The sequence below is a fragment of the Mytilus edulis genome, chromosome 11, assembly GCF_963676685.1.
Source record: "Mytilus edulis chromosome 11, xbMytEdul2.2, whole genome shotgun sequence".
NCBI lineage: Eukaryota > Metazoa > Mollusca > Bivalvia > Mytilida > Mytilidae > Mytilus > Mytilus edulis.
This window is the reverse complement of record NC_092354.1, coordinates 19,441,750-19,503,684: the sequence shown is the minus strand read 5'-3', so window position 1 is coordinate 19,503,684 and position 61,935 is coordinate 19,441,750. Positions and strand designations below refer to the sequence as shown.

The 61,935-nt window shown below is 32.4% G+C and overlaps 2 protein-coding genes across 6 annotated transcripts; both read left to right on the top strand.

Annotated features, from left to right (window-relative positions):
- The first annotated feature begins 17,727 nt into the window (after nucleotides 1-17,727).
- LOC139495281 (uncharacterized) lies at nucleotides 17,728-32,889 on the top strand. Of its 5 annotated transcripts, none has more exons than XM_071283581.1 (6): nucleotides 17,728-17,884; nucleotides 23,122-23,162; nucleotides 23,737-24,054; nucleotides 24,768-25,085; nucleotides 25,576-25,614; nucleotides 26,303-32,889. In XM_071283581.1, exons 2-6 carry the CDS (start codon nucleotides 23,144-23,146, stop codon nucleotides 29,152-29,154), a joined length of 3,546 nt encoding a protein of 1,181 aa, XP_071139682.1. In that variant the 5' UTR covers nucleotides 17,728-17,884; nucleotides 23,122-23,143; the 3' UTR covers nucleotides 29,155-32,889. The 5 variants fall into 5 exon arrangements, with proteins under 5 accessions (XP_071139682.1, XP_071139684.1, XP_071139683.1 ...); XM_071283584.1 differs by having other exon boundaries at nucleotides 17,740-17,884; nucleotides 23,737-24,044; XM_071283583.1 differs by lacking the exon at nucleotides 23,122-23,162 and having other exon boundaries at nucleotides 17,728-17,954; nucleotides 23,705-24,044.
- Nucleotides 32,890-54,373: 21,484 nt separating this feature from the next.
- On the top strand, nucleotides 54,374-58,694 carry LOC139494065 (proline-rich protein PRCC-like). The gene is made up of 3 exons (XM_071282234.1): nucleotides 54,374-54,866; nucleotides 56,613-56,675; nucleotides 58,585-58,694. The coding sequence occupies exons 1-3, from the start codon at nucleotides 54,374-54,376 to the stop codon at nucleotides 58,692-58,694; spliced, it is 666 nt and encodes a 221-aa protein (XP_071138335.1).
- Nucleotides 58,695-61,935: the final 3,241 nt, after the last annotated feature.

The window sequence follows — 61,935 nt, the reverse complement described above, 5'->3', positions numbered from 1 at the left end:
TACTTAAAAAAACTATAGGTAGGTGTTAATATAAGAAAGATTTATCATATTTTGACGCTTTTTTGTGTAAAATTTACCATGCTGTCAATTTTGTATTTTTGTGATTTTTCTCTGTTTTAAGAACAAAATGCATATTATTTCAACTTTTTTGTTATAAATGATTGAAAAAATACATATCTAAGAAATTTGAAAAGACCAAAATGATATGGGATGTACATGATTCTTGTAAAATCATTTTTTGTATCCCTCACTCATTTTCTCAAAATTTTGGCTAAAAATACTGACTTGATTGGTCGTAAAATTTGAAAGTGGATTACTCAAAAACCATTCATTGTAAATACATAATTTTTTCACAGAGTTATGTTAGATTATAATATTTTTGATATTCATTGATATTTTCCACTTGTATCAAATGTTTTGGAAATAATTCAAGAACGAGATTTCAACGAGACTGAACGAGACTGAAAAGTCAGAGGAATACATCCTTAAATCAACTTGAAAATGTTGAGCTAGCTTCCGATGTTTGAAACTGTTGAAATAATCAATTTGTCTTCATAATGTTAATACAAGTACACTTTTCACTGTTGTTGTTGACTGGTTGGAAATACGTATAACACATGACCACGAATAATGTTTTCATTGTTTTCTATGTTATTAAGCACATCAAATAACTACTAAAGCAACAACCTAAAGTTTGTAAATATGTTAAGAATATCTTGTGAATCAGAAATTGCTCCTCTTTCTGGGTCACTATCGGGGTTTTTATTACTAAATTGTTGATTTAATGTTGTTTTGTTGAACTTATATACTTCTGACCGCCACTTTGGTACATTCTCTTTATCTTTTCTTTGTCTAAGTTGTATAGGTTTATTTATTTTGAAATTTCTTTGTCAAAAGCAAGTGTCTTGAAAAAATGTTTGATCGATGAGAAAGTAAAAATTGTAGTAAATTTGTTGCCATTCATACATTTTGTCGCAATTTTTGTAATAATTGCATATTTATCATCATCAGATGGTATTGATGCCAGAATAGTAACCACAAAATTTGTCTTGCTTGTTTTTATTTATACTCATATCTATTCAAATTGATTTTAAAACGATGACAACAAGCATTAACAACTACTTTTTAAGCGTGTTGTATATTTGTTATAAGAGTTTCATTGGAATAGACATGGTTTTATGTTAGAAGTTAGTTAACCATAATTGCAATCGGAGGAGTACTATGAGACACCCGGACTTTAAACTATTGTTATTCTTCCTTTAAGTTTTGGACTTATCAAACTCAGTTTAAAGTGAAAACGAGAAAAATACAATTTCAGTCATGTCCCATCGTCCTTACCAGTACATTACATGTGTGCATAAAACGTACGAAATGTTAACAAATTGTGACTGTCGTCGAAAAAACCTAAAAACTCGAGTATAGCGCTTATTATGTCTTTTTATATTTTATACCAGACGCTTATGAAGAATTTAAAAAGACTCTCATACAGTCAACTATTCTTGACAAGGATGTTTTAGATAACTTGATATCGAAATGCATTCTAACACTTGACGATAGAGAGGAGATTGATAACCTTTCAGACCAATCAAATCGCAACCAAAAACTCTTAGAAATACTCGTGCATCGACCATACAACACCTTTCCTGTTTTTGTTGAAGCGATGATAAATTCTGATCAAAAGTGTCACACTTCTCTTATTGAAAAGATGGAGGTCAAAGTCTTGGACAAAGACTTGACATTACAGAATGCACAACTCACAGACGAACTTGCAGGTAATGTCTCTTGTTTTCAAATGAGTGAAACAAAGATCTGTTTTGTAATGTCGTAGGCTTTCATGTATTACTATTTTGTATAGATGATGCTTATTGTCCTGTTCCGGAGCTAACTTTGTCTTTTGATTGTTTGAAGAAAGATCACTTTACAGTTATAGATAAACACTTAGCTCTATTCTGAGCCATTCATCTGTTGTTTTTTGAAGATTTTTGTGTGTCTTACGCTTTGTTTTGTAAAAAACACAACAAAGATTGACTCAGAAATGAAACGAGAAAATATTTTTGTTTTTATGGAACAAAAATTTATAATGATTTGTATCTCATTGAAGTGTTGTTATCCCGAAACTCATAGTTTTTGTCTTAATTGACATGTTAACATTTCAGGTATTAAAGATGCTGTTAAATTAATCAAATGGTATAAAACAATAGTTCATGAAATTAACGTCGACAAAACTGAAATTCTTGACAATCTTTATACAAGAGAAGTTATAGATCGTGAGGTTTATGAAAAACTTTCGTCAGATAAGACTTCACACGAGAAAAATAGAAGACTTTTGGGAACACTTGTAAGAAAAGATATTGCCTCTGCCTTTCCAATCTTCCTTGAAGTTCTGAGAGAAGATAGCTGTTATAAGGATTATGCCGACGCAATCGAGGAAACACATGTAACACAGAACGACTTAGAATTAGTTAGTATTGGTAGGTTATAAATATTTCGAGAATGCATCATACTAAAATAGAAAAAGTGACAAGATTAATGCGTAATGTTACTTCAGAACTTCTTACGATCTAAAATTAAGGACGTATGGTTATATCAATGTTTTTTTTAAAGTGACTATTTATATGGTAAATTGATGGAACAAATGTTTACCTACATCTGTCTATTCGACGTTTTAATACTTATACTTTCATATAAAAATATTCAAAAGAGTCATCGAAACGTTAAGATTGGTTAAAAACTTCTTGACAAATGGCCAATGACATTATGTGTTTTCTCCTCTGGGTACAAACAATGAAATCAACCACAATCAGTTAGATTCTTAAAGGGCTTATGTCATTTACATTCGTGATTTGTATTATTTGTATATTTTGTTATTGCTTACATATAAGTATATAAATCTATCTTTTAATTCTACATTTTGAAGGAAACAGAATTAGAGAACGCAAAAGAAATGGAATGACTGGTGAATATATATTTTGTACCATTATTAATACAATCAATATAATGTCAATTGAGAGTTGAAACTGCATTTGAAAATTTTGAGATATGACAGAAATTTAATATACTTTGTTTAATTTGATGACTACTTATCAATCAATCATGATTTATGAAATACATCTATTAAAATGTTACCACAAACTTTTTAAAAAGTCAAAATACAGTGTTAAACGTGTGAAATGTTTTGACTGTTTTATTCTACACTAGTTGATCGCTTAGACAAATACACAAAGTGAGTATACATTGATAGTTTATTATTCATCTTGAATGATCATTTTTATTCAAACAGCTCTGAAAAGACCAAAATCAAACCGAACATTCGGTAATTTGCTTGCTATACGGTTAATGTTCATATTTGTTAATATTTAAGTTTTACCTGTGTACAATAGCTTCATCGGGAATTGTTTGGAAAAAAACCTACTTAACAGTACTGAATTGACTATAAGTGAATTGTTTGAGCAGTACAAAACTAATAAAGCAATTATGTTTGTTCATACATGTCAAGTTAAGTAAAAAAACAGTTACAGTAACATAGCGTTAGGGTCGCATTTTTAAAATTTTCTAGTGGATAACGGATTTCTTCCGCATGTCAAGTAGAACAATTGAAATAGTTATTTTAACATAGAATGGCCACCATTTTCAATTTCCAGTGATTAACGGGATGGTCCTTATAGGTAGATTTAAATGAGTTTCTAGCTAAATATTGGTGCTCGTTCAACAATGTGAACAATTTTAGTTTACTTATTAGTCGGTTCATATACATGTATATGTTTATTTTCTTAAGGATATAATATTTAAGACACGAACGCTGTTCATCTACAATTACAAGTATTAACAAGTAACTAAACTATAATTTTATTTAAACCCTCTTTAGATCTAATGGTCGATCAGATAGAGAAGTGGAAAATTGAGAGCAATATTTACGTCCAAACCAGAGCGACTTATCATGTGCTTGCAAGTATCAAAAGCAACAACTGTGTAAGTGTTATAGGACCATCTGGATGTGGAAAAACTGCAATCGCTAGAAACGTAGCTCTCCAAATGGAAAGACTTGGATACACAATACTAACTGTGAGTGATGCAAAAGAAGTAAAAGATCTATACAAATCAGACAGAAAAACGTTGTATGTTATTGACGACATGTGTGGAAATTTTACAGCCAGCCAAAGTAGGATAGAAGAATGGAAGAAATCAATAAACGACATTAAGGGTATTCTTGAAAATGGTAATTGTAAGTTGATTTTAACATGTAGACTTCAAGTTTTTCAAGATAAAGGGTTTACAAATTTAGAAATCTTCAAAACATGTGTATGTAACCTGAGGTCACATAGTTTATCTTTATCATCTGAAGAAAAGGAAAAATTGACTGCAGAGTATTTTAAGGAGCATGCAGTAGAAGCATTTGAACGTTTGAGTGAATATGAGTTTCTTCCATTTTTATGTAAATTATATTATGTACAGAGAAACAATCCAGAATTTAATGTCCAATGTTTTTTGGATGATCCATTTTCATTTTACCAAAAAGAGTTGCGTAGCATGTATAATGACTGTGCGGAAGGTAAGTACAAATACTGTGCTCTACTTTTGTTGGTTATATTCAACAACGAGTTAGAGGAAAATCATCTTACAGGTAAGGATCCTAAAGTTAAAGAGATTATTGAAGTCATCATAGACGTATGTGAAATAGACGAAAATATAACAGGTAGGAAACTCAAGTCCCAACTTGAAATACTGACTGGCACGTTTGTGACTTATGATGAAGGCATCTACAAAACCATTCACGACAAGCTGTTTGATTTCTTGGCTGTTTATTTTGGAACACAAGAAGAACTTATAAGCATATTGATAAAGTATGTCGAACCTAGATTTGTTCGGGAAAGATTTTCTGTTACAAAAGACATCGAAAATGAATTTCATGTAATACCTTTATCTGATGACAATTTGCAGATGTACATACAACGGGTTTTTGAAGATATGGTAAGTTCATGTGATGTTAATCATAACATAGAAGAAAATGTGAATTTAAAGAACATCAAATTACGCACTATGCTCCGTGACTTAATGAGAAATCTTAATAATCATGAAATAATTGCCTTATTGGAGACAGCTAGCACAAGTTTCGTGAATGTAATGTTTGTCATGGGAGAAGCAGACGTCAACGACGAGGTTGAAACTAGGTTTAGTGAATACCAAAGTTTTTCAATTATTCTACCTGATGATTTAGTACAAGAATACATTTACAGGTGGTTTGGTGATTTGACAAAATCTACTTCCACGAAGGCACATTTTAAAGATAATAGGCTTTTTAAAAGTGTAACATTCCGTATTGCTTTAAACTCCTTTATGCGACAAATAAACCAAGAGACGGTTGGCTCTATCATTCGTACTGGAAGTAAGGATTTCCTCAACACAATGTTTGTCAAAACAGAACATGATATCGAAGATTTTGCAAAGGAACCGTATGAATGCTTTGGTATTGTTATTCCTGAGGGAATGTTACAACATTACATAGATAGGTGGTTTGACGATTTGACAAGACACACAATGCATGGTACATGTATGGACACATATGAAGCTGGAGGATTACGATTGCCTTATTCCGTTTATTGTCATTGGGCAGAACGGGAGTTGTTTGAAAAGTTCATCCAAAAGAAAAATAGATTATTGATGAAAAGTTCCTTTCGTTATGCCCTACGTACCTACATGAGACAACTAACCACACAAAAAATTGCAGTACTTATTCATTCAGCAGAGGATATTTTTCTTAATACAATGTTTGTGATGACAGAAGACGATATCATTGACAACGCTAAACACGCATATGAATGGTTTGGAATTGTCATCCCTGATGACATGTTACAGCAATATATTGAAAAGTGCTTTAATCGCCTCATAAGGAACAACTTAATGGTACCCCTCATAATTAAAAACAGAACATTTAAAACTGTTAAAGGTCGTACATCATTGCAAACATTCATGAAGCAACTTTCCAAAGAGGAAATTGCTTTACTCATTCAGAATGCTAGCCATCTGTTTTTCGACAAACTGTTTGTCACCACAAAGGTGGATATCGAGTACAACGCTCTGAACCAATATGAATGTTTTGGTATTGTTATTCCCTTTGATATATTACAGCAATACATCAAGAGGTGGTTTAATTATTTGATCAAAAGTTGTAATTTTTATGAATCTTTCCACAAAAATAGAGTATTGACTAATGAAACATCTCACTATGCTGTACGTACCTTCATGAGAAAATTAACCCCAGACACTATCACTTCACTTATCCATACTTTGGAGGATAATCTTTTCAATGAAATGTTTGTCATGACAGAGGATGATATAAAAGACTGTGTTGAGTTCCGACCTGAATGGTTTGGTATTGTTATTCCTGATAATCTACTACAGCAATACATTGAGAACTGGTTTGAACGTTTGACAAAAACAAGACAATTAGAGAAATGCATAGATACAAATAGACCATGGAAGAATGCTACATTTCGTTATTCATTGTGTAACTACATTAGACACCTGAAAGCAGAAAAAATCGCTTCACTCATTTGGAACGCAGAGGACGAGTTTTTCCAAAAAATGTTTTTCATGAAAAAGGAGGACATAAAAAACGACGCACTAAATCGTCATGAATGTTTATATATTGTTATACCTGATGGTCTTCTCCAGCAATACATTGAGAAGTGGTTTTTCCGTTTGACTAAAACCTATGAATTGGAGAAATTCATAGATGAAAATAGACCATTGAGGAATGTTGCATTCCGTTTGGTCTTAATGGATTATATTAAACAACTAAAGATAGAAAAGATAGCTGCTCTCATTTGGAATGCAAATGATGATTTTCTCAACAGAATGTTCGTAATGACAGAGGATGACATAAAAAACGACGCATTGAATCGGAATGAATGTTTATATATTGTTATACCTGATGATCTTCTTCAACAATACATAAAGAGGTGGTTTGCGCGCTTGACGAAAACCTGTTTGTTGGAAAATTTCATAGATGAAAATAGACCATTGAAGAATGTTACATTCCGTATGGTCTTACTGGACTACTTTAGACAACTAAAGACAGAAAAGATAGCTTCTCTAATTTTGGATACAAATGATGATTTTCTCAACAAAATGTTCGTAATGACAGATGATGACATAAAAGACGACGTAGTGAATCGACATGAATGTTTATGTATTGTTATACCTGATGATCTTCTTCAGCAATACATAGAAAGTTGGTTTGAACGTTTGACTAAAACTTATGAATTGGAGAAAAAATTTATATATGAAAATAGACCATTAAAGAACGTTGCATTCCGTGCGAGCTTAAAAGACTACTTTAAACAACTACAGACAGAAAAGATAGCCTCTCTAATTTGGAATGTCAATGATGATTTTCTAAACAAAATGTTTGTAATGACAGAGGATGACATAAAAGACGATGCAGCGAATCCGCATGAATGTATATGTGTTGTTATTCCTCATGATCGTCTTCAGCAATACACAAAGAGATGGTTTGAACGCTTGACTAAAACAGTTGAGCTGAAAAATTTCATAGATGACAATAGACTAATGAAGCATATTGCATTCCGTAAGGTCTTACGGGACTACTTAAGACAACTAAAGACAGCAAAGATAGCTTCCCTAATTTACAATGCCCATGATGAATTTCTAAACAAATTGTTTGTTATGACAGAGGATGACTTCAGAGACAACGCTGACAATCGATATGAATATTTCGGTATTGTTATTCCTGCTGATCTGTTAAAGCTTTACATTGAGAGATGGTTAAAATGTTTGACTGAATCCAGAGAGTTAGGAGAAAGCATACATACAAATAGACCACTGAAGAATGCATTATTTCGTAGCGCATTGCGGACTTACATGGATCAGACAAACGCAGAAACAATTGCTGGTCTGATTCAAACCGGAAGCACACATTTCCTCAATACATTGTTTGTAATGACAGTAGATGAAATCAATGACAACGAGGAGACCAGATATGCATGTTTTGGCATTGTTATTCCCGATAACCTATTACAGCAATACATTGAGAAATGGTTTAACGATTTGACGAAGATTATGTCTGTTCAGGTTTTCATGGATAATTGCAGACCGTTAAAAAATGTACTATTCCGTACTGCTTTGCGTACCTTCACGAAACATCTAAATACAACAGAAATCGCTTCACTGATTCAGACTGGAAGTAGTGATTTCCTTAACACGTTTTTTGTCATGACATATCATGACATCAATGAAAACGCTGAGAATCGGTATGAATGTTGTGGTATTGTTATTCCTGATGATCTGTTACATCAATACATAGTGAGATGGTTTAATCATTTGAAGAACACCATACATGTTAAGGAATTCATTGAATATTGTAGACCATTAAACAATGTTCTATTCCTCACTGCTTTGCGTAACTACATAAAACAAATAAACACAAATGAAATCGCTTCACTCATTCAGACTGGGCGAAGTCATTTTCTTAACACGTGTTTTTTCATGACCGATGATGACATCAAGGAAAACGCTGAGAATAGATATGAATGTTTTGGTATTGTTATTCCTGATGATTTGTTGCAGCATTTCATTGATAAATGGTTTCATCATTTGTCTGATAGAGATCAAACAAACAAGTTTATTGATGATAACAGACTTTTGATGAATGCTACATTTTGTACTGCCTTGCGAACCTTTATTGGAGAGTTAAAAACAGAACAAATCGTCTTTTTCATCCAGACAGGAAGCATTGATTTTCTCAATACTATGTTTGTCATGACAGATGATGATATTACAGACAGCGATTGGAATCGATTTAAATGGTTTAGTATTGTCGTGCGGGATGATTTCTATCTGATACAGCAATACATAGAAAGATGGTTCGGTAGTATGACAGACGCCATTTCGGTGAAGGAATATATGCATGCTAATAGACCTTTGAAAAATGCTACTTTTCGGACTGCACTACGTACCTACATGTGCCAACTAGACACAGATGAAATCGGATTCCTTATTCAAAATGGGAGTAGTGACTTCCTCAATACAATGTTTGTTCTGACAGCGAATGACTTAGTCAATGACAATGATAATTATCAATTTGAATGTTTTGGTATAATTATCCCTGATGATATGTTACAGCAATACATTAGAAGATGGATGAAATGTATGATAAAGACGGACTCTGTTATGGACTTCGTACGTGTTAATAGATCTTCTATGAGTGTTATAATGCAGACCGAATTGGAGCCATATATGAACCAGATGAATTCAGAAACATAGTCTATACATCATAATATATGGTGAAGCGGTATTGATTTTTTTCTAAATAATACGAAGATAAATGAATGTTTGGAGCTTTATTGTCTTCTCCTCTGGAGCACCTGCGATCATCACCTGTTTTATTGGGTGTTTCTCAGTTTTTAATTTTCTTTTTTCGTTTTTGTGTACTGTTGTTTGTCGGTTTGTAAGATTCATCAATTACATAATAAAATATCATGATACAGGTATGTTGATGCTGATAGTAAAAATGTATATAAAAAACAAACACTACAAATTATGGATTGACAAATGAAATTAATATATGTAAATATTGACATTCATATAATATTAAACATATTACACAAAGTATGGATGGGAAACTAATCGATATTCAGATTTGTGGATAAGGATGATATATAAAACAGAGTACTAGTACCGGTATACAAAGTATGGATGGATTTATGAAAGTAGTATAGGTATGTTTATATTGATGGTATATAAAACATGAAAATAATAAATGCAAGATTCAAGTAAGATGATAGTGATACAGGTAAGACGTGTAGTATGGATGGAAAAGTCCTATATGTATTTTGATGATCATTTGATATAAATTAAATTCTACATAGTGTTTCTATGAATAGAAAATAACGAAATGAATATATATGATATTACATTAACAATTAATTACACTTTATGTTTAAAGCAACAAGTTTAAGTGACAAAAGGTAGCATGATTTAGTTCATTGAAGGTGTCACTGTCGTGCCGAAAACGAATGTGAGTTAAATATTGTTGATATATTATGAGCAGCTAGAACATAGTCCCCGTGCGCCGTTCTAAAACAATTGAAATGGTGAAAAAAGAAAAAGGTAAACATTTCTCCCGTACTCTACAACATTTAATAATGAACCACTGTTATAGTTATACAATTTTACATTTTTTTTCTTGTCAAACATTAACAGAAAAATAAATAAAAAATGTTCGTTGATTTTTTTCATTTGGGCCAGATTGACATTCTGACGATAAACACTTAATATTTTTCAAATAATTTGGCTTCCAGTTGTTTATTTCATTGTACATTGTCTTTTTTATTGTGTTTTGTTGTTATATTTGTTTTTTGTTGTTATATTTGTATAGGATGTATGTTTTCTTTTAGAACAAACATTGTTGTTATTTGAATTTTAATGTTTAAAAACTCGTTATATCTAAAAGTTATAGTTTTCTATCTTTTATTCAATATCAATAGTGTGCATAAAGATAGATATAACGTTAACATTGATGTGATCGTTTTATTAAATTTTGTCAATTAATTATCACACATAGATTTATTTTAAATGAATATCTTCAACTTAGACTTAATCTATAGGACAGTTTGAAAAATTTAGGGAATTTTGTTTTTAATTTTATTTTTGTAGAAGAATATTATAAAAATATATGTACAGGTCAATAGTTGCAGACTTGGTCAACAACATATACTCATGATACCAGGATTGAAATTTCATATTTTCGCCAGACGCATGTTTCGTCTAAAAATAGATATTAACATCTCATACATTTTTTAACATACTCTTATAACTCATTAACCTCACTTAAAACCGAAAATTCTTTACTATTCCTTCTTATCAGGATATTTTTTTGAGCAATATGCGTTTTTTATATATAATTATACACATTTTTTATTCTATTGATTTGTAATGTAAATAATTGTTTTAGTATTGATTCGTTAACTTTATTGCATATTCTTTTTTTAAGTCTTTTTTAGTCTTTTTGATATCTGTGCTAAAAATCAAAGTTAATGTAACTATTTTCTAAACAAGCTATCTGCATGTATTAATGGTTCAGACTATAACCATCCGCTGTTGTTTTTTAAAACCTTACAAAACTTGATAAGTTGTATTGTTCTGTTTAAATATGTGTGGTTATGCTTGTTAGTTATACTGATTGTTTGTCTTGTAACATGGTTGGACTAGATATATTTAACATTTAAGAGATAGCTGTATTAATAAACAACATTCTTATTATTATTTATCATTGAGAAAAAAATTATCATCTCAATATTTTGTATTTGTAATTTAAAAAAAAAAATAATTTCAGAATCGCGTCTATTTCATTTTTCAAATAATTTTTACCATTTGTATTGTATACCTTTATCAATATACTGTATACTCTTTGTAAAACGGTTTTATTTTAAACTTAAGTCCTTCTGTCAATATCGTATAGACATTTTTCTTCAAGTATGCTTGAATAAAATAGAATTTCGCAGCGATTATTTTTTTTGTGCTGTTGCGGTTTAACACACCCATCAACTAATCAAAGTTAGAGGGTTAATAATATTTACATCAATACTTGCTATACGCGGAAAAGATTTCTTCATCCGGGAATTTGCACTTTTGAAAGTTTCAAACATGTTTACTAGACGTGTTGATATCATTCGTTGTGTCATTTCTATGTCCTTTATTCTAATGAGTTTTGACCGATGTTCGTTTTGTAACTATTGAAGCAATACTGTGGATTCATTATTATTCGTTGGTTATACATTTTCGTGGGTTTCGTGGGTACAGGCAAACAACGAATTCAAATGTTCAACTAAAAACAAACTTCTATGAGGTCGTATGCCGACTTTGGCAAAACCACGAAACATATATCAAAGAAAAGGGCAGTTTTTCCGCAATCCACGAAAATAGGTACCCATGAAAATAAATGAATTCACAGTACTTTTTTATGTGTGTTGTATGAATTCAAGAAGATAGATAGACAGAACAATGATCCACACTTATTTGTACTTTTTTGATAAATGTTTTAATTTAATTTTTTTAATTTTATTTGAATAAGATTATATATAAATGCACTTAATTTGTAAATACGATTTGAGAATGGATTTATTAATTTTACCTTTTATTTCATTCTTTTTATTTCAATTAGATTTTATGAAATATGCACTTAATTTGTAAATATGATTTGAGAATGGATTTAAATAAAATTGTGATCAAAATGTAATAATAATACACAAGAACATGTGGTTAGCCTAAAAAGAAAAGAAAGGATAAGATGTATTGCTAATGAAGTTATGTAACCTTTTTATAATGATTTGCTTAATAAAAAGATGATATATGATATATGATAGTTTAATGGTCATTCCGAATCGGTGGACCGATACGATATGTCTGAATTTTCTATCGACATATTGATGGTATTTGATCTTGCGATAACCGTATAATCATGTTCTCCGTAAATCTATCTAATAATGTAATATGTCTTATTCACAATTGTGAAATTTGGACTGACAATGATTATACATATATATGATGCATGTATAGCACAAGACGCTTATCGTGACACATACTTATATTCAAAGATATATGTCTATAAGCTCATCATAGATACCAGGAGAATGTCACGATGAAGAATGTACAAATCGCATGTTTTTTCAGGAAATATTTTATCTAAGAAAGTTATCATGTACACAAACTCCTTCGAAAATCTCTGAAACAGAATATACGAAACAAGTAGCAGATATGTAGATATGGATTAAACAACCCTTACTTAAGTATATGGTGAAACTCTAAAATTAAATGTGTTTGGTTTTAGGGGAAGTATACACCATTCGAGAACTTTACTTAAAGTTAATAAGAAACAAACTTTCATCAAACTTAAACAGACGACATACAGTTTCCAAAATGTTTGACGAACACCACCTTAAGGGAGTTCGCTTGTCAGTATTAAAGTAATTAACTTTTCAAAACACTAGTTTATATTGATACATGTAGCGGATTCATAAAGGAATCCAAAAAGGAAAAAGCACCGTGCTTGTTTTCGAGACATTAGCCAGGGAAAATATTATCTCTTGACTTTTCATAGCTTTATCATTGACAAGTTGAAGTTCTCAAAAACTGTTAAAAAGTAATTAAAATTTCATAAGACTTTTACAGATTGCTTATTATTATACATGTAAAAGATAAACAAACAGAAAAATGGGGGTCACCGGGGACTTTTTTTCAAGGCATTCAAATGGATAAAACCAGAGGATTCCGAAAATCTGACAAATAATCTAAAACATGACAAGCCAGCTGCCTTAATAAGAAAATGCTATAAGTTTTTTTTTATTAAATACTAAGTAGTAAATGCAGATACATTGTATGTGTTATACGGTCATCGGCAATCGTGCTGTATCACCCATTAGTGATAATCACGATATAAGTCACAGTTGCGAAGGCTTCATCACAACGTTAATCTGCATGACGTGACGTCATCGATATCAGTCACTGTTGTAAACGTTTTATCACACTTCTAGTCTATATAATGTCATGTCACATAAAAAAAGTCTACTTAAGGTCTATGATAAAGTGAATATGATATGGCTTTTAAAATATTACACACCATATCAACCAAAAATCCATAAATCCCTTCCATAAGAGCTCTTGCGATCATATTGATATGTCATGTTGATACATATGAGATATTGAAAAAGCCGTATGATATTCTCTATTTGTAAATTCTGTCGAGACATCGTGATCCAAAATTTCGTCGTAAGCGACTTTGGTCCAGCAGCAGTCCAACTGTAATTAGTACATGTGACAATCGTAAGATGAACATGTCCTACTGGCAGGATTCTTCTGACTTTGACAAAATGGTCATGGTTCATGTCTCATTATTACATTTTTGGATGTTTTATGTTTCTCATACACATTTAAATTGTGTGTGAAATTAATTCTTCACTTGGAACAGCTATTTTCTTATGTAGATGTTTCTTGGCAATAATGCCACATCTCCTTAATTTTACATAATCACATTAGTTAAAGTGTCCGGCTGGCATAATGTTCTTTTGAGTGATATCTTTTTTATTGATTGAGTGAGTCTTTTTTTAAGTGGATATGATCAAATATCTACACAAACAGGCTTATTTCCTTGTAAGATGTGAACGAGATACATTACAATTACATGTAATATACGAGAGTATATAAGGTAAGTTAGTATGTGTGTCGACAACTGTGTTTTATTACTAAAAATGTTCATAATAACTCTCGTAGTGTATCACAACTAGTTTTTTGCGAAAACATATATACTGACCGACTTTAAAAACGCAACAAACATTTTGTAGATTTATTCTACCAAATCATGTTTGATCCTCTAACAACTACTTTTCATGCTTATCATACTTCTTTCTTATTCGAAAAAATCAACATCTGGCTTACCTATGGTTATTAAACCTACCGCATTATAGAGATCGCACGAATTTCAGAATCAAAATTTCGAATCAATAAAAGATTTTTTATTCAGTTTTTTTTCTTTGTAAAACAGTTCTTCCAATCTCTGGCCACACTCAAATCAGTTTAAAATGTTGCATCTCCATATTGCCAAGACTGAGGAATAAAAAACTGAATCAACCCATTAGAATACTGCAAACCGGAAAACGTAAACGTACTGCAACCAGACAATTTGACGTCAGAAACTTGTCTTACTGTCCTTTCGACAATGATACCGGTAGAAGGGATTTGTTGAAGATCATCAATGCTCAGATCAAGATATAGTGACAATGCAACATCGATAGAATTTGATTACGCAACGTCATTTGTGAGACAGACCTTCGGCCGCAACGTCAACTGTTAATCAAATTGATGAACGCCATTTTGCACAGGTTTATGCCATAAATGTTTCCCATTAACTGAGCTGCCAAAGAATCGACTGCAGAAAAACATTTAAAGCCTTAAAGTTCAATTGCAAAATTACCAAAACCTATTGTAATGAGTGGAAGAACGTTAAAATCAGAAGGTGAAAAACAGAACCCAAAACGTACCAAACAGAACTGGTTGACCTTTCTGATAATCATTTTGGCATTTGTTACATGCAGTCATTGCTTTTGACTGTTACACGTTCATAGATAAAGCAAAAAAAGAGTTTCAGTGTATACCACAACATTTGAACGTTGAAAATGACGTAATCAATTCAACTTTCGACCTTGCATTTTTTCAAACATTGAAGTAATGAAAGAATCTTCTGTTCATACGTTTGTTTACAAAAAAATGAAAATTTGCAAAATGAGAATTACAAAAAAAAAAACTAGTGTTGCGTTTCTAAAGTCGGTCAGTATATGACTACATTTCAAGACTAACAGATTGAATAAAACAATTAATACTAAAGCGTTATTTAATCATTTTGAATCGACTTTCAGACTACGATATATTATTTCCACCAAATGTGCAATATTTTTAAATTCAAGAAAACCCTGAGTAATAAGTCAATTGCACTTGTACGAAAAAAAGACAAAACAGATGTTCGCAATAATTCTGTTGCTCCATCATACAAACGATAATATGTTATATTGGGTTCTTAAAATAGCATTCTTCTGCTCATTAATTCATACCACTCTTAAAAAATATATACGAATAGCTTTTCTGTGAATGATGTCATGAACTGCATATACGTAATATGCACCAACCGTCATGCTAACTTCTACTTCACCTAGTCCGTAATGGGTAGTTGTCGCATAAGTAAATAAACGACACGACCTCATCATTATAAAACAGAGGCGGAAGATCTCACAGGAATACTGAAACTCATAGGTCAAAATCAAACTAACATTGGCATAGCAAAAAACGAAAAATGACAAAGAACACCAGTCTAGAAAACAGTACATTGAAAACTAAAAAGTGATTCATACGAAATCATCAAAACCCAGAGGTGATATCATGCTCCGTAAGAGTAGGGAGATTATGTTAAAGTTAATTTAGGTATAATCCTTTTCCAGTTACACTTTACCGACTTAAAATAAATCTAACGATTCTTTAAATCAAAACAAAGTTTAGAATATGTCAATGGACACCCAATAGCATTAAATAATCTCATATAACTTTATAAATAGAATTTCCTAATGAATTTCAGATCAATAAACTTATCCAAATTCTTTATTATAGTTAATACATATTTTAGTGTTTATCTTGTCATATAATGCTTAGAGGAAAGTCAGGGAAAATATGATGAAAGACGGTCCTTCTTGGCAATCCTGACACCCTTAGTGTGTAATATAGAAATGACGATCCTGTCTAACGGAGCAGCATGCTAATGTCCTTGGTATGTGTGTTCTCTGTTGTGCATAAATTAATCAAAACTCCACTTAAAATTCAAATAGAGATACTAAGGGGTTTATGTTTACATGCTCAGAAGGACAGGTGCTACATATGGAACAGGATCAGATTATCCTCACGGTGCACCTGAGATCAGCTTCCGTTTTAGGTAGGCGTCTTCTCATGTTTTCTACGTTTTGTTTTGTTTTCTGTTGTCTGACTTTGGTCTGTTTTTTTTTCTTTTCATGGCGTCGTCAGTTTATGTTCGAAAGTGTTTTTAATATTTGTCATCTATTTTTCAAAAGTTGTCTTTTCTATCAACCTCAAAAGAAGAAACAGACTTATGTTCCTTCATGATAGGTGAAGAAAAGGGACTCTTCATTTATTGATATTATATGTATGAACAGGTTCCTTGCTTTTAAATGTATACATGTTCCGGTTACGCTTACACGTATTGTTGTGGGGATTTTAATTTTCTTTATTTAATGTGTATCATTTAAACTTTGTCGCTAATCTTTAAGAATTATATGACAATAAAGTATATGTATTGTTATTTTCCTACTATACTGACAGTCAGAATTGCTTCAACCTTCAACGTTAACCCTTTTTTGAGTCATGGGTAGATATATTTCTATACTTAGGCACATTATTTCGACTTTTGGTTTAACGCAATACTCTTTGTGGGTACCAGCAACTAAATACAAAGTCTTGAGTAAAACCTGTTAAAGAGGGACGAAAGATCCCAAAGGGACAATCAAACTCACAAATCTAAAATAAACTGACAACGCCATGGCTAAAAATGAAAAAAAGACAAACAAACAACAGCACACATGACACAACATAGAACACTAAAGAATAAACAACACGAACCCCACCAAAAAACTAGGGGTGATCTCAGGTGCTCCGGAAGGGTAAGCAGATCCTGCTCCACATGTGGCAACCGTCGTGTTGCTTATGTAACATGACTGGTACATGTAGTTGCCTACCCTGTGTTTCTACATATTTTTATCATTCTTCAGAAGTAGGTGTACTCTGTTTTATTCTAATTTTGACTAGAACCTTGACAATCAGAGTCGCACCTTCAATGTTAACCGTTTTTAAAGTTATGGGTAGACATATTGCTATGCTTAGTCATAATATCCCGAATTTTGATTTTACTTAGTATTCCATAATGCTCTGAGGTATTAGCAACTACAAACAAAACCTGCTTAAACGAGTCGACAATAACATTTTACATGCAAATAATCTTCAGTGTTTATAAATGTTGATGAGTCTTCTCTTAACGTTTACGCCCACATTGTCTTTCAATGAATTCGAAAATACTGAAATGTACACATATCGCTTATACTATTGTGTCATTATTTCCTGTAACTCACGTATATATATATTATGTATACATACATGTTCAATAGCCTTCACATTGTAAACTGTAGATGTGTTAATCTGCATACTACAATAACTCGGTCAGCTGAAATGGGAGTCTCAGGCTGATACCAGACCCAATATGTACAAATGCATGTTATAATCTATAGATATTACAAGAACTTGAAAAGTTGGAAAACATGTAAGTATAGATATTTCATTCATAGTCGATCCCGAAACAGATCATTTGACAAACATTTTTAAATATGTTTGTTATATCAACTTCCGTTTTCCTTTCAAGAGTTAACTTTTACAACTTACAAAGTTATTAATTCTTCATTAATGTCAAAATGCCACCATATTTACTCAGAAAGGGATTGTATCTGTAAAAAAATAAATGTATAGTTAATAATTATTATAAACACAGGTTAATAATGAAAATATCATTATGTTTGGCAATGGTTGAATAATCAATAATTTAAAAAAATATGAAATATCTTAGGAATGTTGATATTTGAAATGTTGTTTATTTTTTACAACTAATACATTCCATGAACTCTGCTAATCACAGATGATCTTATTGTCAAGAAGAAATGTTGTGTTTTTTATTTGAGATGATTTCAAACACTTTATACAATATTTAATCCAGAGTGTAAACAAGTGAAGCTGTGAGCTTCTGCTCACGGATGATACCCCCGTCCAAATGTGTTCGGTAAACAGGAAGTTGTCGAGTGATGAATGTGAAAACGTATCACACGGTATAGCTGACTTATATCAAGTCTGAAACCAAATATCAGAAATCCTGGTAGTGCAGTTCCTGAGAAAAATGTGCAAAAACATTTTCAACTTGGCTATCAGGTGTAAAAATGATACAAGTGTTCGGTAAACAGGAAATTGTCGAGTGATGAATCTGAAAACGCATCACACAGTATAGCTGACTTAAATCAAGACTGAAACCAAATTTCAGAAATCCTGGTAGTGTAGTTCCTGAGAAAAATGTGACGAAAAATATTCATGGGACGGACGGACTGACTGACAGACTGACGGACTGACGGAATGACGGAATGACAGACAGAGGTAAAACAGTATACCCCCCTTTTTTACAAAGCGGGGGTATAAAAATAAAATTGCAAAAATACTGAAATCCGATGAAAATTCAAAACGGAAAGTCCCTAATCAAAAACATCAAACGAATTGACAACTGACTTGGTACAGGCATTTTCAAATGTAGAAAATGGTGGATTGAACCTGGTTTTATAGCGCTAAACCTCTCGCTTGTATGACAGTCGCATCTAATGTTTTTTTTTACAACGATGCGTGAACATAACTGACATAGGTTATTTCTGAAATGTTTCGTTTACATACAAATTGGTTATATACAGTTCAAAAAGTATTTTCAAAGTTCAAATTTGTCCAAGTGAGTACAATATATAAAAAAGAAGATGTGGTATGATTGCCAATGAGACAACTATCCACAAAAGACCAAAATGACACAGACTTTAACAACTATAGGTCACCGTACGGCCTTCAACAATGAGCAAAGCCCATACCGCATAGTCAGCTATAAAAGGCCCCGATAAGACAATGTAAAACAATTCAAACGGGAAAACTAACGGCCTTATTTATGTAAAAACAATGAAAAAAAATAACAAGCCTTTGTTAAATTTTCAACATTATAACAGTGCATTGTGTATGAATAAGATAAGGTAAATAACACTTTGGTATAATGAAATCGGTAATAATCATAAACAAGACGTGACTGTCTATCAATGTTAGATGTTAACGTTTACTTCTGAAATTGAGGCGTTCTGTTAATAAAAATAATTATAATGCGATGCCTGGCATCACCATTTGTCTCAAAACTTTTGAATAGAATGGTATCTTTATTGATTTAACGACAATTTTGTGCAATGAGCTATTTAATAAAAAAATATTTATAAGGTTATCAGTGCTCTTAAATTTCATATTTGATCTGGTATTCCAATAGTTTAATTTTAAGCCATTGATCAGCGATATCAAACAAAAAGATACATTCGTTCGTGTGAAGACATGGTTATCGTTTAATGGTTTTTAGTTTCCGATTTTGCCATTTGATGAGGGACTTTTCACTTTGAGTTTTCCTCGGAGTTAAGTATTTTTGGGATTTTAGTTTTTGATAGTTGATATATTAAAGATGCAAAGTTAATCTAAAATGCATATTTTTTTTAATAGTTGTTATTAATATTTAGTTAGTCATGTTAGTTGTCAGCAACTGCAAGAACTTTCAGGTCTATTATTAGTGTCTTTGTGTTGTTGTAATGTACAAGTACCCATCAACGTCTACTCTGTATTTCTATTTAATGCATTTCTATTTGTAATCATATAATGAGTTAAGCCTTTTTAAACAATAAAAACAAAAAAATCAAAAGAAACATCAAAGTCAGTAATCAAAGTCAACGATTCTTTATAATAAGAAGTATCAGTATAAAATTGCGATAAGAGTGTTCGAGTCTTTTGGAGTATACATGCCCTTTATGAATATTCAAAAATGTTTCATGTATCTGCCTCCGGGTTCTGCACGATTTTAATATGGTTTAATTGTGGTATTCGAACATCATTGCATAATTCAAGTCTTTTTAAAATTGAAATGGGAGATTCCTAATTCATCTGATTTATATAAACAAAATAAATACAGCCAATACGTATTTCTAATTGTTATGAATTTAAGATGAAATATAACAAGGACGGATACAAATACTTATGATGCATTCAAAACGGAAAAAATACTTGCAACATAAGTTAAACCTTTAAAGTAAAAAGATCGTTTTTTACTTTTGATAAAACTTGTATATTCTGTCGACTGTTATATACATTTTGAACAAACAAGACTTACAGAAGATCTCCTCAACGTAAACATAAATTTCTTACAGAATTGTTTTTATTACAAACAAGAATGTGTCCTAAGTACATAGATGCCCCATCCGCACTATAATTTTCTATGTTTAGTGGACCGTAAAAATTGGATAAAATCTCTAATTTGGCATTTTAATTAGAAAGATCATATCATAGGGAACATGTTTACTAAGTGTCAAGTTGATTGAACTCTAACAAACAGATGAACTGACGGACGAACGAACGGATGGACGAAAGGACGCACGGTCCAGAAAACATACTGCCTATAAATGGGGCATAAAAAAGTTATCTTTATTTTTTTTCTCTGTGAAATCTAATGTGATAAACTGTATGACAATTCCGTTAAAATTGGAGATATGTTTAGTTTATGTATCCTCTAATGCAGACATTTTTACAAGTGATTTCGAGAAAGAAGGTCCCTTTTTGATAAATATAGTGTTCATTATAATTTTTTGTACAATTATAATTTTAAAAAACATCGTTTTTATACATTTGATAAAAATCATATATTCCGTCGACTGCTATATATACTGTTGATAAAATTATATCAAAACATTGATAAATTGAGGTTTAAAGTTTAATCGACTTTTTGTTATAAAAAATCCATTCAATATAAAACGATATAAAATACAATTATATATGTAAGTAGATATATAAGATGTACATCAATTGGTTGAAATATAGCAATTATATTGTAAAACATTCTATACTTCCTTTCATAGTTGTTATAAACTTGTCTTAAACTTCTGTAAAAGACTCCCTGGTGAGAGTACTAGTACTTTCAAATAATTAAAACGAAGGTCACGGACCTTGTTTTTGTTCGATTAAATACATTAAAAGTAACACAATTACAGTTATTTTAAATGAATCATACGGTAAGCTTAATTTTTCCTTATTAAGGGAACATTAAAACAAAAGTAATGTTTAATATCAATCAGATTATTGTTCTTTTCTTAAATACTTCCGCAATAGGAAATGAAATTAAGGGGTCATATGTGTTATTATTTTCAACATATAGATTGTTCAATCAAACTCAATACAATTATCTGCCAATGATTTTCAAATGCTTTTTCTAGATATTTTGAATATGCTTAACGACACTGAGTGTTTTGCTAGTTGAATATTAAAATTTCAAGGTTAAGATGTTTCTGTTGTATATAAAATGATACTTGGTAAATTGTTTTAAACCATTTTTGTTTGTCCTGTAAAGAAAAGCTAGGAAAAACATGCAAACTACCATAATTTTATTTTACGACACATTATATGGGCAAAAATGATGGAAATTACGTTTAAAAGAAGTGAAGCCTATGTGGTGTGTGGATTGTGACGTGTAGAAATAAGTGGATTATATTCTAATTCTGATAAACAAGTGAATTTTGAACACTTTTCAACTCTTAAAAGAAGATTTTTCTAATATATTTGATAAAACATTTAAAATATGAAACAACAATACGTATTTAAGGGATGAACATAAAATTAAATATTACAAGGACGGATATAGATACTTAAGTTTTATACAGAACGGAAAAAACCAAAGTTCACTTCATCTTCTTGTTACAATGTTTTGTTTTTCACCTTTTTTAACTAACATTTTCTATCGACTGTTATATATTGATTGTTATTTTGTCATTTAAAAAAAATTATCAATTTGTAATAAATCAACTAGTTTTAACCACGGTTTAAAAACACTGTTGAACTATAGTGAAATCATTAATATGGTTAAGGGGGCTCGAGGGTGAAAATCAATATTTTTTTTTAGATATGATTTCGCTATATTTTTCTATAAAAGAATCGCATCATATATACTAGAAAAATAGAATTAAAAAAATGGGGTCACCGTTCATTTAAGCTCACAATCTGGCTTCAAAAGAAGCATTATTATTTGTTATGGTCATTTTTTTTCTGTTTAACCAATAGGATAAATAGAGGTAATATCGGAATGAAAAAGAACTTAACTACAGTAAAAAGCTTACATTTTACAATTGTTTGTTTTAAATCTGATGAACAGTAGTTGTCGTTTGTTTAATAATATGTAATTTATACATGTTTCTCGTTTCTCGTTTTTTAGATAGATTATACCGTTGTTTTTACCCGTTTGAATGGTTTTACATTTGTCATTTTGGGGCCCTTTATAGCTTGTTGTTCGGATTGAATTAATTGTTTTTATTAATTTGCATGAAAAGTTATCTCATGGGCACTCATACCACATCTTCCTATAACTATGTACAGCTTTAAAAAAAATAAAAAAAATATAGGTTACCGATGAGTTAAAAAAGATATTTCAATTGTAATGCCAAAACATTGCATTTTTGCACCAAAGGGAGATAATTTGCAGCTTTTTCAATGATATATACATTTGAAAAGTCATCTGAGGCCAAAACGAATTGATTTGTTTTGTTGATTTTTGTACATATTATAAGATAACAAGGAATAAAGTAATAAAAAAACCTTGTAATGAAAAACAAAAGATTTTTTTCTGAAATTTTTGTGCCCTTGAGCCTCCTTCAATACGTAATACACGTATCACATCACTTTTTGTTGTTGTAGAACGACTATAATAGCAAAAATCATGGAGGCTCACGATAGAGGTAAGTGTACATATTTCTGTTACAAAAACTCATCAGTGACGATCGATTAAAAAAGATAAATTGCAAAAAGTTAGTTAGAGAAGTTAACGATGATAGTAAATTTTCATCATGTGATATTATTGATGACCGAAAAGTAACCACCTAGTTATTCTACTTATTTTAAGTTGTAATGAAATGTATCCCTAAATAGATTGAATCAATTACAGCGACCAGTTCCTTCTTGGTAAAACACACAATAACTGTTCTTTCCAAACAAGACACATTCATATTATGCAATACATTCATTATTGGTACAATTTTCAAAGGATTAAGGATTTTTGCAATAACTGCAATAGGAAGACACATACGAGATCTACAGATTTTACACATAAGTCATTCTTGACTGAGGTATAGGATTTATCAGACATACTTTGACCAGAAAAGGGGGCATAATCCAATTTAATCATAATTCATCGTCCTTACACATGTATAACCTGTATGTTTTTTTGTAAGATAAGATATGTAAAAAAGGATGCGACTATCGATGAATTTCTCTAATATAGCACACATCATGTATCATCTTTTTTAATTTCAGGCGCTTACCAAGAATTCAAGGTTGACCTCATACAGTCAACAATACTTGATACGGATGTTTTAGATAACTTAATTTCAAAGTGCATTCTAACTCTTGACGATAGAGAGGAGATTGACAGCCTTTCAGACCTATCAAATCGCAACCAGAAACTCTTAGAAATACTGATGCATCGACCATACAATACATTTTCTGATTTTGTTGAAGCGATAAAAAATTCTGATCAAAAGTGTCACACTGCTCTTATTGCAAGAATGGAGGTCAAGGTCTTGGACAAAGACATTACTTTACAGAAAGCACAACTTACAGATGCAACAACCGGTAATATAAAATACGTGTCTTACGCCTTGTTTTTGTAATAACCCAATCCTAGATTGACTTAGACGGATTTGTATCAACACTTTTACAATTTGTTGTCTCATGCTCTTTAAATTCGTTTTTATTTCCGTTTAAAAGCTTGTTTGTTATAAGAGCCAATGACATTTCTTAAATGAATTCACTGAATAACCGTGACTAATTAGTGTTGCTTATCTCCAATTTTGTTAGTTTTTTTGTAAGAACATGACAGGCGATCGTAACTACATTAAAGGATGTTTATTATCTTGAACAAAAACCATTAAAGATTTTTCACTTTTTACATTTAAGCCAATTCTCATTCAGGTCAAAACAGTATGTTTGAAAGATTGAATATATTTTTACTGATATCAAATGTTCGTGCTCATCTTTGACCTATTGCCTTGCTTTTGTTTATATCGTTCGATAAACACTTTTGTTTAAAACTGCAAGGTATCTTTCACGAAACGGGAAAAGATTATCAACAATTTTATAATGGTTTGAAACTCAATCGATACTAATAGTTTTAAATCGATATCCTTACATGGGTAGTGGCGATTTTAGCTATATATTGCAAGATACATATGCTCAATTTCTGTCTTAATCGACATCTGCGTTATATTTCTAAAAGCAAGGAAATCATGTGCTTTCGTAAACATTTGCTTTCAATTTCGACAATAGTGTAAACTTATATATTTCAGGTATAAAAGATGCTGTTAAATTAATCAAATCGTATAAAACTATAGTTCATGAAATTAACATCGACAAAACTAGAATTCTAGACAAGCTATTTGCTAAAGATGTTATAGACCGTGAGATTAATGAAAAACTTTCATCAGAAAAGATGACCTCACAGGAGAAAAATAGAAGACTTTTGGGAACACTTGTTAGAAAAGATATTTCGTCTGCCTTTCCAATCTTCCTTGAAGTTCTGAGAGAAGATAGCTGTTATAAGGATTATGCCGACAAAATAGAGGAAACACATGTAACACAGAACGACTTAGAATTATTGAGTATTGGTAAGTTATAAATATTCTGAAAATGTATCATAATAATATAAAATTTGTGACAATATAACAGATCGCTTTTTAAGATCTACAATTAGTCATTTTTTTTTATTTAAATTGCAAAAAGTAAAATCACAAAAATACTGAACTCAGAGGATAATCAAATCGGAACGTCCCTAATCAAGGCAAAATTCAAATGACAAAACACATCAAAAACGAATTGACAACATTTTGTCTATACAACGTTTTAGATTGTTAAGTATTAAGGTTAATAGGTTCAAAAGAGTAACCGAAACGTTATGATTGGTTAAAACTTCTTGAAAATGGATAATTAACCAATGACGTTACGTGTTTTCCAAAAACAATGAAATAATCCACAATCCTTCAGATTCTGAAACGTCGAAAATATCGTTTAGATTGAATATCGTACTTTTTATTACAGTGTATAGTTTGGAACTACTTATATATAAGTATATAAATATATCATGTAATTCTATCGCAGGGAACAGAATTAGAGAACGAAAAAGAAATGGAATGAGTGGTAAATATATATATTGTACCAATATTTATAAAATCAATACAATGTAAACTAAAAGGAAAAACTGTGTTTGAAGATTTGTAAAGATGATAGAGGTTAGTTTGGCCTTGTTAAATCTGTTGACTTCTGATCAACTAATTTAAATTTATGAAATACTTGAATTAAACTGTTACCAACCTTCACAACGGACAAACTTTTTTTATAGGTCAACGTACAGTGTTAACTTTTGACATAGTTCTTACTGTTTGGTTCTAAATTATTAAATCGCTTAGACAAATACACATAGTACTAAAGAATTAAAGCTATTCTGTTTGGGTTTTCATGTCAAGTTAAGAAATAAACAGTTAAAGTCACATAGCATAAAGTCTATCCTAAACAAAACTGGTCGCATTTTTAAAATGTTTCCGGTGGGTAACTTCATGCATGTCAAGAAGAATAATAAAAACAGATATTTTAACATAGAATGGCAGCCATTTTAAATTTCTAAAGCTTAACGGGATTGTTCAAATAGTTAGACCTAAATGAAGCTCTATCTAAATATTGGTGCTTGTTCAACAATGTGAACGATTTTTTTTCTTATCTGTATGTTCAAATATATGTTTATCTTCTTAAGAATAGATTATAAATGACACTTTCTCTGTTTATAAACAATCAAAATATAAACAAGTAACTAAACTTTAATTTTCTTAAGATCTTATGGTCGATCAAATAGAGAAATGGAAGATTGAGAGCAAAATTTACGTTCAAACCAGAGCGACTGATCATGTGCTTGCAAGTATCAACAGCAACAACTGTGTAAGTGTCATAGGACCAGCTAGAAGTGGGAAAACTGCAATCGCTAGACACGTAGCTCTCCAAATGGAAAGACTTGGATACACAATACTAACTGTTAGTGATGCAAAAGAAGTAAAATATCTATACAAATCAGACAGAAAAACGTTGTATGTTGTTGACGATATGTGTGGAAATTTTACAGCAAACCAAAGTCGAATAGAAGAATGGAAGAAATCCATTAACGACATTAAGGGTATTCTTGAAAATGGTAATTGTAAGTTGATTTTAACATGCAGACTTCAAGTTTTTCAAGATAAAGGGTTTACAAATTTAGAAATCTTCAAAACGTGTGTATGTAACCTGAGGTCACAGAGTTTATCTTTTACATCTGAAGAAAAGGAAAAATTGACTGCAGAGTATTTTAAGGAACATGCAGTAGAAGCATGTGAACGTTTGAGTGAATATGAGTTTCTTCCATTTTTATGTAAATTATATTATGTACAGAGAAACAATCCAGAATTTAATGTCCAACTTTTTTTGGATGATCCATTTTCATTTTACAAAAAAGAGTTGCGTAGCATGTATAACGACTGTGTGGAAGGTAAGTACAAATACTGTGCTCTACTTTTGTTGGTTATATTCAACAACAAGTTAAAGGAAAAATATCTTACAGGTAAGGATCATAAAGTTAAAGAGATTATTGAAGTCATCATAGACGTATGTGAAATAGACGAAAATATAACAGGTAGGAAACTCAAGTCCCAACTTGAAATTTTGACTGGGACGTTTGTGACTTATGATGCAGGCATCTACAAAACCATACATGACAAGCTGTTTGATTTCTTGGCTGTTTTTTTTGGAACGCAAGAAGAACTTATAAGCATATTGATAAATTATGCCAAACCCAGATTTGTTCGTGAAAGATTTGTTGTTACAAAAGACAACGAAAGTGCACAACATTTTATACCTATATCTGATGACAAATTGCAAATGTACATGACACGAGTTTTTGATGATATGGTAAGTTCGTGTGATGTGAATACCAACATAGTAGAAAACAGGAATTTAAAGAACACAAAACTATGCACTTTGTTCCATGACTTTATGAGAAATCTTAACAATCACGATATAACTGCGTTATTGGAGACAGCGAGCACAAATTTCTTAAATGTCATGTTTGTAATGAAAGACACAGACATCAAAGACGAGGTTGAAAATAGGTTTGGGGAATATCAAAATTTTTCTATTATTTTACCTGATAATTTAGTACAGCAATACATTTGCAGATGGTTCGGTGATTTGACAAAGACTAATTCTACGAAGACACATTTTGAGGATAATAGGCTTTTAAAAAGTGTTACATTCCGTAAAGCTTTAAACTCCTTTATGATACAAATAAACCCAGATCGCGTTGCTTCTATCATTCAAACTGGAAGTAAGGATTTCCTCAACACAATGTTTGTCATAACAGAACATGATGTCAAAGACTTTGCAGAGAAACAATATGAGCGTTTTGGTATTATTATTCCTGAGAGAATGTTACAGCATTACATTGATAGGTGGTTTGACGATCTAACAAGATACATGAGGCATTTGTCATTGGATAGATTGTTTCTTGGGATGAATACTTCTATGTATTTCACTTTTGCAAAATTCGTAATTTTGGATTCATTCATTTGCAAAGACAATAGACTATTGACGAATCTTTCATTTCGTGATGCCGTTCGTACCTCCATGAGACAACTAACCAGAGACAAAATTAGTTCACTCATTAATACAGCAGAGGATGCTTTTCTCAATACAATGTTTGTCACGACAGAGGATGATATCATTGACAACGCTGAGAACGAATATGAGTGGTTTGGAATTGTCATTCCTGATGACTTGCTTCAACAATACATTGAACAGTATTTTAATCGCATGACAAACACAAATTGGATGGTGCCAATCATGTATAAAAATAGAACATTTCAAACTGTTAAAGGTCGCACAGCCCTGCGTACATATATGAAACAACTAACCAAAGTGAAAATTGCTTCACTTATTCAGAATGCAGTTGATGTTTTTTTCCATACAATGTTTGTCATGGCAGATGAGGATATCAAAGAGTACTCTGAGAACCAATATGAATGTTTTGGTATTGTTTTTCCTTATGATCTATTAAACCAGTACATTCAGAGGTGGTTTGAACATTTGACCAAGGCAAGCTATGTCGAGGATGTCATAGATAAAAATAGACTATTTGTTAATATTTCATTTCGTTGTACTCTACGTAACTACATGAGGCAATTACCTACAGAAACAATCGCTTCAATCATTCAAACATCAAAAGATAACTTTTTCAATCGAATGTTTGTCATGACAGAGGATGACATCATAGACAACTCTGAGAACCAATATAAATGTTTTGGTATTGTTATTCCTTATGATCTATTACAACAGTACATTCAGAGGTGGTTTGATCATTTCACCAACGCAAGGCGGGTCGACGAAGCCATACATAAAAATAGACTATTTTTCAATGTTTCATTTCGTTGCGCTCTACGTAACTACATGAGACAATTACCAACAGAAAAAATTGCTTCAATTATTCAGACATCAAAGAATAAGCTTTTGAATCAAATATTTGTCATGACAGAGGAGGACATCATAGACAACGCTGAGAACCGATATGAATGTATTGGTATTGTTATTCCTGATGAATTATTACAGCAATACTGTCAGAGATGGCTTGACGAATTGACTAAAACCAAATCGGAGCCGCTATAGATAAAAATAGAACAATGATAAATAACATATTTCGTATTGATATACGTAACCACTTGAGACAACTAACATTAGACAAAATTGCTTTAATCATTCAGAATTCAAGTGCTGAATTTATCAATAAAATGTTTGTCATGACAGAGCAGGACATACATAACAACACTTCGAAGCGATATAAAAGTGTAGGTATTGTAATTCCTGATAATTTACTACAACCTTACGTTGAGAGATGGTTAAAATGTTTGGCTAAAACCACTGAGTTAGAGAAATACATAGATGAAAATAGACCATTGGAAAATGTTGCATTTCGTGCTGCCTTAAATGACTATTTGAGTCAACTTAATATTGCAAATATAGCTTCTCTAATTGGGGATGCAAATGATGATTTTCTCAATAAAATGTTTGTCGTGACAGAGGATGACATACAACACAACGCTGAGAATCACTATGAATGTTTTGGCATTGTTATTCCTGATGATCTACTGCAGCAATACATAGAGAGGTGGTTTAAACGTTTGACTGAAACCTATGATGTGGAGGAATTCACAGATACAAATAGACCATTGAAGAATGTTACATTTCGTTCTGCCTTGTGTAACTACATGAGACAACTGAGCACAGAAAAAATCGCTTCACTCATTTTGACTGCGCATAATGATTTTCTCCAAAACATTTTTGTAATGACAGAGGAGGATACAAAAGACAACGCTGAGAACCGATATGAATGTTTTGGTATTGTTATTCCTGATAATTTACTTCAGCTTTACCTTGAGAGATGGTTAAAAAGATTAACTAAAACCAGTGGTTTAGAAAAATGCATAGATGATAATAGACCATTGAAGAATGTTGCATTTCGTGCTGCCTTAAATGACTACTTGAGACAACTGAACACAGAAACAATCGCTTCACTCATTATGGACGCAGAGGATGAGTTTCTCAATAAAGTGTTTGTAATGACAGAGGAGGACATAAACGAGGAAACAGCGAATCGGCCTGAATGTTTAAGTATTGTTATTCCTGGTGATCTATTTCTGCAATACATTGAACGATGGTTTAAACTCTTGACAAAAACCAGTAAGTTAGAGAAATTAATAAATGAAAATAGACCATTTAAGAATATTACATTTCGTACTGCCTTGTATAATTACATGAAACAACTGAACACAGAAACAATCGCTTCACTCATTTTAAATGCAGGTGTTGAATTTCTCCAAAAAATGTTTGTCGTGACAGAGGATGACATAAAACACAACGCTGAGAATCAATATGAATGTTTTGGAATTGTTATTTCCGATAATTTATTTCAGCATTACATTGAGATATGGTTAAAATGTTTAACTAAAACCAGTGAATTAGAGAAACTCATAGAAGAAAATAGGCCATTGGAAAATGATACATTTCGTACTTTCGTATGAACTACATGAGACGGTTGAATACAGAAAAGATTGCTCCTCTAATTTGGTATTCAAATGATGATTTTCTCAACAAAATGTTTGTCATGACAGAGGATGTCATCAGAGACAACACTGAGAACCGATATGAATGTTTTGGTATTGTTATTCCTGATAATTTACTTCAGCATTACATAGAGAGATGGTTAAAACGTTTGACTAAAACCAGTGAGTTAGAGAAATGCATAGATGAAAATAGACCATTGAAAAATGTTACATTTCGTACTTCCGTATGTGATTACATGAGACAGTTGACTACAGAAAAGATCGCTCCGCTGATTTGGGATGCTAAAGATGATTTTCTCAACAAAATGTTTGTCATGACAGAAGATGACATCAGAGACAACACTGAGAACGGATATGAATGGTTTGGAATTATTATTCCTGCTGATCTGTTAAAGCCTTACATTGATATTTGGTTAAAATGTTTGACTCAAACAAGAGAGTTACAGAAAAGCATTGATAAAAATAGACCACAGAAAAATGCTTTATTTCGTAGTGCATTTCAAACTTACATGGAACAGACAAACGCAGAAAAAATTGCTACTCTAATTCAGACTGGAAGCACGGATTTCCTCAATACAATGTTTGTCATGGAAGCAGATGAAATCAAATACAGCAGCGAAACCAGATATGCATGTGTTGGCATTGTAATTCCCGAAGATCTACTACAACAATACATTGAGAAGTGGGTTGAAGGCTTAAATATAACCAGTGAGTTGGAGAAATTCATAGATACAAATAGACCATTGAAGATCGCTAAATTTCGTACTGCCTTGTGTACCTACTTAAGACAACTAAACCCAGAAAAAATTGTTTCTTTAATTTTGGAATGTGAGGGTGATTATCTCAATAAAATGTTTGTCATGACAGATGATGACATCAAAGAAAACGCTGAGGACCGATGTGAATGTTTTGGTATTGTTATTCCTGATGATCTGTTACAGCAATATATTGAAAGATGGTTTCTTCATTTGTCTAATAGACCTCATACAAAGAGTTTTTTGGATGGAAACCGACTTGTGATAAATGTTACATTTTGTACTGCCTTCCGAACATTCATGAAACAGTTAAACACAGAACAAATTTCCTATTTCATTCAGACAGGAAGCACAGATTTCCTCAATACAATGTTTGTCATGACAGAGAATGATATAAAAGACGACAGTGGTAATAGATATGAATGGTTTGGGATTGTAATTGCTGACGATCTTCTTTTGTTACAGCAATACATAGAAAGATGGTTCAATAGCGTGACAGAAGCCATTTCGGTAAAGGAGTATATGAATGCTAATAGGCCTTTGACGAATGCTACCTTCCGGACTTCACTTCGTACATACATGAGCCTACTTGACACAGAAGAAATCGGAACCCTTATTTGCACTGGGAGTAGTGACTTCCTCAATACAATGTTTGTTCTGACAGAGATTGACATAGTCAATGACAACGCTAAGTATCGATTTGAAAGTTTTGGTATTGTTATTCCTGATGATATATTACAGCAATACATTGACAGATGGTTAGATTGTATGACAAAGACTGACTCCGTGATGGAATTCGTAAGTGTTAATAGATCTTCAATGAGTTTTATATTGCAGACCGAATTGGATCCATATATGAACCAGATATATTCAGAAAAATAGTCTCTGGATAGGATTCATAGTGTAGTTAAATAGATTTTTCTTAATACGACGATGAATGAATTTTAACAGGAAAGAACCCAAAAAAAGAATATTTATCTCTTCTTTTAATCTGCATTTTCGACTGAAAACTGTCCCTATCGTAGTGGTCTCCCGGGGATATTATTGTATGAAACAGACTTTACAAGTTGATGTGAGCACATTTCGTCTAACCTTTTTACCGAAGAGTAATGGTGTCAAAATCAAAACCACATATTTGTGGATCTTTGTTTTTTACAAATCATTTACACAAATGACTTTAATCTTGTCAACCGTTTTCAATGGTTTTGCTTTTGACATCTGGAGGTCGATGGATTATATCTAGTAAACAATAACTCTCAGTCTTAATAACAGAACTGAAGCAACGACAATGTAACAGGTATTTACTAAATGAACCGTAATAGAATAGATAACAAATTGGAGAAATTACTTCTGTTACTGTTTTTCCTTATTAATGAATTTTTGTTTTTTGACATTTTTAAATATTGCATAACCGTTTAAGGGCATACGATACAGTTTTGATCCACGGTAATTGTTTTACGAACATTTGCGTACAACCTATTTTCACCTAGGCAATGCAATATGTCAGAATTTCAGCCATTTAAAAATTTTTTTTTTTTTTCATTTCTATCCTTTGGATAGATATACCTAACTTTTTGGTTTCAAAAAATAAACACAAGCGATTTTCTTGTAAAAACATTTTGAACATTTTATGTATATGAATATGCTTTAAATTTGTATAACAACTTTTTGAAAATAACTAATTTCTTTCAAAGTTTCATCGTTTAGAAAAAGATAGGCATTTTTTACTGTATATGTATCGACGACCTTTTATTAAACATTTGTACAAATAATCTTCATACCTTATTTAACCCAATGTCATTTTAAAAAAGAAGGGTCCATGCTTTAATTTTTTAAATTAAATCAGTCTGAATGATAAAAATCAGTGGAAAATGCATCTTTTCCTGATATGTCACAGTTTGAAGTCGCTAAAATAACATTTGACGTTGTTTCTAGCAATGAAAAAAACGTCATATTATAACGTCCTATTTCGCGTTTTTCACGTCATTACTCCCCTGTATTTGTATCGTATGCCCTCAAACAACTATCCTTATTTACAACAGTATTATAGCATCAACACAAGTTATATAATTAGATAAAATTTCGATACGACAGAAGATAGAATCACGTGTTCTATTGATTTGCATATTTATACATTATACAAGTGAGAACTGAATTAAATTATAATAATTCAAGCGTGACGTGTAATGCACAAAGTATTCTAATAAATAACTCAGTTTTCCGTTTTAATTGAGATATATTCCTATAAAAGTGGATGGTAAATGAAAGTAATAACGATATGTTGATACTTATTGTATGCAAAGCACATTTTACAAAGAATGGATGAAAAATAAAAAGTAATATAGGTAAGAAAGATTCAGGTAACTTGTTACTGATTGGTAACAACAAAGTATGAGTGAAAAAAAGTAATGAAGTCATGGTTAAACTGGTTGTGTATAAAGAATGTTTGCCACAATATAATTGAAAAAGTGAGCGTGATAAAGGTAAGTAATCATCATTTTTTTTTAAATAAGTTTGAATTTCAAAAAGGTAACATAATTCATTTATTTGAGGTTGAACTGTCGTGAAGAACAAAAAAGGTGAGTCCTGTTTTGTAAACATATTCTTATCAGCAAAATCATATTTTCACGTTCGCCATTTAAAAAAATATATACATAGGTGAGAAAAGAGACCAAATCTTTGAAAACATCATCCTTATTTTTGCAATACCTATGATGAGTCAGTGTTAGCTTAGTGTGCATCAAATGATGTATCTATAATTAACATCAGTAGGTTTTATTTATAGGAATAACTTATAAATGTCTGTCTTTTTTTTTTATAGTGAATGTTATAAATCTCTGCCTTTTTATATTGAATGGTAGAGATTTATGCCTTTTTATAATAAATTTTATAAATGTATATGTATATGTCATTATTTGTATAGATCTACTGTCGAAGAACAACAATCGATATTTTCGATGTGATTTTTTCCATCAACATCTCATTTTAGCTTATCTAAGAAATGTATATATAATGTAAAGACGCACCTTTTGAAAGTTGAATGTAAAATCAAATTTGGCATTCCTTATTTTGTTAACTTGATTAATCCAATTCAGCTAGTAGCGAGAGAGAGAGAGAGAGAGAGAGAGAGAGAGAGAGAGAGAGAGAGAGAGAGAGAGAGAGAGAGAGAGAGAGAGAGAGAGAGAGAGAGAGAGAGAGAGAGAGAGAGAGAGAGAGAGAGAGAGAGAGAGAGAGAGAGAGAGATCTTCTTATTTGAATTTAAATTTGAATCTAAGAAATGTATATATATATATAATGTAATGACGCAATTTTCGAGAGAGAGAGAGAGAGAGAGAGAGAGAGAGAGAGAGAGAGAGAGAGAGAGAGAGAGAGAGAGAGAGAGAGAGAGAGAGAGAGAGAGAAATCTTCTTATTCTTAATTGATTTTTTTTTGTCGTTTTGTTATCTGATTAGAAATATTATCTGTGTATTTGTTTTTTTTTAGTTTGTCTACTTTGTAAAATGAATTATATAATGTATAATGTATACATAACTCTGAACTGTTACATGGTTTAATTATTTGTAACAAAATATTGAATGGAACCACTTATATATTTTATTTGTTGTGATTAGTATTGATCATATTTGTGTTTTATTGATATTTTGGACCTTTCATGAGTTATTGAAGCCTGATATGCTTTTAAAAGTTGGTTTTATGGGGCAAAATAGATTACCCTGTAACAAAGGAAAAACACCAAGGAGTCCGAAGATCTGACAAAATTTCAAAACATGACCTAATAGATATAGGAAGATGTGGTGTGAGTGCCAATGAGACAACTCTCCATACAAATAACAATTTAAAAACTAAACCATTATAGGTTAAAGTACGGCCTTCAACACGGAGCCTTAGCTCACACCGAACAACAAGCTATAAAGGGCCCCAAAATTACTAGTGTAAAACCATTCAAACGGGAAAACCAACGGTCTAATCTATATAAACAAAACGAGAAACGAGAAACACGTATATATTACATAAACAAACGACAACTACTGTACATCAGATTCCTGACTTAGGACAGGTGCATAGTCCATCTTTAAATAAGAGTAGTTTGGAAAATTTACAGAGATAACTGTTTTATATTGGAAATCTTTTTTCACCCTGAAAATGTCATTTCAAACAGTAAAAAATACTATAAGTTATTTTAAACAGTCATTTAAGAGGTGGAGTATTTTATCAAATGTAGCTATTCAACATATATTTTCTGAATATTATATTAAAATGAGCAACTGCTTTATAAAAATCAATATTTCTCCCACATAGTCATTTAATTGTTGTAAATGTAATTTCTTAAATATTGGCCAATTGAGACAGTTTTCGCATATTCATCAAGAAGGCTTAAATGAATCTGCAAGAGTACATCAGTGTCTATTCTACTTTACAAATGTTTATTTTACAGACTTAAAAAATAAGAATGATAATATTGTGGGATATTTGAATTCAAGGGAGAAAAAGAATGATGGAAAACGAAATATCATATTTTCTGCTCTTTTGAACGTTTAATTTCCCACTTGATTTTTATATTATATAGGATTACATTAGATATCAAATGCAATTTATGAATGAATTTAAATAGTTTTGTGATTAGAATGGAATAAAGCATACCAGTATCATGTGGAGATCCAAAAAACATTAATGTAATATATATTTTATTGCTGTTAAAATTGTCTAACTGTTTTGTAATGATTTGCTTCAATAAAAAAAAAGATAAATATTTTGATGTGATGAACTTCGATTACATAGTAAATTAAAGGCAACAGTAGTATACCGCTGTTCAAACTCATAAATCCATGGACAAAAAACAAAATCGGGGTAACAAACTAAAACTGAGGGAAACGCATAAATATAAGAGGAGAACAACGACGACACAACACTACAATGTAACACACACAATCACAATCACAATCACCAATTAATTGACCAAAACGATGTATCAGAAGGTCCCTGATCAAATGGCGAAATCAAAAGCCCACTTACATCAAACGAATGAATGACAACTGTCATATTGCTGACTTAGTACAGGAATTTTCTTATGCAGAAAATTGTGGATTGAACCTGGTTTTGTAACTAGTTCATCTCACTTGTATGACAATCAAATAGAATTCCTTTACATTGACAACGATGAGTGAACAAAACAAACAGACATAATAGGTAGGCATCTCACAAACTAGAGATGTAGTATGACTACAAAAAGAGACAACTATCCATCAAAGTGCAAATGAAATGGATATAAGCAATTATATCGAACCTTACGACATACAACAATAACGTAAAGTGGGCTATGAAAGGCCCTTACATAAAAAAATATGACGCAATCCTATTTAGAAAACCAAAAGTGTAGCTAGGGGCAAGTTTAGACGTTGCACATAACACCAACTGATCATTCGAGATCAGATTGATTGTAAATTCATAATATGTATTCGTATACATCTTCCAGTGTTTGTCTGTTGCCGATTTTGTGTCTATGAAAATCTATTTAAGACAGTGAAATATTGCAATAATAGACCATCTGATTATTCTGAGAGATTTAGAGATTTTCTTCGCCCCGAAATAAGCAATTCATAAATCTGATCGTTTTATAAAAAAATCTTCGCCCCGAAATAAGCAATTCATAAATCTGATCGTTTTATAAAGAAATCTTCGCCCCGAAATAAGCAATTCATAAATCTGATCGTTTTATAAAAAAATTATCGCCCCGAAATAAGCAATTCATAAATCTGATCGTTTTATAAAAAAATCTTCGCATGTTTTAACCCACATTTTATTACACATGTATTTGTCTTTAAATTTCAGTTTTTCTAATCGTGAAATTGCCTTGTCTGACTAGTTTCATTCAAGGCAGGGGAAAAGTACAAGAGTCAAACTCATCGATCGAAAATAAACTGACAACGCCATTGTTAAAAATAAAACTAACGACTACGCAACACGAACTCCTCCAGAAATTTTGGAAGATATCAGATGCTCCGGAAGGGTAAGCAGATCCTGCTCTATATGTGGCATCTATCGACCTCCATATCCAATTTATAAATGCCGGTCAATACAAATAAGTATTCAGGAGCTATCGTTGTTTCATTTCAAGGAATATCTGACAGAAGGTAGCGAGTAGAAACAACATAACCTTCCGGATCATATGAGTCCTCCTACTCTAAATAATGTGTGTTTTGATCAATTATTTATATTCTGTGCACTGTGTGTTACAGTGATGGTTTAGTCTTTTAACATTTCTTTTGTCGGATTTTCTTGTGATGGTCCTCTGGTGTCTTCTATACCATCTTCGTTTAAACTATAAAAATAATATGAAAAAGTAGCCACAAAAGTTTGAAATACAGAGGAATACACATTGTCCTATTTTACTGATGATCCGAATATCGTCAATAACACGTCCCTGCGAAATGTGTTATTCAAAGGTCCAAACTATTGTGAGCCAAAATCCATCAATTGGAAACACAGCTTTAAAATACTTATGGATTCAGTCAAAAATAATGCCAGGCAATGGGTTACACGTGAGAAAGAAGGCTACTCTATTCGGATGAATTAGGGCTGTGAGGTTGTTGATACAAATCAGAATTAAGAAACTGAATGGGTTAATCTTTGTCCATGCTACATTAAGGACAAAATGTTGCAAACACTTGTACTTCCTCTATAACACATATGTTGTTGTCCCCGCATATAAAGCCCCAAAACAAAATCGTCCTCTTCTAGATGCGGCGTGAATCAGATGTGGATACTAAATAAAACCAAAGATCTGTTAGAGTACATACAATTTCAGACTCTTTCATCTGGCAAAAGCATTAAAACATTTGACTTATCTACACTAAACACAACTATTCCTAATTATTTTCAAAATTAAAAGACTAAATGAAAGAGTTGGTATTACTTTGTTTCATGAAAACCAATGGCCAACATTGAAAAAAAGTTGCTTGTCTCAGTCTTCTTTGTAAATATAAAACTTCTATGATGAGGTTATTGTGAACAATTACTCTAATACAAACAAAAAAATATTTGAAACTGACATGATCGAAATGCTTGATTTATATATTGACCACTTATCTAATTACGTTTTGAGGACGTGTTTTGCAACAAACTATCGGTATTCCAATGGTAACCAACTGGGCATTAGTTCATACCGACTTGTAATAAGTTAATTGTAAACAATCACTCTTAATAAAAACAATAGTCTGAAAATGAAACTGACATGATCAAAATGCTTGATTTCTATATTGACAAAATATTTAATTAAGTTTATGAGGACGTGTTTTTTAACAAACTATCGGCATTCCCATGACAACCAACTGTGCACCTGTTCATGCCAACTTGTTACTTTATTCTTATGAGGTTGACTTCATACATGAACTTCTAAGGAAGAAAGACAAGAAGTAAGCTCTACCCTTTAATTTGACTTTCCACGATGTTCGCTCTCTTACTTATTCAAAATTTGGAAACTATGTTGCATAAATCTATCCAATCGAAATTAAGATAATAGATAGAACAGGCACAGTTAACTTTGCCTCATGATTGACTTATATTTTAAAATTGACAATGATGTTCGGTTGAAAAAAAGACTTTATGACAACAGAGATGATTTCAGCTACCCAATTTTGAAATTTCCATTTCTATGTAGCAACATTTCAGCAGCGCCTGCATATGGAGTAGATATCTCCCAATTAATTCGGTATTCCCGGGTTTGTATTTCTTATCATGATTAGCTGTTCCCAATGAATCTTTTGAATCAAGAGTTCTAAAAAGTGATGTTGAAATCATCCCTTGGTAAAATATGGACGTCAGCACGAGTTGGATGACCGTTATGGAATGTCCGTTTCACAGAAGATAGCGGATATGTTCTCATTTGTCATTTGTATTTGAGTTTGAATTTCCTCTTGTTGTCTTACGCTACTTCCTTATACAGATATCAGTTCGCCCGCTGTTGTAAAATGAATTGAATTTGGGTATAACGTAAACACACTATAGTTATCCGAAATCCGCCATAAATTCTAATTGTTTTATGTGTTGTTTTGTTGATTTTTGGTTGCTCATATAAACGTCTAGTGGCAATATTCTATACCAGTTTTAAGGAAAATGAGTCATTAAAGCTATGTTAAAGCTGGTAACAAAATGCGTCTTACAACATAGATATCTCTTATAAAAAAAATTGTGATACATTTAAAAACAGATTTTTCAAATGTGTTGATTGACCGTGATTGAATAACTGTTTCCCAGATAATATTGGATATGTTTCTAACGTCGTAACTACAATCCCCTTCCCTTTTCATGAATGTGACCTACCGAACTTGACTATTTACTAGGTTTGTAATAACATGAACAACACGACGGGTGCTATCTGTGTAACAGGATCTGCTTACCCTTACGGGGCATCTGATATCACCCGCAGTTTTGGGTTTCGTGTCGCTTAGTCTGTAGTTTTATTAATGTTGTTTCTTGCATATTATTATTTGTCTGTCTGACTTTTTCATTTTTAGCCATGGCGTTGTCAGTTTTATGAGTTTGACTGTTCCTCTGGTACCTTTCTGCTCTCTTTTTAAAGATTTCCTAATAACACTCAAGTATTGGTTGGTAATTACAAAAAGGCAACAGTAGTTAAACGATGCTCAATCGTCATAAATCGATTAAGCGATAACAAAGCTCGCTCACAAACCAAAACCGGGATAAACACATAAGCTATAATAGGAACACAACGGAATCAACGTTACACTTGATATAAATGGACTTTTTGCTAACAGCTACCTCATTTCGACTTTGTACAGGACATTTTAAAATCATACATAAGAGACGAAAATTAACCAAAACATCCCAGGGATTTAGTATTTTAACGTCATGTTAACGACAGCTAAAGAAGCCATGATATTTGCAGCGCCAAAAGCAAAAGTATCGACAGTCAGTAGGACAGTTAGAAGTTAACATTTCAATAAATAAGCAGCGCCAAAAGCAAAAGTATCGACAGGCAGTAGGATAGTTAGAAGTTAACATTTCAATAAATAAGCAGCACCAAAAGCAAAAGTATCGACAGGCAGTAGGATAGTTAGAAGTTAACATTTCAATAAATAAGCAGCACCAAAAGCAAAAGTATCGACAGGCTGTAGGATAGTTAGAAGTTAACATTTCAATAAATAAGCAGCACCAAAAGCAAAAGTATCGACAGGCAGTAGGATAGTTAGAGGTTAACATTTCAATAAATAAGCAGCACAAAAAGCAAAAGTATCGACAGGCAGTAGGATAGTTAGAGGTTAACATTTCAATAAATAAGCAGCACCAAAAGCAAAAGTATCGACAGGCAGTAGGATAGTTAGAGGTTAACATTTCAATAAATAAGCAGCACAAAAAGCAAAAGTATCGACAGGCAGTAGGATAGTTAGAGGTTAACATTTCAATAAATAAGCAGCACCAAAAGCAAAAGTATCGACAGGCAGTAGGATAGTTAGAAGTTAACATTTCAATAAATAAGCAGCACCAAAAGCAAAAGTATCGACAGGCAGTAGGATAGTTAGAAGTTAACATTTCAATAAATAAGCAGCACCAACAGCAAAAGTATCGACAGGCAGTAGGATAGTTAGATGTTAAAATTTCAATAAAAAAGCAGAACCAAAAGCAAAAGTATCGACAGGCAGTAGGATAGTTAGATGTTAAAATTTCAATAAATAAGCAGCACCAAAAGCAAAAGTATCGACAGGCAGTAGGATAGTTAGAAGTTAACATTTCAATAAATAAGCAGCACCAACAGCAAAAGTATCGACAGGCAGTAGGATAGTTAGAAGTTAACATTTCAATAAATAAGCAGCACCAAAAGCAAAAGTATCGACAGGCAGTAGGATAGTTAGAAGTTAACATTTCAATAAATAAGCAGCACCAACAGCAAAAGTATCGACAGGCAGTAGGATAGTTAGAAGTTAACATTTCAATAAATAAGCAGCGCCAAAAGCAAAAGTATCGACAGGCAGTAGGATAGTTAGAAGTTAACATTTCAATAAATAAGCAGCACCAACAGCAAAAGTATCGACAGGCAGTAGGATAGTTAGAAGTTAACATTTCAATAAATATGCAGCGCCAAAAGCAAAAGTATCGACAGGCAGTAGGATAGTTAGAAGTTAACATTTCAATAAATAAGCAGCGCCAAAAGCAAAAGTATCGACAGGCAGTAGGATAGTTAGAAGTTAACATTTCAATAAATAAGCAGCACCAAAAGCAAAAGTATCGACAGGCAGTAGGATAGTTAGAGGTTAACATTTCAATAAATAAGCAGCACCAACAGCAAAAGTATCGACAGGCAGTAGGATAGTTAGAAGTTAACATTTCAATAAATAAGCAGCGCCAAAAACAAAAGTATCGACAGGCAGTAGGATAGTGAGAAGTTAACATTTCAATAAATAAGCAGCACAAAAAGCAAAAGTATCGACAGGCAGTAGGATAGTTAGAGGTTAACATTTCAATAAATAAGCAGCACCAAAAGCAAAAGTATCGACAGGCAGTCGGATAGTTAGAAGTTAACATTTCAATAAATAAGCAGCACCAAAAGCAAAAGTATCGACAGGCAGTAGGATAGTTAGAAGTTAACATTTCAATAAATAAGCAGCACCAACAGCAAAAGTATCGACAGGCAGTAGGATAGTTAGATGTTAAAATTTCAATAAAAAAGCAGAACCAAAAGCAAAAGTATCGACAGGCAGTAGGATAGTTAGATGTTAAAATTTCAATAAATAAGCAGCACCAAAAGCAAAAGTATCGACAGGCAGTAGGATAGTTAGAAGTTAACATTTCAATAAATAAGCAGCACCAACAGCAAAAGTATCGACAGGCAGTAGGATAGTTAGAAGTTAACATTTCAATAAATAAGCAGCACCAAAAGCAAAAGTATCGACAGGCAGTAGGATAGTTAGAAGTTAACATTTCAATAAATAAGCAGCACCAACAGCAAAAGTATCGACAGGCAGTAGGATAGTTAGAAGTTAACATTTCAATAAATAAGCAGCGCCAAAAGCAAAAGTATCGACAGGCAGTAGGATAGTTAGAAGTTAACATTTCAATAAATAAGCAGCACCAACAGCAAAAGTATCGACAGGCAGTAGGATAGTTAGAAGTTAACATTTCAATAAATATGCAGCGCCAAAAGCAAAAGTATCGACAGGCAGTAGGATAGTTAGAAGTTAACATTTCAATAAATAAGCAGCGCCAAAAGCAAAAGTATCGACAGGCAGTAGGATAGTTAGAAGTTAACATTTCAATAAATAAGCAGCACCAAAAGCAAAAGTATCGACAGGCAGTAGGATAGTTAGAGGTTAACATTTCAATAAATAAGCAGCACCAACAGCAAAAGTATCGACAGGCAGTAGGATAGTTAGAAGTTAACATTTCAATAAATAAGCAGCGCCAAAAACAAAAGTATCGACAGGCAGTAGGATAGTTAGAAGTTAACATTTCAATAAATAAGCAGCACCAAAAGCAAAAGTATCCACAGGCAGTAGGATAGTTAGAAGTTAACATTTCAATAAATAAGCAGCGCCAAAAGCAAAAGTATCGACAGGCAGTAGGATAGTTAGAAGTTAACATTTCAATAAATAAGCAGCGCCAAAAGCAAAAGTATCGACAGGCAGTAGGATAGTTAGAAGTTAACATTTCAATAAATAAGCAGCACCAAAAGCAAAAGTTTCCACAGGCCGTAGGATAGTTAGAAGTTAACATTTCAATAAATAAGCAGCACCAAAAGCAAAAGTATTGACAGGCAGTAGGATAGATAGATGTTAAAATTTCAATAAATAAGCAGCACCAAAAGCAAAAGTATCGACAGGCAGTAGGATAGTTAGAAGTTGACATTTCAATAAATAAGCAGCACAAAAAGCAAAAGTATCGACAGGCAGTAGGATAGTTAGAAGTTAACATTTCAATAAATAAGCAGCGCCAAAAGCAAAAGTATCGACAGGCAGTAGGATAGTTAGAAGTTAACATTTCAATAAATAAGCAGCGCCAAAAGCAAAAGTATCGACAGGCAGTAGGACAGTTAGAAGTTAACATTTCAATAAATAAGCAGCGCCAAAAGCAAAAGTATCGACAGGCAGTAGGACAGTTAGAAGTTAACATTTCAATAAATATGCAGCACCAAAAGCAAAAGTATCGACAGGCAGAAGGATAGTAAGAAGTTAACATTTCAATAAATAAGCAGCACCAACAGCAAAAGCATCAACAGGCAGAAGGATAGTTAGAAGTTAACATTTCAAGAAATATGCAGCACCAAAAGCAAAAGTATCGACAGGCAGAAGGATAGTAAGAAGTTAACATTTCAATAAATAAGCAGCGCCAAAAGCAAAAGCATCGACAGGCAGTAGGATAGTAAGAAGTTAACATTTCAATAAATAAGCAGCGCCAAAAGCAAAAGTATCGACAGGCAGTAGGATAGTTAGAAGTTTACATTTCAATAAATAAGCAGCGCCAAAAACAAAAGTATCGACAGGCAGTAGGATAGTTAGAAGTTAACATTTCAATAAATAAGCAGCACCAACAGCAAAAGTATCGAGAGGCAGTAGGATAGTTAGAAGTTAACATTCAATAAATAAGCAGCACCAACAGCAAAAGTATCGACAGGCAGTAGGATAGTTAGAAGTTAACATTTCAATAAATAAGCAGCGCCAAAAGCAAAAGTATCGACAGTCAGTAGGATAGTTAGAAGTTAACATTTCAATAAATAAGCAGCACCAAAAGCAAAAGTATCGACAGGCAGTAGGATAGTTAGAAGTTAACATTTCAATAAATAAGCAGCACCAAAAGCAAAAGTATCCACAGGCAGTAGGATAGTTAGAAGTTAACATTTCAATAAATAAGCAGCACCAAAAGCAAAAGTATCGACAGGCAGTAGGATAGTTAGAAGTTAACATTTCAATAAATAAGCAGCACCAAAAGCAAAAGTATCGACAGGCAGAAGGATAGTTAGAAGTTAACATTTCAATAAATAAGCAGCACCAACAGCAAAAGTATCGAGAGGCAGTAGGATAGTTAGAAGTTAACATTTCAATAAATAAGCAGCACCAAAAGCAAAAGTATCGACAGGCAGTAGGATAGTTAGAAGTTAACATTTCAATAAATAAGCAGCGCCAAAAGTAAAAGTATCGACAGTCAGTAGGATAGTTAGAAGTTAACATTTCAATGAATAAGCAGCACCAAAAGCAAAAGTATCGACAGTCAGTAGGATAGTTAGAAGTTAACATTTCAATAAATAAGCAGCGCCAAAAGCAAAAGTATCGACAGTCAGTAGGATAGTTAGAAGTTAACATTTCAATAAATAAGCAGCGCCAAAAGTAAAAGTATCGACAGGCAGTAGGATAGTTAGAAGTTTACATTTCAATAAATAAGCAGCGCCAAAAGCAAAAGTATCGACAGTCAGTAGGATAGTTAGAAGTTAACATTTCAATAAATAAGCAGCGCCAAAAGTAAAAGTATCGACAGGCAGTAGGATAGTTAGAAGTTTACATTTCAATAAATAAGCAGCGCCAAAAGCAAAAGTATCGACAGTCAGTAGGATAGTTAGAAGTTAACATTTCAATAAATAAGCAGCGCCAAAAGTAAAAGTATCGACAGGCAGTAGGATAGTTAGAAGTTTACATTTCAATAAATAAGAAGCGCCAAAAGCAAAAGTATCGACAGTCAGTAGGATAGTTAGAAGTTAACATTTCAATAAATAAGCAGCGCCAAAAGCAAAAGTATCGACAGTCAGTAGGATAGTTAGAAGTTTACATTTCAATAAATAAGCAGCGCCAAAAGTAAAAGTATCGACAGGCAGTAAGATAGTTAGAAGTTTACATTTCAATAAATAAGCAGCGCCAAAAACAAAAGTATCGACAGGCAGTAGGATAGTTAGAAGTTTACATTTCAATGAATAAGCAGCGCCAAAAACAAAAGTATCGACAGGCAGTAGGATAGTTAGAAGTTAACATTTCAATAAATAAGCAGCGCCAAAAACAAAAGTATCGACAGGCAGTAGGATAGTTAGAAGTTTACATTTCAATAAATAAGCAGCGCCAAAAACAAAAGTATCGACAGGCAGTAGGATAGTTAGAAGTTTACATTTCAATGAATAAGCAGCGCCAAAAGCAAAAGTATCGACAGTCAGTAGGATAGTTAGAAGTTAACATTTCAATAAATAAGCAGCGCCAAAAGTAAAAGTATCGACAGTCAGTAGGATAGCTAGAAGTTAACATTTCAATGAATAAGCAGCGCCAAAAGTAAAAGTATCGACAGTCAGTAGGATAGTTAGAAGTTAACATTTCAATGAATAAGCAGCGCCAAAAGTAAAAGTATCGACAGTCAGTAGGATATTTAGAAGTTAACATTTCAATAAATAAGCAGCGCCAAAAGTAAAAGTATCGACAGTCAGTAGGATAGCTAGAAGTTAACATTTCAATGAATAAGCAGCGCCAAAAGTAAAAGTATCGACAGTCAGTAGGATAGTTAGAAGTTAACATTTCAATGAATAAGCAGCGCCAAAAGCAAAAGTATCGACAGTCAGTAGGATAGCTAGAAGTTAACATTTCAATAAATAAGCAGCGCCAAAATTAAAAGTATCGACAGTCAGTAGGATAGCTAGAAGTTAACATTTCAATGAATAAGCAGCGCCAAAAGTAAAAGTATCGACAGTCAGTAGGATAGTTAGAAGTTAACATTTCAATGAATAAGCAGCGCCAAAAGCAAAAGTATCGACAGTCAGTAGGATAGTTAGAAGTTAACATTTCAATGAATAAGCAGCGCCAAAAGCAAAAGTATCGACAGTCAGTAGGATAGTTAGAAGTTAACATTTCAATGAATAAGCAGCGCCAAAAGCAAAAGTATCGACAGTCAGTAGGATAGTTAGAAGTTAACATTTCAATAAATAAGCAGCGCCAAAAGCAAAAGTATCGACAGTCAGTAGGATAGTTAGAAGTTAACATTTCAATGAATAAGCAGCGCCAAAAGCAAAAGTATCGACAGTCAGTAGGATAGTTAGAAGTTAACATTTCAATAAATAAGCAGCGCCAAAAGCAAAAGTATCGACAGTCAGTAGGATAGTTAGAAGTTAACATTTCAATGAATAAGCAGCGCCAAAAGCAAAAGTATCGACAGTCAGTAGGATAGTTAGAAGTTAACATTTCAATGAATAAGCAGCGCCAAAAGCAAAAGTATCGACAGTCAGTAGGATAGTTAGAAGTTAACATTTCAATAAATAAGTATATTGTTAATACATAGATAGAGTAATCTCTATATAGAACATGAACATGGATATGTATTAAAAAAATCCAAAAAGATAAAATAATACACATTTAGTTATGTTTTAATTTGCTGATAACAAAATCAATAGTTGTGCCCATGTAAACTATATTCATATAAACTATATTCTAAGATCTAATTACAAAATTGGTAAGATAACCCTTACTTAAAAGGTATACGTCTGACTCGCGGAACATTATAACAGTGTCGTACAAGCACTGGACTTCAGTTTATCATCATTTTCTTATTTGTTCTCAAACAATCAGCCATAAGGTGAACCGTTTTTTTACAATGTAAAGCACACACGTCTAATTATCCACAGATTGATTATATAAATGGTAAGATTCAAGATTTGTGTTTAATAAGACCTAAATTTATGTCTATACGATTATGGCACTAGCGTAAAAGCTTTCAACACTTTTACAGTGATTGCTTATAACAAATTTTCTGAAGAAAGAACTGTTTACAATTTTGCAGCGGCTTTGCAGCATTGTAGTCCAAAATGTTTTAGCAATTTCAAATTTTAAGCAACTTTTTCGTGATAAAAAATGTAACCATTTTAGGAACCACATGTCTTTGCTGCCTGGCTTATTGTTCTGATTTCGACTAAAATGTAGTGCTGCTTTTTACTTTGACTATTTGTATTTTGATCTTTTTCTCGATATCTATCCTTTCACCTATTTAAGGTTTTGACTGTTTCTCTTTTTTTTTCCAAACGTTTTTATTTAAATTTATGTTCTGACTTAGAACATAAATTTTCATATGTTCGATGACCTAATACAACATGTTTTATACTTTGTTTTTACATAGATACTCAAAAATCTAATTTAATACAAATCTGAACAATTTTTCAATTTTTAATTTTTCATCTAATATTTACGTTCTCCCGGGTGAGCAACCGACTTCTGTTCCGGTCATAAATCACCTTTAAACTGTATTTAACAAAAATCATTTGTAACAAACAAAAAGATTTATTGAATAATTATACAAGAAAAGATATAAAAAATGAAATGCCATTTAAATTTAAATAATTTAATTTTGGATGTAACGCGTCTACTGATTGGCTGACGTTATTTTGTTATGTGGTGTGATCCGAAATTCTTGTCTGAACCGTTAAGGAATCTTAATTTACAATCTTTTAAGATGTTGTTTGAAAAGAAAAGCGTCAATTGAACAACTTCAGAGTTCATCTAAGAATCAAAGTATGCAATTCAACAAAACAAACGATAAACAAGTTTGAACAACAGTTTATCATTAAATATCACAAATAAAAGAAACTGTTAAATTTGTCAATGATCAACATTCCTTTACAAAGCAAATACATACTGTATGTTTAAAAGAATCTGACAAAATTTGAGAGTTATATACCACAGGGGTCAAATTGTTTGCGGAAAATGTAAACAAAGTCGGCACTTTTATATCGAAGATGAGAATTAAGTATTCAAATAGCCACAAAGTAATTCCAAATTTTAAGCAGATCTTGTTTAAGTTTGAAATTTTAGGTGCTGATAAAGATTTTGGAATGTTTTGGTAAAACATATGATTTTTGAATTTATTGGTAAATAATATGATTTTTGAAATAACATTAATTTCAAAGAAAAATTATATTGCGTTTTTGACTTAAATTATAGGTTTTGATAAGAAAATCACTCTCTCTGAAAAATGGGGCAAATATTTACCTGGGTACAGTGCATTCCATTTCATTAGATTTGGAAAATACATTGCCATGTATCGTTCCTTTTGTTGGTTAGTACATTAAATGTATCTCTCATATCGCAGTCTGTATATTGTCATGATAAAATTGTCATAGAACGTTTTTTTTACGTAATTAAATATTTATTTCAAATATTAGCTTGGTACAATATCCTTTACGAGTCCAAGCTTCTCTTGATGTTCCAGAACTTTTAGAACTATGTACATAAAATATCTCCTAGAAAACAGTAAAAGTGAAACTTCAAGAATATTGTAGAAGTATAAATTACTTGTACGCATCGTATATACCTTTGATAATTCCAGAATTATTATGCATTACAAAGTCAAATGGAAAAAAATCGTATCCTTCTATCTGTATCTAATTTGTTAAAACGATTTCTAATATGCACAGTTATAAGAATAGTTGTATACAACTATAAATAGTTAATTATATATAATTAAATACAAATCTAATTAAACCGTTGGTTTTTCCCGTTTGAATGGTATTACACTAGTAATTTTGGGGCCCTTTATAGCTTGTTGTTCGGTGTGAGTCAATGCTCCGTGTTGAAGGCCGTACATTGACCTATAATGGTTTACTTTTTAAAATTTTTATTTGGATGGAGAGATGTTTCATTGGCACTCACACCACATCTCCCTATTTCTATCTACAAGATAAAGTTGGCCAAGATATATAAACATGATAATTACCATATCATATAAAATTCAAATTCTTAAAGTGATTTACAAAAATCAAAAGGACATACCCAAAAAGAGTAGTGTTGTTAATACATTATTATCAAAATGGCATCAAAATTCTTAAAACAATCTTTTAAGTGAAAGTAGTAATATGATTTGAATAGCGTATTCTTATTGACTGGGTATACGTGTGATAGTAAGTTTATTGTCCCTGGGGTGCAACTATTACCCTAAGACTTAGCCGAGCGCAATTCTTGTATTCGATGGGACAATAAACTTACTATTCCACGAATATCAAGTCAGTTAGTGTTTTATTATATCGAAAAACACAACAGATAATAAACTGGCGATGATAAATAAACTATCGTATTATAACAAGCAGAAACCAAGCCATATTATTTAAAGTTTACATCTTAATTATTTTAAAAAGCTAAGGCTACATCCTGCACTGACGTCAACCTTAGATATATAGGTAAAACGTGACGTCGTAATTACCACCGCGGTGTTTTCAAAATTCTCCAATCCCGTAGCTGCATTTGAAATTCCGCGAAAGATAATGACGTTTGCGTTCAAATAGTTTCATCGAGGTTCAATAGTTGGAAACTATTTAGAGAGAGAGCCGTGGTTTAGTGGTTAGTGCATCAGACTACTAATACAAAGGTTCCTTGTTCTATTCCCGTTCCGACTCTCCTTTGACACCATTTACAAGTATGGTCGTGAGGAAACGACGATAGTTCGTTGGAAGGGGCCGATATATGTCTGACCCGTGTTAAGGGAAAGGCGTATCTCTTTCACGTAAAAGACACACTTATAGATTTAAAAAAGGGCAGGCTAATGCCGCTACAAGGCAGCACTCGCACCTGCAAAGTGGAAAGAGATTAATATAAGTTGCAAAAACTTGTTTCCCAAATACTATAAATAAATTTGTTTAAACCAAACTATTGACCGGTCCAATGGTTCAACACTTGCAATTTGAAAAAAAGTTAAAATATTGTTTACTTATTTCATATACTTTGAATTCATTAATATTCGTTGGATACCAGTTTTCGTGGATTTCGTTAGTACATCGAAACCACGAATTTAAATATTCAACGAATTTCAAATTTTCTTAAGGAATGTATGCCAACCACGAAATTAAATATCCACGAATATGCAAGTTTTCCTCAAACCACGAAAATTGATATCTATGAAAATATATGAATTCACAGTAGAAAAAGATACATGAGGTACATAATACGACATGTTATATAAGAAATACACCATTCAATACCACGACGACAACCTTCGGTTTGTAATCTGCATATTAATAAAGTAGGAAGATTGTCTGAAAACGTACTTGTTTATACCTCTACCTTAATGTTCAGCTAAGAATATCATTCGTCTCAACACGGCCAATTCGGAGAGTAGCGGATTCTACCGAGGATTGTCGATTGCTAAGAATATGTGTCATTTTAGAATTACATCAGACAAAACGCTGAGAGACAAGTCTGACAAACCATCACGACAACTTCCAGTAAAAAAGTGTCTGAAAATCTTTACTGTTACTTGTAGCTGTGGGTTCTTAAAATGTGTGTCATTTATGTAATATACCAGAGAGGGTGGTAACGGGTTATTTTCGTGCAACATGTTTTGCCATTTTTATTTTACGTGCAGCCGTGAAAAAGGTTTGTTATTCACCGTGCTTTGTGAATTTGGTAAAAAGATCAACGTGCAAGACATTTTTAATTGTTCGTTCATCGTAAAAAGGCAATTTAATTTCACGTTCTTTCGTGCAGATACCCCACTTTGCGCCCCTCACCAGACATTAAGCTAGTGGATATATATATCTGACAAACAACAACAACATCAAGGTCGTTATTTACAGATTACTGATACACATAGTGCTTGATAAATTACAGATTAACGTTTCTCCATTCATGCACAGCATAACACCTGCACATGTTTGATGGCTTTATTAAAACTAAGTCTACGCATGCGTGTTTGTTCATTTGTGAGAAATCACAGATCTTATCACTCACTCATTTTTCTGTTCATAGGAGAAATCAACAGAATATAACGGACCATTTTATTAAATGTATACACATTCTAGATTTGTTTCTTTCAATTTGAGTCTCGAATGATAACAATGCAAATAAAAGGTAAACGTTGGAGTCATATCTTTCCCTTCTTATTTAAAAAAAAAATCAAATATCACAAAAAGAAGCTCTTTTATATATTTTAGCATGTTTTGTTACTTAACTAACATGACTTATGCTCTTCCAACTTATTGTATCATTTTTTTATCAGGATTTGATTGCCTTTCCGGAAAACATTTAATGATTTCCAATTTTGGTGGGATTCATGTTGCTCAGTCTTTAGTTTTCTAATATCGGTGGTGTGTAAACTGATGTATATCTTTGGGTCTTTTTCTATTTTAGCCATGATATGTGCCTCACATTTTCTATCTAAAATATGCTTTCCATTTCAATAAATTTCCATTATAATATGTGGTACTTACATTGGAAAGTGTTTTGAAACTATGTAAACAAGAGTATAAAAAAAAATCACAAAAATACTAAGCTCCGAGGAAAATTCAATCGGAAAGTCCCTTATCACATGGCAAAATCAAATGACAAAAACCAACAAACGAATGGACAACAACTGTCATATTTCTGACTTGATACGGTCATTTTCAAATGTAGAAAATGGTTGATTGAATCTGATTTTTGTAGCGCTACACCTCTCACTTGTACGACAGTCTTATCAAAGTCCGTCATATTTACAACGATGCTATCATCTAGTAGGATATTTCAAGAATGTTCTTCTTCATCATAGCATATAGTTAACAGGATTATAATTTAGTACGTCAGACGTGCGTTTCGTTTACATAAGAGTCATCAGTGACGCTCATATCAAAATATTCATAAAGCCAAACAAGTACAAAGTTGAAGAGCAATGAGGATCCAAAATTCCAAAAAGTTATGCGAAATACGGCTAAGGTAATCTATGCCTGGGATAAGACAATCCTTAGTTTTTCGATAAAAAGTTATGTAAACATAAAATTTATAAAAATGACCACATTATTAATATTCATATAAAAGATAAATAGGAGAACATTTCATTTCCTATTATGGGCATACATATAACAGTATCATCAATTTAACGATACAACACAAACAATGAGATAAAAAACTAAGAAACATAAAAAAGAAAATTTGTATGTTCTTAAAATATATATAGAAAAATTATATTATTATGCACATGTGGTTGATACAAACAAAAAACCAGTCAAACATAGATAGCCATAACAAACCATCAGTAAGTGGCTTCCCCCCCAAAAAAAACAAATATACTAAAAAACGTAAGCATACTGTGTCAGCAGCAAATAGGAAAACATTATGGTGTTCCAAATGATGGTGGCACTAGTGGTTGATAAGTTATGTACCATAGACATGTCAATTTACCATTTCAGAATCTAAAGCATCATGGGTAATTTCATTGTTCGTACCCAAAATAAAAATAACGTTATGTCATTGATTTAATTTCCATTGTTTATGACATTTTTAACCAATCAGGACGTTTTGGTATACACTTTTGAATATATTACACAGGATGCATTCGATTCTGAAACGGTGAATAAGGTGTAAATGTTTCGTTGCTATCTGTACTAAAGCCAACATGGTGGAATCATAGGTAACTTGAATGTAGTTGAAACTACGGCCTTAAGGATATAACAGAACATTAAAATAAATTATGTATTAAGTATCCTAAAGAATAATAATAAAAAAAATAATCAGCTAGTATATATAAGGATCGGGAACGGATATGTTTATAGACGGAAAAACAGACGACAACAAAGGTAAGGAAATATTATTCTGCAATACTGTAAACCAACTTATTCATTTATTTTCGCGAGCGATTTATTTTCGCGACCTGCGAGAGTAGAAAAATAACGCGAATATAAATCTTCACGAATTAAGAAGACTTTGATCTTTTCTTATTAAATAACATCAAGTATATAAGAAAATCGCGAAAAGAAATAGCCGCAAAGTGGACTAAAAAGAGTAAAACGCGAACTAAAGTATCCGCGAAAATAAGATGGTTTACGGTTTACAATTGTAAATTTAGACGATCTTACTTGTAATTGAAACTAAGAACAAATTCTTTCATTTCTAAAAAACGTGTTTAAAAGCAAAGGTATTAAATACTGAGACAAGATACACACAATTTAAGGATATACATAAGTGAGGGTTATTTAAGGGGGTAGACCTTGGTTCAGGGAGATAACTCTTTAAATCAGTTATGCGTTTGTAAAAGTCAAGTTTCGTCAATGAATTTTAAGCATTTACCTGAAACAGATTGGAAATAATTTATATATCCAAGAAGCTTAGAACATATTTATGAAAATGGCTGACACAAACGTACTGATGATTTTCAGAGTTATCTCCCTTAACCTAGGTCTACCTCCTTAAGGAGTAGTAGGTTATTGTTATTCAGTGTTCACCACATTTTTTTTATGTTATTTCTTCCTATACAGAAAAAATATTACAGTTATTCCTTTTAATTCAATTCTAAATTCCATTTAAAATCGGAGAAAATCACGGAACAATGTTAATGACGTCACGGTAACATGACAAAATTAATTCTATGACCTGATAGACAGCACTGCCAACCAATCAGAAGACGTGTTACATCAACAATTTTTGGTCAGATATTGTTTTCTTTGTTTTTTGTTCTATGATACAAGGTATAGAATATTGCCCACTATCACCCGTTTTCAAAGAAAAACTTCAATAACTAATATGAATATTGTCATATTTATAAATAAACTGTTTACAAAAAAAAAAATGTATTATTAAATTAATACTAAGACTTTCCTTCCTCAAGAATATATTACCTCAGTTGTATTTTGGCAAAATGTTTAGAAATTTACGTAATCAATGCTTTGCAACTTCTTACTTTATTTGGCCTATTTACTTCTTTTGGATTAGAGCGTCACTGATGAGTCTTTTGTAGACGAAACGCGCGTCTGGTGTAAATATAAAATTTTATCCTGGTATCTATGATGAGTTTGTTACAAAAAAAAGTAAAAGTCCTAGTTGGATTTTTTCACTACATTTTGTATTAGTAAATATCTCAAAACGGAGTCTCTTGACCAATTTATAGAATAATTTTTGGCTTATTCTGTTTCTCAACTGAAGGTCTTCTGACTTAAAAAAAACAATTTCAAATTGTTGATATTTTTTTTTTAGATTTACCTATTAAGTACATTATTGAATACATTTTTTTTAGTATTCATATCCGCTTACTTTTTATTATTGCGGTAGCGTAACATTTATAAAAAGTAGTTATTGTTATAAATAGATGGCGTATTTCAAACTGACCATTCTTGTCATCAAGACTTTCATTGGATTTACGCATGTTAGCTGTCTAACATTTCCCCCACCAGGACCGGGAATAGGATTTCCACCAGGACCGGGAATAGGATTTCCACCAGGACTGGGAACAGGATTTCCACCAGGACCGGGAATAGGATTTCCACCAGGACTGGGAACAGAATTTCCACCAGGACTGGGAACAGGATTTCCACCAGGACCGGGAACAGGATTTCCACCGGGACCGGGAACAGGATTTCCACCGGGATTTCTACAACCACCGGGAATAGGACAACAATTTGGCAGATTTTTTCCAGCTGAAACGGATTTTGATACGGATGACAGTGAAGTATTACGTGTCCAAGACAATGGAATAATAGATAATGGTGTTGGAGTCGGAAATGGCGGCGGCGGAGGTCTTGGCGCCGGCTTGGGAGCTGGATTGTCATCGTTGTTGGGCTTGTTATTGTTGCCATTCATATGTAAGTAATACTGTACAAATAATTACAAAGAGAGCAACTATTTTACTTCAAAAGGGGTGGGGAGAGGTTAAACTAGACAGTTGGATTGGCGGATGTCTTGGCGACAACTTGGGAGGAAGATTTTCGTCGTTGTTGGTCTTGTTATTGTTGCCATTTATATGTAAGTATTACTGTAACAAACAATTACAAAGGGAGCAACTACTTTTAACCAACTAATACTAGCTAGCGATTTATTTTGCGACTTTTGCGAGTAGAATAATAATGCGAACCTAAATAGATCATATATGAATATGGATTTTAAAGTATTTAACTACATCAAGTTAATCAGATAATCGAGAAATTGAATCCCTGCGAAGTGAACTAGAAAGGGCTAAACGCGAAATAAAGTACCCACGAAAATAAGTTTAAGGTATTTAAATTAAAAAAAGGAAGGGGAATGTAACAGTTATTTGTTCTTGTTTTTTTATACCCTATAGAGTATGGGTAAAATCTAAATTCCGAATATGATTTGTCATCACATAAGCGGTCAGAATAATTTTAGAAAAATCAGAATCCACCCCGTTGACGGTCCTTCCAAAACAACGTCTTGCGTTCAAAAATGAATTTTTGTTTGAAACCTTAATAGCATTCCCCCATTGTGATTTGACCATGAATATCTTTTTGGTTTCTTCTCAACTCGACCGATTCCGTACGAGAGTAGCGGATTCTACCGAGGATTGCCGAATGTATCTGTTTGGTGAACGGCTAGGGAGAGGTTCTTGCTTATCAATGTTTATACATTTGCATTTCGAATTCCGAATATCTGGCAAAAATTCCACAACTAGATGATCGAACATCCGTAACAGATCATCGTCTCTCAGTTTTGACTTTTCTGCCGTTGTTCGTTTCGATCAATTAGTCGGTTGCAATCGGCAATCCTCGGATGACTCTGCTACTCCTTCGAGAAACGAAATCAACCAAGTTGCTTTCCTAACATCCTGAGGAAAATTTGTCAGAACAAAAACAAAATAATAAATAACGAAAAGGTAGATTTTGCACAGTTTGAATAATCAAGCAATCATTGGAAAAGATCTGATATCACAAAAAATTTTAAAAATACAAATACACAAACATTTAATTTGTTTTACCGAAATAGGGACATATCTTTGATAATTCATTTAGAAATGATTAAGTTATTTATCTAAAATTGAACATTGTCCTTGTTCAATAGTCTACCATATCTTATTTTTTTCCAAAACAAGTTAAGATGTCTGTAGTATAAATGTTATTGCACGATTACAAAAATAAATAGGCTACCATATTTAAAGTCCCAAAACATAAATTCCTTAGTAAAGTTTATAGTTCCGTCGCTCTGTTGAAGGTTATCAAATGTAAAGCCACAAACAAAATAAACTCCGAGGACCATTCAAAACGGAAAGTCCCTAATCAAATGGCAGAATCAAAATCCCCAAAACATCAAACGAATAGATTACAACCGTCGTATTCCTGACTTTGTACAGGCATTTTACTATGAAGAAAATGGTGTATTAAACCTGGTTTTATTGGTAGATAAACCTCTTACTTGCATGACAATCGCATAAAATTCCATTATATCGACAACGATGTGTGAAAAAAAAACCAAACGGATATATCATATAAAAATGTCAAAAATAGGGGTATATTAGTCCACATTGTGCTGCAATCTTAATCACTATCATAAAAAACATCTTGACTAGTTATTCTCAAAATTAATTGATTATATTGTAGTTAATAGACTCAACCCGGGACCAGCTCCAGCTCCAGTTCAACCAATCATAATGGTCCAACCAGGTATGTACAAAAACGAGAAGCAAAAGACCAGAGAGGCATTCAATACTACAGTGAAACCTGTTTAAACCGAACCTCTTCGGAACTTAAGATTTTGTTCGGTTTTGGCCGATGTTCGGTTTTATCAGGTTCACAATGCATACAATTTGATATGACAGTGCTTAAGAACATGTTTAATTTATACAGGTTTTCAGTTTATGCAGGATTCAGTTTAGCCAGGATATAATAAGAGGTGGTAGTAATGCCAATAGGACAACTCTCCATCCAGGTCACAATTTGTAACAGTAAACCATTATAGGTCAATGTACAGTCTTCAACGCGAAGTCTCGGCTCACAACGAACAGCTAGCTATGAAAGGCCCGAACTATTCACACGGGATAACCAACAGTCTTATATATATAGAAAAGAGAGCAGCATCTAAAAACGACAACTACAGAACATCCTGCATTATGTTATCACATACGCGACACGACAGATGCCACACGTAGTGCAGGAACTGCTAACTCTTCCGGAGCACCTGAGATCACCCCTAGTTTTTGGTGGGGGTTCATGTTGCTTATTTTTTAGTTTTCTATGTTGTGTCATGTGTACTATTGTTTGTCTATTTGTCTTTTTCATTTTTAGCCATGACGTTGTCAGTTTATTTTCGATTTATGAGTTTGACTGTTCCTCTGGTGTATTTTGTCCCTCTTTTAGGACAGGTACAATCAAATGCAACGGGGTCAAATGTTTTAAATGTTTGTTGTCTCTTTGACACATAAGCGATTTACATTCTCAATTAAGGAATTACTGTAATATTTTTTCTGCCTATGAAGAAATAGCATAAAAAATGGGGTACACACTGAATAACACACGTAGCGGGTTATTTTTTTTAACCTTATTTTTAACGTTATTTCGAATAGGCTGAAAAAATGTTACAGTAATTTCTTATGATTTAATTCTTAATTCCATTTAAAGCTGGAGTAAATCATGAAAAAAGTCGATGACGTCACTGTAACATGACACAATTATGTCAATGAGCTGATACACAAATCGACGTCAGGCAATCAGAAGACGCGTTACATCCAGAATTAAATTATTTTGATATAATAGGTATCAATCGTCATTATTTTCTGAAATAATAACATGTAAACTTGCTTTTACTAACACAATCTAACGTACGCCAATGGAGGCCTACTTAAACTTTTCACTATTTTAAAAAGAACAATTTTGATTGGCTAATATGTACATCTCATTATGATACGATATTTTGATTGGCTAACATGTAAATCACATTATGATACGTTATTCTGATTGGCTAACATGTACATCATATTTTGATGCGTTATTTTGATTGGCTAACATATACATCAATCTCGATTCCTTCTTAAATTAACATTCATTGCACAATGAAATGTACTTTTCACTGTGACACGAAGTATCACAATGAAGTGCATAGGTAAATTAGTGAAAAAAAAAAATCGTGTTTTCATGATCCTATCGAAAAATGTAATAATGAATGCTTCTTTTTGTAATTCTCTAGTGTTGTAAAAGCGTTAACCGTGCGAACATGTTTTGAATGAAGCGCTTAATACAATATATACTTCGGTCAACGCTTTTACACTCCAATGAATTTACAAAAAGCATTCAATTCTTATCAGATATCAAGTCAATTTCAAAATAGTATAAACAATCTACTACATCCGAATAAAACACTATGTCATTTCATTATTGTCTTGCTTTAAAAAAAAATGAACTTCAATGAAAATTCAAAACGGAAAGTCACTTATTCAATGGCAAAATCAAATTCTCAAATTCATAAAATGAATGGATAACAACTGTCATATTCCTGATTTGGAACAAGCATTTTTTTATGTAGAAATACCCAAATATGAAACAAAGAAGCACATATTTGTTTTTTTTTCTATTTCAGCTACTGCTGGTGCGACCGCTGCAGCTACCGCCGTTGCCGCTACGACTACTGCAGCTGTAACTACAACTATGGCTACTACAACTGAGGAAAAAAACCTACCGCCGGAATAACTGGTGTGCAAAACGACATTGTAAATCTACCTAATGTGTGTTTTAATGCGAATATAAATAATTATTAATCTGTTATATTTCCTTGTTTATATGCACGAATCAAATAATATGTTGAAAATTCTTCAAAAAGTAGAATACCAAAAACTGTGGATTCGTCTCTTTTTATGAATATCAGTATTCGTGGATATCTAATTTCGTAAAACGAATGGAAAACAGCTGTCATATTCCTGACTTGATACAGGTATTTCCTTTTGCAGAATATTGTGCACTAAACCTGGGTTAATCTATTGGTTTTGAACAAAGGAGATAAGGGTATATATAAATGGGACAGCCGCCGAAAGAAACAAACGAATCAAATTGAGAGCCAACATGCAGTCTTTTATAATAAAAAGATACATATACAGAATAATGAGTTAATATATACCTCCTAAGAATAAAAAAGTAAATAAAAGTTAACCTGCTACCTGTTGATGGCTATTATTCGTTTGCTTCTCTGTCGGATATTTTCTCCCATTTATCTGTTTATTTATTGTAACCCTGTCGTGTAATGTTGTCATTGTAATATTATAATTAACACTGCCATTAAAGCAGGAGGTTTGGCATGCCACAAAACCCGGTTCAACCCACCATGTTTTCATAACATGCCCTGTACCAAGTCAGGAAAATGGCCATTGTTACATTATAGTTCGTTTCTGTGTGTGCTACATTTCGATGTTGTGTCTCTGTTGTGTCGTAGTTCTCTTATATTTGATACGTATCCCTAAGTTTTAGTTTGTAACCTGGATTTTTTTTTCTCTATCGATTTATGAATTTTGAACAGCGGTATACTACTGTTGCCTTTATTTGATATCATTTACCGACAAGATATGGTTGACTTAATCTAGATAAACCTCTCAGTGTTATGACAGTGACGTACATTTATATTATATTCACACCAATGTCTGAGCAAATCACAGCGATATAATAGCTAAAATTGTCAAAATGAGGGGAATATATAGTTATCAAATGTACCAGGATTATAATTTAGTACGCCAGACGCGCGTTTCGTCTACATAAGACTCATCAGTGACGCTCATATCAAAACATTTATAAAGCCAAACAAGTACAAAGTGGAAGAGCATTGATGATTCAAAATTCCAAAAAGTTGTGCCAAATACGGCTAAGGTAATCTATGCCTGGGATAAGAAAATCCTTAGTTTTTCGAAAAATTCAAACTTTTGTAAACAGGAAATTTATAAAAAATGACCACATTATTGATATTCATGTCAACACCGAAGTGTTGACTACTGGGCTGGCGATACCCTCGGGGACGAAACGTCCACCAGCATACCAGTCCATATTGTGTTATAATCTTAATCAGTATTACAACTAACAAAAGAGCAAGACAGACAATCAATATGACATATAGACTAAGGGAGAAAGTTTGGTAGCATTAAAACGTGTTATCCCGCTGCAAATGTTTGCAACTGTCCTAAAAGTCAGTAATCGTATGTACAGAAGTTGTCGTTTGTTAATGTAATTTATACGTGTTTCTCGTTTCTCGTTTTGTTACATGGATCAGACTGTTGGTTTTACGCTAGTAATTTTGTAGCCCTTTATAGCTTGTTGTTCGATGTGAGCTAAGGCTCCGTGTTGAAGGCATTACATTGACCTATACTGGTTTACTTTTATAAATTGTTATTTGGATGGAGAATTGTCTCCTTGGCACTCATACCATATCCTATATCTAAAGAACATAAGCACAAGACCAGAATAAAAACGCATTGGCGTATGTATAAGTACCGAACCAAGATAAAAAATAAAAAATCAGAAATAGACTTAAAAGGTTAAGGTTAATAATTAAAAAAAGATATATAAAATATTATCATGTAATTAAGATGATAAACAACATCAGTTCCCGGAAATACCATCATATTTGCAAAGTTGAAACGGAATATTTATCATCAAGGTTTTGGTAACTTCTAGTGATCTTTTCTTAGAAAGTGCACACAGTTCTTTGACATCTTCTAAGTTCATCAAATTTTCTGCTCAGACACTAGTGACATTTAAAAGGCCTGGGAGTACGTAGGATCTTCAACCTTTTGGAAACTGAATAATTTGTGAAATATCCCAAGCAGGTGAAGTTGTTATATTTTTACTCTGGTAGGGAAAAATGATAATTTCAAAATTTAAATCGTCTTAATTCTAATATAAAAATTATTATTTGTAGTGGTTTGGGAAACAAGTTTTTAAACTTATATCAATCCCTTTGGGATGCGAGAGCTGCCTTGTAGCGGCATTAACCTGCTCTTATACGAAATCTACAAGAGTATAGTTAACGTGCAAGGGATGCGGCTCTCTCTTAACACGGTAAATCGTCTTGTTTGTCATACATGTAATCAATCGGCAATCCTCGGGTGACTCCGCTTCTCTCCTTCTATGAGGTACGGAATCGGCCGAGTTGTGACGATTGAAATGAAATAGATTATGTTTTTGTGCTGACGGCATTAGCCAAATTCGAGGTGAAAGCGTAAAGATGCGGCGGAGGAAGCCTCATTTGTTATTTTTTAATTTCTAGTTCTGGAGAATATAATAATTGAATCCAGATAGAAAAGTGTTGATTTTTAATACAAAGAACATTGTCAATATATTTAAATGACTGTGAAATTAAATGTTCTTAGATCCTCTTGTTTTTTAAAAGTGTCCGATGGAATTCTCACTTATATGAAAATAAGAAGAAGGCGAATGAAAGAGAGACACACAGTTCGTTCCTATAGGAATGCTGATAATAGGAATAAAAAATCAGCAAATATCTTGTTAATAACAAACTTAATTTTGTACACAGCATACGGCGATTCTTTTCTCGTTTCAATTATCTTATATTTGTCATTTCGGGGCCTTACTATGCGGTATCAGCTTCGCTCATTGTTGAAGGTTGTAACCATTAGTTGTTTATTGCTATGTCAAGTGGTCACTTGAAGAGTGATGGCAGTCATTACATATTTTTTAAAATAATATCCAACATACTGATCACTTGTTCCTGTGTGTACCATGTTTCACCCCTTCTTTACTATTTACAAAATAAGTCGTATTTATTCCAAAGTAATAGATTTATAGCGTATGTTATCCTTTTAATATTTTTTTTTTATTTTCAATATCGCACGTGGAATGATGGTATACATTGAAGACCTGTTGGTGACCTTCTGCTGTTGTCTGTTCTATGGTTGGGTTGTTGTCTCGTTGACACATTCCCCATTTCCAT

Coding starts and splice junctions, on each gene's coding strand:
- LOC139494065 (XM_071282234.1), top strand. CDS start 54,374: ATGGCGTATTTCAAACTGACCATTCTTGTCATCAAGACTTTCATTGGA. Junction 54,867..56,612: donor GTTATTGTTGCCATTCATAT/GTAAGTAATACT, acceptor ATTATATTGTAG/TTAATAGACTCAACCCGGGA. Junction 56,676..58,584: donor AATCATAATGGTCCAACCAG/GTATGTACAAAA, acceptor TTTCTATTTCAG/CTACTGCTGGTGCGACCGCT.
- LOC139495281 (XM_071283581.1), top strand. Junction 25,086..25,575: donor CTTAGAATTATTGAGTATTG/GTAAGTTATAAA, acceptor ATTCTATCGCAG/GGAACAGAATTAGAGAACGA. Junction 25,615..26,302: donor AAAAAGAAATGGAATGAGTG/GTAAATATATAT, acceptor AATTTTCTTAAG/ATCTTATGGTCGATCAAATA.